The 72,089-nt window shown below is 38.8% G+C and overlaps 6 protein-coding genes across 6 annotated transcripts; all 6 read right to left on the bottom strand.

Moving 5' to 3' along the window:
* Window positions 1-14,987: 14,987 nt before the first annotated feature.
* LOC308270912 (olfactory receptor 11H7-like) lies at window positions 14,988-15,935 on the bottom strand (the record flags this gene model as incomplete). The annotated part of the gene is made up of 1 exon (XM_080707065.1): window positions 14,988-15,935. The coding sequence occupies one exon, from the start codon at window positions 15,933-15,935 to the stop codon at window positions 14,988-14,990; it is 948 nt and encodes a 315-aa protein (XP_080563191.1).
* A 6,409-nt stretch (window positions 15,936-22,344) lies between these two features.
* Window positions 22,345-23,310, bottom strand: LOC308270847 (olfactory receptor 11H6; the record flags this gene model as incomplete). Its single annotated transcript, XM_080707004.1, has 1 exon — window positions 22,345-23,310. Exon 1 carries the CDS (start codon window positions 23,266-23,268, stop codon window positions 22,345-22,347), a length of 924 nt encoding a protein of 307 aa, XP_080563130.1. The 5' UTR covers window positions 23,269-23,310.
* Window positions 23,311-33,300: 9,990 nt separating this feature from the next.
* Window positions 33,301-34,251, bottom strand: LOC308270911 (olfactory receptor 11H6-like; the record flags this gene model as incomplete). Its single annotated transcript, XM_080707064.1, has 1 exon — window positions 33,301-34,251. Exon 1 carries the CDS (start codon window positions 34,225-34,227, stop codon window positions 33,301-33,303), a length of 927 nt encoding a protein of 308 aa, XP_080563190.1. The 5' UTR covers window positions 34,228-34,251.
* Window positions 34,252-42,364: 8,113 nt separating this feature from the next.
* On the bottom strand, window positions 42,365-43,294 carry LOC308270846 (olfactory receptor 11G2-like; the record flags this gene model as incomplete). The annotated part of the gene is made up of 1 exon (XM_080707003.1): window positions 42,365-43,294. The coding sequence occupies one exon, from the start codon at window positions 43,292-43,294 to the stop codon at window positions 42,365-42,367; it is 930 nt and encodes a 309-aa protein (XP_080563129.1).
* A 9,954-nt stretch (window positions 43,295-53,248) lies between these two features.
* Window positions 53,249-54,178, bottom strand: LOC308271421 (olfactory receptor 11G2-like; the record flags this gene model as incomplete). The annotated part of the gene is made up of 1 exon (XM_080707743.1): window positions 53,249-54,178. The coding sequence occupies one exon, from the start codon at window positions 54,176-54,178 to the stop codon at window positions 53,249-53,251; it is 930 nt and encodes a 309-aa protein (XP_080563869.1).
* Window positions 54,179-63,621: 9,443 nt separating this feature from the next.
* Window positions 63,622-64,557, bottom strand: LOC308271310 (olfactory receptor 11G2-like; the record flags this gene model as incomplete). Its single annotated transcript, XM_080707591.1, has 1 exon — window positions 63,622-64,557. One exon carries the CDS (start codon window positions 64,555-64,557, stop codon window positions 63,622-63,624), a length of 936 nt encoding a protein of 311 aa, XP_080563717.1.
* Between the last annotated feature and the right edge of the window lie 7,532 nt (window positions 64,558-72,089).

The following is a 72,089-nucleotide window of genomic DNA, read 5'->3' as shown; positions in this document are numbered from 1 at the left end:
CCTTTTATCTGTAAGTTAGGCCATTTCATATTGTCCCATAGTTGTTGGATGTTTAGGTTTTGTTGCTGTAATGACTTCTGTATGTTGTTGACTATGCTTTTGATTTTGAATGAACTGTCTTCTAACAGTGATATTTTCCATTTCATCCACTCTTCCAGAATTTCTCTCTATTTCTTTCTTCATTTCATTTATTGACTCTTTCATTTCATTCCAGACCTCTTTCTGATTCTTTCTTAGTGTCTCCATTTCCTCTTTCATTTGCTGTATACTTCATACTGAAGATCAGGCTTTGGAATTCTCCTTCTTGCATTTCTTGTAGGTCAGTATTTATGATTTCTGTTATTTCTTCACTATTCCTAGTTCTTGTATTTTCAAGGTTCTCAGGCTTGTATTTCTGATGTCTTGGCATCTTTTGTGGGTATTATGTCTAATCCAGTTGTAGTAGTAGGAATTTAGAGGTGTCTGCAAGGAAGCAGTGCTTTTTTCAATGGTGAGGGTTGGGTAATGTGGGAGGAGCTGGTGTGATGGGTACAAGAGTCGGGTAAAGTAGAGTATATGATTAGGTTGAGTAAGAATTTAAGTATAATAAGGTAGTGTCTGGCTGAGAATGAGAAAAGGTTAAATGGCAGGGTTCTTACAGTTAGTAGAGTATTTAAGTATGGAGATATGAAATACTTTCAATATTAAACAAGAAGATACAGTAAGGAAAAATGAAAAGTTTAAAGAGAAGAGAGTAGATAGACTAGAGTGAGGAAGTTTGTAAAAGGAATGGGAGGAGCAAACAAACATGAAAAAAGTAGCAAAACAAGATACAAAAGCTAACAATTATACATCAAAGATGAAAATAAAAAGAAAGAAAAAAGGAATAAGAAAGAAAATGTAAAAGACAAAATAAAATAAAAAGAACTAGTGACAGTATGAGAGAAAACAAAGCAAAAACCAAAAAACCAAATAAAAGAAAAAAAAAACCAGTCCTACTAATTTACAAATATGGGGCTAGGACCATATAATATCTGTATGTCTGATCACTGTGGTAGATTCTGGAGTATATTCCAATGTCTTTTATTTGCTCTGAACCAATTGTCAGCTTTTGAACCCACTCTCTGAGTGTTTGCAACCCTCTCTCGATTCTGACAGCTTTGTGTTTAGGTGTCAGGGTACGAGGTGTCACTGGTAATGAGTTCTGTAAAAGTCCAGGGTTCTGTGTTTTTCCAGCTTGTGGTCTGTGTCCTTGGGCTTCTGCACTCTCTGCCCAGGGCTCAGGCCTGAGCTTCCCTACTGGCACTGCGCCTGTGTTTCCCTACCCACATGGGTGGAGGGCGTCCAGGATAGTCTTGGAGCTGTGCAGCTACCACACCTTGATCACCTTTCCTGTGTCTCTGGAGGTTCTAACTGGACTAGCCCGCCGGGTCTGTGGCTTTTCTGGGCAGTCTTCTGCCAAGTACTGAGTAAGTTACCAGGCTGCCCTGCTCTGGGTCTCTGGAGGGCTCGCTGTGCAGCTGTGGGTTCTGCCTCTGGTGAGCACTAGAGCTTTTGGATTATTTTCTGTGTTCTTGAGTGTGATGCTGGTTTCCACTTAAGATGTTGGACCTCTGTGGCCACTTTCAAGCTCTTGGATAATTTTTCTGGTTGTCGGCCAAAGCGGGTGTTGGCCAGAGCTGGGACTGGTGGTTTGGGCCAGCGGCTGCAATGGCACCAGCGTCCAGGCCGCATTGGAAGCAGGTCTGTCATGCGCTCTGGCTTTTTGAAAGATCTCGCAGTTCTGAGTACTGGATTCCTTCCGCCATGGTTCCTAGTTCTGTTTTGTTTTGTGAACTTTATTTATTTTGTTTGTCAAAATGCTGCCTTTTCTGTAGTTGAACTTTATTTGTTTCAGCTACTGAGATGTGCTGTGTCCAACAGTCGTCATTTTGAATCTCCTGGTTCCATAGTTTGGCAATTGTGAATTGTGCGGCTATGAACTTAGATACACATACATTAGTTTGGTAGTTTGGTTTCCTTTCTTTAGAATAGATACCCAGAAGTGGTATTGCTGGATCATATGGTAAATTCATTCCCATTCTTCTGAGGATCCTCCATACTGTTTTCCAAAGTGGTTGCACTAATTTGCAATCCCACCAACAATATATTAGAGTTCCCACTTCTGCTGAGGCCATCCTTGAACCTGTGATTCTCTTGTCTCAGTCTCCCAAGTACTGTGATTACAGATGTGCACCGCCATACCTGGCTTTTTTCTCTATATTTTAACTTTAGTATACTGGCTAGAGTTAAGGAAAATGCAGAGCCAGGGGAAATACCAGACAGATTCTAGGAGGCTCTCTATTGGAAAGAGGTTGCATTCCATTAAGGAATTACCTTCTATGGGATCAGTGGTGGTTTTACCTTTGACTCCGATTCTAAAATTGATATATGTTTGTGAAAAAACGTTTCCTCTGTAGCTTGACTAAAATACCTCAACAAAAAGGAAACAGAAAACTATATTCTGTTTTTAACCTAAAAATTAAACCAATTTTTTATAATATGGATAGAACTGAAGGTCATTATTGAAATAATTAGTGAAATAAGCCAGGTACAAAAAAGACCCAAAAGTGCTAAATGAGCTGGGTGTGGTAGTGCATGCATGTAATTCCAGAATTTGGGAGGCTGAAACAGGAAGATTGTGATTTGTGGAAAGCCTCTGCTACTACTTAGGCCCTTTGCAACTCAGGAAGACCCTGTTTCAAAATAAAGAATAAAAATAGGGGTGGGGATATAGCTGGGAGGTAGAATGACCCTGGGTTCCATCTTCAGTATTGCAAAAAAAAATGCTATATGGTGTCACTCATGCCACTGCCTCGTCTTCCTTGGTGTCTACACATTACCCTGCACGCATGACTTGGCAATGCTTAATGAAAGCTGCCCGAGGGGACTTTGTCCCTGGCCAGAGTACTCCTTGCTCTTAGATATTCTTTTATAAGCTATTGTTCTTTTGGTAATGATTCTATACTTATTGCTCCAGTGATGTAAAATGGGGTCCCCAAAAAATTAGGACTGTGGGAGAAATTGAGTCCATGGAAGATAAATTTTCTAGTAATATGTCTGGGCCTTTAAATGCCCTCTGTCATGCTCCAAAGCTATATTAAAATCTAGTCAGAGTTTAGGTGCTGTGGAAACATTTAAGCTGCAGCAATTACAAATGCAGAGTTCTATTTTTGACCTTCATTCTAATCATTAACCTATAGTAAAAGCCTTAGGAGACAGCTGAAGCCATTAGCCCTAAAAACTGCAAGGGAGGCAACTGGTGCCTCTGTTTACCTCTGCTCCTCTAGAATCCGGCTTGGGCATAAAAAAGGTAAACTCTGTGTGCGGCTTTTAAGCACCCTAGTTGATGAGCAACTAATACTGTCCAATACAATAAGAGCCGAAGGCTAGGAAGATTCTTGACCTTTGCACCCAGTATGTGCACTGCCCGAAGACAGGGAGGCACCACCTGGTTAAGAAATGGCTATGTCAGAACAAAAGACAGATATAATAAGTGTACAGGTATGGAGTTTTGATGGAGATAAAGAAAGGAAATCTTGTGAGAATAAGAAAGCATTTTGTATGCAGAAAAGTTTATCCTAAGATTGTCCCAAATGGGAAAGAAAGAATCAGGATAAAAATCAGAAAGATTAAAAGCAAGTTGCAGAAGGATTGTGATATGAAGATGGATTATTAAAAGAGGAATAGGTTTCTAATGAGCCTACCACTTGAGGAAAAGTGCTCAGCAGCTAGAGAAGTACATCTGACAATTAAATCTAAAAACTTCATGTTACTTTCTGTGTTTATCTGCTAAACTGTGTTGTGAGCTTGTTTAAGCTTTCAGACTTCAAATGGTGTTGCAGATGGAACCTGAAAGACACCTACTGCTGCCCTTTAGACGGCCATAGAGACATACTCATCTGACTCCCTCACCATCCACCTGCATGCCTGTACCCTAAAGCCGGGGCCCCTGATTTCATCCTCGGCCAGCTTACTAGACAGAGGAGGACATTGGACTGAGCCCTAGGAATGGAAGGTTCCTAAAGGGTTAAAGGGGACTCTAAGAACTAAATTCCTCAAAAGATTCTGGGTGTGGAATTTGCCCTCTGAAGCGCCCATCTGCAAGGCCAGGGCTAATCTTGGGCTAATCTTGAATGCCGGACCAGTGTCCTTTTACCTTGTTTGCATGTCGTTCACTATTATCCTTTGGTGTTTACACTCTTCTACTATTAACTTCACTGGGGAAAAATATAAATAATCTTGGTTTTGGAAAATAAAGTGTCAATTGCACAAGAGGCAGTTGTCTGTGTCAGTTATTTTTCAGATTTCTCTCTCCCAAGCCCCCAGGGATGAATCCCCACATTTAGCATTGTGAACGGGGACCTGAAGTTTTATTTGGTAAGGGAGAGGAATCGCTGCAGAAAATAGCCTCTGCAGAACACAGCCGAATCTCTTTGCCCACCTTCTGAGAACTTAATCCCAGCGGTCCCGGTGCCCGATTGAGCTGGTCCGTTGCACACTCATATGTGGGTTCTTAGAAAGTTGAGGGTAAAGCCGGGCGTGGTGGCGCATGCTTGTAATCCCTGCACTTGGGAGGCTGAGACAGGATGATCGCACAGGTGCGAAGCCAGCCTCAGCTACTTAGTGAGGCTCTCAGCAACTTAGTGAGAACCTGTTTCCAAATAAAATATAAAATAGGTCTGGGAGTATAGCCTGGAGGTAGAAAGCTTCTGGGTTCCACCTCCAGTACCACCAAAAGAAAAAAAAAAAAAGAAAGAAATTTGAGGGTAGAATGGTGGTGACCAGAGGCTGGGAGAGTAGGTTGCAGGAGGGAGGAGGGAGAGGGAGGGTTTCATCAGTGGGGTACTAAGTTACAGTTAGGTTGGAGTAAATTCTGGTGTGTTTTGAACAGTAGGTTGACGCTAAATAATGACACTGCACTGTACATTTATTTATTTTTTGGTACTAGGGGCATTAGTTTTTTGAATCCAGGAGCATTCTACCTCCAAGCTACACCTCCAGCTCTTCTTAGTTTTTGTTTTGAAACAGGGTCTCACTAATGCTGAGGCTAGCCTTGAATCTGTGGTCCTTCTGTTTCAGCCTCCCAAGTACTGGCATTGAAGTTGTGTACCACTCTGTCTAGCTATGTACTTTGTGTGTGTGTGTATGTGTGTGTGTATGTGTGTGTATGTATGCATATACATATGTATGTGTGCATGCATACATGTATTGTGTATACAAATATATACATATGTGTATATATATATTTACTTTTAATTTTTTGATATTAGGGATTTAATTTAGGAGTGTTCTACCTTTGAGTAGAATATTGGCCCTTTTAATTTTTTAAAAATTTGAAACAGGGTCTCACTAAATTTGGTAAGATTCTCACTAAATTTCTGGTCTTGAACCTGTTATCCTACTGTCTCAGTCTTCCAACTACTGGAATTACAGGTGAGTTCCACCATGCCTGGCTGTTATTTATTTATTTATTTATTTATTTATTTATTTATTTGCACTGGGGATTAACCCACGGGGTATTCTACCTTCAAGCTATAGCCCCCATCCTTTTAACTTTTTGTTTTGAAAAAGAGTCTCACTAGGTTGCTGGGAGTCTCACTAAATTACTGAGGCTAGTCTTGAACCTGTGATCCTCCTGTCTCAGTCTCCCCAGGTAGTGCAGGGTTAGACTTTAATCCTCAGTCACCTAACTCTCCAGATGGACCCACAGGCCATTTCTACTGGAGTTTTTGGGCCATTGCCATGTAGGACTGTGGAACTCTTACTAGGCAGAAGTGGAAACACTATGAAAGGTTTGACTGTTTTGCCAGGAGTCGTCAATCAAGATTATGAAGGAGAAATTAAAGTTATGACAGAGGCCATTAGAACATTTTATATCTCTAAAGAGGACCATATTGACAAACTGTTGTTTCCTATAACAAAAAAGGGAAAATCTATGGCTAGAGTAAGAGAAGAACAAAGATTTGGCAGTTCTGATACTTATTGGATGCAAGAGATTAGACAGGCTATAGCTTTTATGACCCTTACTATTGATGGCATGCAATTTGAAGGATTATTAAACACTGGAGCTGATGTAAGTGTAATTGCAGGTTGATGCTTGCCAAAGAGGTGGGCTAAGGGAAAGTCTCATATGGTGTTAAATGGTATGGAAGGAATTCAGAGTCCTTGTAAAAGTGTTAAAGTATTGCAGTGGAAAGATGAGGATGGGGTTCAAGGACACTTTCAACTTTACTGTAAACATATAGGGTCGAGGTGTGTTGACACATTTAAAAGTTAAGATTATTTCTGATAAAAGCCTAGATAAGATGGTAAATATGGGGTATAAAGGAAAAGGCTTTGGAAAATAAAAACAAGGTATGATAGAATCTACCTTGCAAAGAACAACAGGCATGGAATGGGTATCAGCCTTTCAGTGGCTACTGATCATTCTCTTTGCCCCCATGCTAATCTTATTTAATAGAAGTCAAATGAACCTGTATGGGTGGGCCAATGGCCAGTCTCCTAGGAAAAATTAGTGTGTATACACAGACTAGTCTAAGAGCAGTTAGACACAAGACATATTGGACCTACTAATGGTCCCTTGAATATTCCTATTTTTACTATCCCTGAAAATGTCACTGGAAAATAGCCTATGTTAGCTGGGCATGTTGGCATGTGCTTGTAATTCCAGCATTTGGGAGGCTGAGACAGGAGGATCGTGGTTCGAGGACAGCCTCAGCTACTTAGTGAGGCCCTTTGCAACTCAGTGAGACCCTGTTTCCAAATAAAGAATAAAAAATAGGACTGGTGGTGTAGCTCAAAAGTAGAATGCCCCTGGATTCCATCCCCAGTAACCCCCCCTTCACACACAAAATAGCATCTGTTACATGACCTATGGGATGTCAGTGCTACCATGCATCGTATTGGAGCCTTACAGCCCAGACTGTCAGCGCCATCACAATTCTCTTGATGGAAGTTAATGGAAATTGATATAAAAGATAGATTTTTTTTACTATCCCATTGGTTTTGCAAGATTAACAGGGATTTGCATTCTCTGTACTTGTTACTAACAACATAGATCCCATGAGGAGGTATTAACTAAGAGCCCCACCTTGTGTCAAAAATATGTCTCATAGTCAGTCAGTGTTACCAGAAAGCTTTTTGCCACATGGATATTATTCATTATGCAGATGGATTTATTGGTAACTTCAGAAAATGTTCCTTTGTTACATCAGTGCTATGAACAACTAAAAAATGTCCATATGGGGACTTAACTCCTAAAATGTGGAAAACTGTTCCAAGTCTAAAAAATATTGGCTTAAGGATTTATAGCTTTTTCCTTGCTTTGGCAGAAGACTTACTCTCTTGAGGGAACTGAAAGCAGTGACTTTGATGCCCCTTCACTGTCTAAGCTATTTCTCCTGTTTTACTACGCCTTTGCTTGCTTTGCTTAAGGGTGGAAGGCTTCCCCAAGAAGGACGCTGAAGACAGCAAACTGCCACTCTTGCAAAACTTCCAGATAACAGTTTATCTTCTAAAGCATTTCTAGTTCAATGCTCTACTCCTTAGCCAGAGACAATTAATGACCTGGACTTAATTCTGTAAACCTGTACTAAAAGGAAGAGCTGAGCTTTGCTCAGGGAGTGTGGCTCTCTTGCTTTCTCCTCTCTCACTTCTTCAAGACCAAGAATAACGTCTCAAGAGCACTTTTTCATCACGTCAACCCGTCCTGCTGGCACAGAGCTGGGTACTTAAAAAGGCACAACATATGATCCCCTTTCACTATTTGGGCACTATAATAAAGAAACAAACTATCATTTCACAAAAGGTCCAAATACAAAATGATAATTTACAAACCTTAAATGACTGGCAAAAATTGCTGGGAGGTATAAACTGGATTAGACCTTCTCTAAAGCTCTCCACAGAAGAATTAGGACCTTTGTTTAAGATGTTACAAGGAGAATCTGACTTCAACTCACCTTGATCTATGACTGAAGAAGCTTCTGAGCAGCTTAAAAAAGTCAATTCAAGAAGCCCAAGTAAAGTCATGTCAATCCTAAATTAGGCACTATGGGTCAAATTAATCTCACAGAGGAAAGTCTTTTTCAGCAAGTTAATCAAGATAGTAAAATTATGAAATGATGTCATCTTAGTTATCAGTCCACTCGATCTATTACCTCTTATATAGGCCTTATATCCACCCTAATTCAAAACATACAAAAATACATACAGTTATCTGGACAAGACATTGATATACTTTTTTTTGGTGGTACCGGGTTTGGAATCCAGGGGCTTTCTACCTCTGGGCTACACTCCGAGACCTATTTTATATTTTATTTGGAAACAGGGTCTCACTAAGTTGCTGAGAGCCTCACTGAGTAGCTGAGGCTGGCTTTGAACCTGTGTTATCCTCCTGTCTCAGCCTCCCAAGTACTGGGATTATAAGCGTACACCACCATGCCTGGCTTGACATTGATATACTTTAAGATTTCCAATACTTGTTCAAAGTAAAAACAAACAAGCAAAAAACCCCAACTAAAACTTGTTTAAGTTCTCTTGTGTACTATAAACCAGGCATTTTGCTTCTTTCTACTTTTGTGAAACATTTACCATTTTTAAACATTTTTTATTGGTGCATTGTAGTCATACATCTTAATGGGGTATAAGAAGGTAGAGGTTTCCTTTTTTATTATAGGGCTTTCTTTGCTAAACTTGCAGAAAAAAGATAAAAGAGTTAATGGGGTCTCTCATAAAATGGGAAAAAGGATACAATAATCTTAAACCTACAGAAAAAAATACTTGGTTTATAGATGGTTTTGCCAAATATGTAAAAACAAAAGACATCTGTGACATACAATATTCATAGTAAGCAAATTATTCTTACAATAAATAGGATCATAGCAGCCAATATGCTAAATTATATGCTGTGTTTTAGGCTCTGTGCCTTAAGGATGTTTCACAATGTCAACAAAACCTAACAGGTTGGCCACTTGGCTTCCAGTTTAAAATGCTAATCATTTGGTCCAGAGTGAAGATAATATCTGGCTTATTGTACAATGTACGAATATGCCATTTTTTATGTAGATGCCTACTGTAATTGCAGAACCACTGAAAAACAATGGAAGACTTTGTTGTAAGGGCTTACAAATGTAGACTCAGGAGCTCTGATGGCAGGCTTGGAACGATGGGCACAACAAAAACTTCAGGCAAGCAGGAGGAAAAATTCTACCGATTGATCCTTATGTTCCTGGAGCTGTTTACTTCAGTGCTGTTAGCTTCTGATCTTACTAAAAAAATCCAGCTCAAGAACTGAGGCCAGTTTCTGTATCCTTTACATCAGAACGAGACTTCTGATCCCTGCCTAGGTAGGGCCTTTGTATCTTGTCAGCATTGAAGAAACTATAGAAGATGAACTTTTGTCCTCAGCCTTTATGATTGAGGGATCCACGTTTCCAAGGGGGGAGATAAGGTAGGATAGAAGAAATAAAATATTAAGTAGAAAGTAGACAACCTAGGAAAACATATTTTTAAAATCTAGACATTTTATAATCTTTAAATTTACCCTACAAAGTCTGTTTTATCTTGGGCAGAAGCCTCAATAGGCCCACACTCTTAATCATAATGTCCCTTCTTTCTACCTGAGATTCCTTAGATGTTTGGTAAACAAAGGATCCATTAGGAGGACCAAGCTTGTGTGCTACCACCCACTGATGCCTGGAACCTGAGGATTCTGAGGAGTTCAGACTCCCATTCCTGCTGTGTACCCCTACACACTCCCTCACAGAGTGTCTTCAAAAAAGAACTGTGAGACCCCCAAAGATGCTCTCTTCCTCTTGAAATAACCTGCATTATCCCTTGAACGTGTTTCCCTTGCTTTTTCTGAATAAACCTTTGTCTTTGTCTCTGAAGAAAAAAAAAGTTCTCCAATATACTTAGTTTTCCATTATGCCGCTAATGTATGTAAAATTATTAAACCAGCAATATAAAATGAACTGTTGCTAAAGAGCTATATAACTTCTACATAAGTTATGCCTGACTATCTATACATGACAATATACCTTTTACATAACCCACATTCGGGCCCACTCCATGCCACCTGGCTGTTAACCTCCAGTAATGATATTGTAGATAAATTTGTTAGCACTATAGCAGAGGCACAAAAATCCTATCAGTTTCTACATCAGCCTTCCTGTATGTTGCAACAATAGTTTTGCCTCACAAAGGAATAAGTAAAAAGTATACTAAATTGGTCATGGGCTCAACCCTAGAGGCTTAGTAAGAAATTCTATTTGGCAGATGGATGTCACAGTAAAGTAGGAGCCAGTCATGTCTCTGTGGATACATATGGTAAAGCCTTATGGGCTACACAGTCTCTACAGGTAAAAAACCAAAAAATGTTATTCAGCATTGCCTTGCCAGTTTTTCAGTTCTTAAAATTCCAAAGCATATTAAAATGGATAATAGCTCTATTTATACTAGTCCTGCTTTTGCTCAATTTTGTCAACACTAAAATATTTATCATGTTACTAAAATTCCTTATAACAGTACAGGGCAAGCCATAATTGAAAGATCTCATCAATGGCTCAAGGGCCAACTTAAAAAACAAAAAGGGGGAATATGCAGTCTGTCTCTAGCCCGGAAATTATATATGGATCTAATAACTTCAAGTTTCTTTTACTTGCAATGAGTTTGGGGAGACTCGTGTGGAAAATTACTGGAGGGGTAATGAACTCAAAAAACATGGCAAAGTGTTTTGGAAAGATCCCAAGAATAGTCTGTGTTTTGGTCCTAATCCTTTATTAACATTTGGTCAAAGTTTTGAGTGCATTTTTTCATATAAAGGATCTGTTTGGATTTGAGGAAAAAATATCAAACCAAGCAATGGATCCGAGAGAGGAGCTGGTGAGTGTCTCCAGCAGGATAGACCTCTCCTCCTGACAGCTTTTGCAGACCTGGAAAAGGAAAACCGACCACAAGGAGGCAGAAAAATGATATGGACCAAGAAGATGATCAAGGCTCAGCACCTCACCTGGGGAGGAATAAAGAAGACAGTTCAATGGGCAGAGCAGACATGTGATCACACAGGCATGCTCCGACTCCACCAGCAGTCTTCCTAGCTATGCTTACTGCTCGGCAATGTCTGTTCAGAGGAACAGTGCTGGACACTGGTGTCTGAACTGCCTTTGGTCCATCCTTTAACCCCAAATGGCTTCCCTCTAGGGTGCTTTTAATAACCCTAAGATTCTGGGATATTCCGGGAGATAATTGGATAGTATAAAACATGTGGAAGGAGAATATATGGTTATTATGGAAAGTCTGCAACCTTGCCTTTTTGTATAATTTTAAGTGCTACTGCTTGTCCTCTTTGCGTTCCTCTTGAACAATCCCTTTGGCTCATATGGTCCCCAAAACAAAATAACAGGTCTCATGCTATTATGCATTGGTTAAGTCTTGCTGCTCCTAAACAGGGCAGGGGTCAGCCCCTGGACAGGGCCCTGACTCACCTGTGTGTCAATCTATGTTTGTTCAGCATCTTGAGTCTGAGGATATTCTGTGGAAGAATTGCTATTCACATTTATCTACCCAAACTAGTTAATAACAACAGTTTTAATTTTACAGTCTGGATGCTTCATGGTATCTTTTGTAGCTATAATGTGAATTTATCTGAAGTTAATGGCAACTTATATGCTATTTTTTCTGCTAATCATTCTATTTCTTGGCATGGAGGAGAATTTGTGGGAGTTAAATCACAGCATAATAGTGCACCCACTCAAGACACCCAATGGAAGTTATTGTCTACCATGAGCCCCATAAAATGGTGGTGTACTAGCTATGTTTATCAAAATACCACTTACATTATAACTGGTACTCCAAATAATATCTTTTATGCCCAAGCTTGTGTATTTCATCCCCATGTGTTGTTAGCAGGAGAATTCTCCATTACTTATAATGAATTTGATCAGTTATATCATGTCAAGTATCAGCAATGTATCATCACCAAATGTGTGAACAGTAGCAGGAAGGTGCAACATCTTATCATCCTAAAGGAGACCACCACATGTGTGGGTGCCTACCACACTAAAGGACACAGGGCACTCTGAGCAAACTGTGCAGTTATTGCATAAATTGGCTGACTTGCTCAATCCACACAAAAGGCAAAAAAGATTTCTTGGATGATTGCTAGCAGGATTGATAGCCTTGGTAGTTATGCTCACGACCACCAACACTGCAGTTACCTCTTTAGTGCAGAAAACTCAGACTACCTGTTTTGTGGACAATTAAAAAAAGTGTCTAAATCTTTGCAAGTTCAACAAAGGATAGATCAGACATTTGAGATTAAACTATCTGGGCATGGTTAGGAGATGCAGTATCCTCCATGAAGACTTAGCAAAGTTACTTTGTCATGCTTTTCCTAAGATATGTGTCACCAGTGTCCCTTATAATGAAACTTTTCACCCCTGTGATCATGTTAAAAATCACTTGATGGGTATATGGGAGAAGCATAATGTCTCCTTACATATACAGCAGTTACAGAAGGATATTCAACCCATCTCTTCCTCTCATCTTAATATGAATGCTCTAACTTCTTGGAATAATATGAAGAAGGAATGGAAAAATTCTGATCCTTTTGACGAGAACAAATGGCATTGGCCTATATTTTTGGGCATAATAATTTTATTATGTTTGTGTTTCTTTATCATATTAATAGTCTACAGGGTCAGAGTAAACAGCTTGCATTGAGCTGAACCTACTCAAGCAACTGTCTATTTCACTAAATTCTTTTTTTTGATGGTATTAGAAATGGAAGCCAGGGGCATTCTACCTCTGAACTACACCCTAGCCTTATTTTTTATTCTTTATTTTGAAACAGGGTCTCACTGAGTTGCAAAGGGCTTCACTAAGTAGCTGAAGCTGTCTTTGAATGGTGATGCTCCTGTCTCAGCCTCCTGAATGCTGGAATTACAAGCATAACCACCATGCCCATCTTTACTAAACTCTTCAAAAAACAAAAAGGGGGATATGCTAGAGGAAGCTGCTCGGTCATTTCTAGGGGAGACTGTCAGCGTCTTTGAAGGCCAAGAACTGTGGACGTGATCGTAGCCATGTTAAGCATCAGTGAAGAACAGGATGCTGCACTTGGCCGTCCTTGACAAGGGTCAAGGCTGTTTACTCATGGCTAGAAGAAGTGGTTGGCAAGGGCTGGGCCATGATAACATGCTCCTGTTGATGCTTCCAGACAATGTTGGAGAAACAGGGTGGGCTAAGATAAGGACTGAAGTGTGTGTGTGTGTGTGTGTGTGTGTGTGTGTGTGTGTGTATTGTACTGGGGATTTAACTCAGGGCCATTCTATCTCTGAGCTGCACCCCAGCCCCATTTTATTTTTTATTTGGAAACAGGGTCTTACTAAGTTGCTGAGAGCCTCACTAAGTGGCTGAGGCTGACTTCGAACCTGCAATCTTCCTGTCTCAGCCTCCCAAGCACTGGGATTGCAAGCATGCGCCACCATGCCCCGCTAAGGACTGGATTTTTGCATAGTAAACACTGGCTTAATATTTGCAATAGTGCTATGTAAGTTGTTTTTCCTGCCTGCACTATATAAGCTTCTTGCTTCCAAATAAAGTTGTCCCTTTTCCTTCGGGAGTCCCAATAACTAACTGTCTTTAGTTTCTCATTGCTGTGCCTTCCCTGATCTCAGCTTTTTTGTATTCTAGATGCTTCCTGGAGGGGCACACAGGACAGCTGGGTGATGCGCAAAAGTCTTTCTGGTATAAGTGGTGTCTAGGTTGAATATTAACAAAAGAATAGGTGTTGTCAGATGACTTTATATGTTCAACAGCTAGTAAGTTGCAGCAGTAGGATACTTGTGAGTTATTGAGTTTTATTTTTATTTTTTGCAGTACTGAGGATTGAGCCCAGGGCATTCTACCTTCGAGCTGTACCCCCCAGCCCTATTTTTTATTCTTCATTTTGAGACAGGATCTCACTAAATTGTGGAGGGCCTCACTGTATATCTGAGTCTGGCCGCAAACCTGTGATCCTCCTGTCTCAGCCTTCTAAGTACTGTGCCACCCTGCACAGCTTCAGTTACTGAGTTTTATACAGAACATTTTTGTCCCTATTTCAATTAATGAGTTCAACTGAGTCACTGAAATGTTAGGGCTGATTTAAGGCAGAACCAAGATGGGCACTTCAAGTCTATCTTAGTACCTAGATGGTACCTAGATAGACTTGAAGTGGGTTATTTTGGTGTTTTCCCCACCCTGTTAAGGCTGCTCTGCACATCTAAAAGCATGTGTTCTTAATTGCCCGTGGGGTTTTCAAGGAGATACCTCTTGGTTTTTCAGGTGAGGGATTTCTTTTTCTTTCAAGCTACAACAATGTTTAAACATCTATACCTGTAACTGTTTTATTGGATGATTTGGACTTGATAGGGTATAAACATAGAGAAGCTTAAATTTTTTTTACTATGCCTATTTTATTTTTATGCTTTTACCAGTGCATTGCAATTATACATTATGAATTCAAGAGAATTCCTTCATGCGCGTACACATCACTTGGTGTATTTCCTTCCACATCCCATCCTACCCCACCCCTCTTCTCCCTACACATGTTAATGAGGTTGGTACCAGGAATGGAGTCCAGGGGCATTCTATCTCTCAGATACACTCCTGGCCCCTTCCCTTCTTCCTTCCTTCCTTTCTTTCCTCTAAGTTGCTGAGGTCCTCGCTGAGGCTAGCTTTGAACCATCCTGTCTCAGATTCCCAAGTACTGGGATTTCAGGACCAGTACCACCACACCCAGAAGAATTTTAAAATTATTTTACTACAGATGTGGGGCCTATCTCTTCCTTTGGAACATATTTCTGAAAGTATAAGCTCATCAAAATGTGATCAGATACGTAATGGATTTGCTTTACACAAAAGGACTATGATGGCTATGATTAGTTTTCCATTTGTAGAGAGAGTACCATTGGGTTACACATGCTCTATTCATGGGCTTTGGTAGCTTTCATCCCACAGAAGACGTGATGGAGGGCGTGTTTCATGTCCTTGTTGCGCAGGCTGTAGATAAAAGGGTTTAAGACTGGGGTCACCACAGAGTATATCAGCGTGATGATCTTTTGCAGAGCAAAGGAGTTGCCTGATGTGTGACTCACGTACATCACCATTATGGTTCCATAGAACAGAGATACCACAACCAAGTGAGACCCACACGTAGAAAAGGCCTTTTGTCGTCCAGCAGAAGAGGGAACCTGAAGCACAGCTCTGAGCACCAGGGTATAGGACCCGAGGATGTACAAAACGGTGAGAATGATGAAAAGAGAGCTCAGAGAATGGAATATATGCGCTACAACGGATGTAGGGGCACAGGTCAGCGCCAGCAGTGGGTCCACGTCACACAGAAAGTGGTCAATGATGTTGGGACCACAGAAGGGGAGTCGAGAAATGAAGAAAATGGGAATTGGGTGTGCAAGGAATCCAATGAGCCAACACAGAGAAACCAAAAGACCACAGAGCTGTCCAGTCATGATGGAGGGGTAGTGCAGTGGGCGGCAGATAGCCAGATACCGATCATAAGCCATAGTGCAGAGGAAGAAGCACTCAGTTGTGCCCAGGGAAAAGAAAAAATAGAATTGAGTGAAGCAACCAGAGAAAGAAATGGTCTTAGTTTTGGAAAGAAAGTTGACTAGCATGTTTGGAACTGTACACGTCACATACCAAATTTCCAGGAAGGAGAAATTGGCCAGGAGCAGGTACATTGGGGTATGAAGTTGATGGTTCCACCTTACTGCAAAAATGATGGCCACATTCCCAGTCAGAGTTAATGTGTAGACCAACAGAATCACAGAGAAAAGGATGACCTGAGTTTTCCAAGGACCAGGAAAGCCCAACAAGACGAAGTGTGTCACTCTAGATATCCCTGACTCATTCATGGTGCCCAGGCTGTGGAGAGAAGATAAACAGATAAATAGCATTTTACTTGGCTGCTGAAGCATTGAAAAACTTTTCTTGGGGCAGGGAGTTTGACTTATGCAGGCAACTATTGGGCGTTTTTCTTCTTTCATCATTCCTTCCTCCCTCCCTTCCTTCCCTTCCTTTTTTTCTTTCCTGTACTGGGATTGAACTCAGCAGCATTCTGCCTCCAAGCTACATCCAGGCCCTATTTTATGTTTTGTTTTCAAACAGGGTCTCCCTCAGTTTCTAAGTTGCTGAGGTTGATCTTGAACCTGCGATCTTCCTGTCTCAGCCTCCCAAGTATATTCTTGTGTGTGTATGTGTGTGTGTGTGTGTGTGTGTGTGTGTGTGTGTGTGTGATGCTGGGGATTGAACCTAGGGGCATTCTACCTCTGAGATATACCCCCAGCCCAATTTTTTATTCTTTATTTTGAAACAGGGTTTCACTAAGTTGTAGAGGGCCTCACTAAGTAGCTGAGGCTGACCGTGAACTGAAATCCTCCTGTCTCAGCCTCCAAGTACTGGGATTACAAGTGTGCATCACCATGCCTGGCCTCCCAACTATATTCTAAAACAAGCCTTGAAAAAATCATGCTCTATGCTGAATATGTCCTTTGGTCCCAATTTTTTTCTCTTTTTCTTGTTTTTTGTGGAAATGGGGATTGAACCCAGGGCATCCTACCTCTGAGCTACACCCCCACCTCTATTTTTATTCTTTATTATGAAACAGAGTCTCACTAAGTTGCAGAGGGCCTCATTAAGTCTCTCAGGCTAGCCACAAACCTGAGATCCTCCTGTCTTAGCCCCAAATACTTGGATTAGAAGTGTGCGCCACCATGACCAGCTTTGCCTAATTTTTTTTTTTTTTTTTTTTTTTTTGTGTGTGTGTGTGGGTCTGGAGATGGAACCAGGGGCATTTGACCTCCGAGCTACACCTCCTGCCCTATTTTTAATTTTTATTTTGAAACCAGGTCTCACTAAGTTGCAGAGGGCCTCACTAAGTAGCTGAGGCTGTCTGCGAACCACAGTCCTCCGGTCTCAGGCTCTCGAATGCTGGGATTCCAAGTGTGCGCCACCACACTTGGCCTCAATTTTTGCAAAATAAATTCTAGGTTATTTGAGTTTTCTGTGTTCATAGTTAATCAGTCAAATGTCATCTTCCTTAGCTCAGTGGTAAAGTGCTTACCTAGCATGCACAAGGCCCTGGGCTTGATTTCCAGTGCTGGAGAAAGAGAGAGAAGGGGGGAGGGGGAGGGGGAGAGGGAGAGGGAGAGGGAGAGATATTGAGATTTTTCTAGGTTTGGTCTCTAGTGCTGGTAATATATAGGGAAAAATCTTAAACTAGATGAAATGGTTTGTTTCATACCTAATTTGCATTTTGGTGAAAGATGCTCATACACAAAGCAAGTACTTAATGTTACTCTCTTCAAAATAAAAGGACATGTACACCGTTATTTCCAATAGATTTGAATCCAAAACTTAGAGGACAAATTTGAATCATTTGTGCTCTGCTATTATTTAAGATTCTTTCTGGAGATACTTCCATTCAGAAACCATTTTAAAAGTAATACTAGAAGAAAATCAACAAGAATATACCAATGATAGATTTTTATAAACTCTTTTTCTTACTTATATTATATTTATATTATACTATAATTATTTATAAATTGATTAATCCTTTTTTAACAATTAGAAGTCAATGTTATTAATTTACTGATCATTATTTTCACATGGAGATTCATCATAATTCACATATGCTTAAAAAGAGGTATTTCATTAAAAATGAATGTGACACATGAGATGCATTAGAGAAGAAAATTTATACTCACCAGCGACTACCTTCTCAAGCTCTTATTGTTACTGCCAGAATTTTTCCTTAAAATCCATTATTTGGAAGATTTTGTTTAAAAATGTTCTCAATATCCAAAATAAATAAGGTATAAGAGTTTCAAAAAATTTACCTACATTTCAAAATTTGCATGTGTTTCCTTCAGAACACCATCATCAAAGAGGACACATGCACACATTCCTCTTTATACGTGTGTGTGTGTGTGTGTGTGTGTGTGTGTGTGTGTGTGTGTGTGTGTACTGGGGATTGAACCCAGGGACATTCTACCTTTGAGCTACCATGATCTGCCACCAGGCCTATTTTATTTTGAAATAGGATCTCATTAAGTTTTTGAGGTCCTCACCAAATTGCTGAGGTTTTTACCAAGTTGCTGAGGCCTCAGACCTGTGATCTTCCTGTCTTAGTCTTCTAAGTGCTGGGATTATAGGCGTGCTTCACTAAGTCTGGCTGACGGAGAATTTTTTTTCTTCCCTGTGGGTTGAACCTAGTGGCATTCTGCCTCTGAGCTAAACCCCCGACCTACTTTTTATTCTTTACTTTTGAAACCGTATCTCACTAGTTGCAGATGTCTCACTGAGTACCTGAGGTTGGCCTCAAACCTGCCATCCTCCTGTCTCACCTTCCCAAGTACTGGAATTACAAGTGTGCACCACCACGCCCAGCTTGAAGGAGATATTTTAAGAATAAAATACAATTTAGAAAAAGAGCACAATGATTGCTTTAATATATTGTAATATCCAGCAGTTAATTTTAACAAGATATTTTAACTTCTTTGATGAAGAGGATTTGCCTTTAGATATTTTTTGATAGAAGTGATTATATATAATATATATCATAGTACTCAGGAAACATATATATAAGAAGTCCCTTCAATTATTAAGATTATATTGAATAAGATCAATAGACACAGGAATATACATCTGTTGCTGTTTATATTAAAGCAAGTAGTAGTTTGGAGGACAAAAGAAGCTCAAAGAGCAGGAAACAGAAGGATGAGGTCAGTGACTTTTGGATTTTTAATCAAAACCTACACTACTCTATATTGATGGTCATTTTAGTGAGGCACCATGGAAGAAAATTTCCTCATTATACAAATTTTCTATTTTCCCAAGCAAGAAACCTCTTTTCTCAACAAGCCGAGAAAGCAGCCACTTACCATCGGAAGGAACAGCTTCATGTTTTCAAGCTGCAGACTACTTTCACTGATGTCTGTAATCCCAGTACTTGGGAGACAGGAGGGTCACAGGTTCAAGGCCAACCTCTGCAACTTAGTAAGGCACTCAGTAACTTAGTGAAACCTGTTTCAAACAAAAAATAAAATAAAATTGAGGGTATATCTCAGGGGTAGAACCCCCCCCCCCTGAGTTCAGCCCCCAGTACTACACAAAAAATAAAATAAAATAAAAATAAAAAACAACAAACACACAAACTCTTGCAGAAAAACTAGTTGTCCCAAGGGAAAAATGGCAAAAGAATTTCACTGTGATTGTAAGAAGCCATTTCTAATATATATGTCATTAGGCTCTTAATCCTCATACATACTAATTTTGTCATTTCTTCCTTTTAATGGCACCACTCCTAAACATGCAGATGAGTAATAGGATGAACAAAGAAAAAGGAGAATGAGAGAGGAGACAAAAAATCCCAATTTTGTACTGGGTTCAGTTTTCAGTGGATGGAACTATTTTCACACCATTTGCTCAAATTCTCTGCAAAAGTCATATATTTCCTGGTGCCTCAGCCACTACCTGAAGAAAGGAAGACCAGCAAGTGGAGTGTGTGGTTTCCATGGTTCTTGAGCTGAAAGAGAAATGGATGTTCTTTGACATTCATTCTCAGGAACACATCAAATGGACAAATATAGACACGAGTGGGTGCGTTACTGTGAGTAACAACATCAGTGCCCACCAGAGAAGATGTTCCCCAATACCACAAAGCCTTCCTAGATGGTCCTGGGGGAGTCCCTGCAGAGGTCCTGAGATTTTCTTCACTGGCTCTAATGTGAAGATCCTGTGTGAAAGCTTCAAGCATGACCAATTTCACTTTTCTTACACCCTAAGATTCTAGTGCCCTACTTCTCACTGTGTATACTATATATTGGTTCCAACATCTGCCTCACATTAGACACTGTTGAGAATTCTCAGTTCTCTCTTCAATTGAGCTTAAAACTTTCTGTGTTGTCCCTAGGGAAATTCTTGCTTCTTGCCTGGGACTTCATTAATATTTTTCTTAAATTGGTCTATTGAGATTATTAAAAATAATGTGCTACATTAACTTGAAGAAGGGAGGGGGAGGATCCCAGGGTCTCCTTAATTTAGTATTTATCAAACATGGGATGAAATTGTGTGTCATGGGATACATAAAGTCCTCTTCATTCTAAAGGGCCAATTTTAGAAAGATAATTTTATATGCTATAGATTAGATTATATACCATGAATTAGTACAATTAGTAATATTTTAAGATATTGAGCTTCAAAGAAATATTATTCTCGAGTGCTCCGTGTCCTCTGACACTGTTGCCCAGAATGCCTTGGTAGAAGCGCTCTAGGGCTCCTGGCACTAGTGGGCTGTCTGCCTCACACTCCTGATCCCAACAAGGGTCAGGACTAAGAGGACGTACTCTCATTTTAAGTAGATCAGTTTTTCATCTGATGACCTTTCTGTTTCATCACAGCAGTTTTGGGGTGCAAAATGAAATTTGTTCTTGGCCTAATTTTCTCTGAATACTCTCCTGACTGAGACCTTGCCTTGTAGCCTTTTGAGAGGCACATGTTGCTCTCTGGTTGAAGTGGAAAACTGCAGTGTGCAAATAAATACATGTGGATGGAGGGCATTGCTGTCCCATATGGCAGGTGATACTGGGTTGTCATGTTGGTCTGGGAAGGAAGCTCTATGAGTAAAGATTCCAGTTGGGAGTCAATGTGTTTCAGTTAAAAGAGGAAGATTGATCTTCACCAAGCACAAGGATAATACAGTGGATCAGTAAGCTGGGGAGAAGACTGAATGGAGCTTTGAGTGGCAGAAAAAAAAATGTCCTTACTTCCTTACTCTATCCCTCTGTGACAGAGCTAGAGAACAGAGCGGTGTGAAGCACACCTGAATCTGGTGTGAAAGACAGCTTCAAACTATGGAAGGTATGCATTGCTGTTTTTATTTTTTTTGTGAGTTTTCTGACCCATTATCTTAAATGGTGTTTTCAGAATTGAAAAGATTGCAGTATTTCAAAGGCTTCAGGTACACATGCAGTTGATTCCTTCCACTAGCTAAGATTAAAACCAGCAAATATACCTCATGGAAAAATCATACGTACATAAACACATATACATATATATATATGTATATGTATATATATATACATGAATATTTTAACTGTTGTCATATAATTAACATCATATAATCACTCAGTGAGGCCATGTATGTTTAAAATGCTTTATTGAACATGTATCATCAACGAGCTGAACTTCTAAGTGAAAAGTTAGAAAACCTGTGAATATATCTCTCCTTCTACCTAAGCAAGAGCCAGAGCATACTGACTGAAGCCATTCTCTACTGTTATAAATAACTAAGGCTAAAAGTGACTCATCCATACTGTAAATTAATATGCCACTATGGAAATCAGTACAGAGCATCCTTAAAGCAACTAAAAATAGAACTAGTATGTATTCAGACATTCCACTCCTGGATGTATATCCAAAAATAGTGGAGTCAGTAGACAAAAGAGACACCCGCATGCCCATGTTTGTTGTGGCACAATTCACAAGAGCTAGGATATGGAATCAGCCTAGATTCCTATCAACAGATGAATGAGTAAAGCAAATATGGAGAACTCAACACACACACACACACACACACACACACACACACACACACACACTGGAGCATTATTCATCTACAAAAAGAACAAAATGCTGTCATTTACAGCAAAATAAATGGGTCTGGAGACCATCATGTTAAGCAAAATAAGCCCGATCTTTCATATACGGAAGTGGAAAAAGAAAAATAGATAAACAATCAACCTGAGGCATCCCTGAATTTGATCCCCAGGACAATTAAAGAAAAAGTTGATCTATGCCAGGTGTGGTGGTGCACGCTTGTAATCCCAGCATTTGGGAGGCAGAGACCGGAGGATTGCAGTTCACAGACAGCCTCAGCTACTTAGTGAGGCCCTGTTTCAAAATAAAGAATAAAAAATAGGTCTGGAGGTATAGCTTGGAGGTACAATACCCCTGGGTTCCATCCCCAGTACCACACACACAAAAAAAAAAAAAAAAAAAGAAAGAAAAAAGAAAAGAAAAGAAAAGAAAAGAAAAAGTTGACCTAAAAACAGGAAAGAGATTACTAGAGCCTGAGAACAATGTGGGTTGGGACAGGCTGAGTAGTGAAGGTAGATAGGTGGATGGGCATGATCAATTCAGATTGTGTGTCTATATGAAACCATCACAGTAAATCCCATTAATCTGTACAATAAAAAAATAGCTCTCCACCTCTTAAAAAAGAAAAACGAAAGCAATGCATTCTGTTTGCTTTTCGAGGTGGTCTCAGTTTTGGTTCGTTGTAAATCTCAGGACTTTCTTTAGTGCAGCCTTCATGTCTTTGTTCCGGAGACTATAGATCAGGGGGTTCAAGAGTGGAGTCACCGCTGAGTAAACCAAAGTGACGATCTTCTGCATTCCTGCGGGGTTCCCCGAGGTCGGGCTCACATACATCACCATGAGGGTTCCGTAGAACAGGGACACCACCACGAGATGTGACCCGCACGTGGAGAAAGCTTTAGTTCGACCAGCACCAGAGGGAACACGAAGCACCGCTCTAAGTACCAGAGTGTAGGATCCCAAGATGGAGAGGAAGGGCCCAAAGATAATCATGGAGTTGAAGGTGTAACAGAGGAGCTCGGTAGAAGGGGCAGGGACACAGGCCAGCGCCAACAACGGGCCTGGGTCACACACAAAGTGGTCAATGATGTTAGGTCCACAGAAGGGAAGCTGTGAGATGAGGATGATGGGGACCGGGTAGCAGAGGAATCCACTCACCCAGCACACACAGACGAGGATCACGCAGAGCTTCCCAGTCATGATGGAGGGGTAGTGCAGTGGCCGACAGATGGCCAGGTACCGATCGTAAGCCATGACTGATAGGAAGAAACACTCTGTTGTCCCCAGGGAAAAAAAGAAATAGAACTGGAGGAAGCAGCCTGAGAAGGAGATGGTCTTAGTCTCAGAGAGGATGTTTACCAACATGTTTGGGACAGTGGAAGAAACATACCAGATCTCTAAAAAGGCAAAGTTTCCCAGTAGGATATACATGGGTGTGTGGAGCCTCCTGTCCCACTTCACTGCACAGACAATAGCTCCATTCCCCAGCAGGGTCAGGAGATAGAGGACCAAAATTAATGCGAAGAAGAAACTCTGCATCTCCCTTTGGCCCCGGAAACCCAGGAGGACAAACTCAGTCACAAAATGCATTGTTCTGTTCTGGGACCTCAAAGCTGTTAGAAAAACAGAAGCAACCAAGAAAGGAACAATAATGAAAAACATAGGTTTTGCCCGAACATCGCTGGAAAACATACTGAGCATTTTCATACTATCTCATTGGTCTTCCTCATAACCTTTTGCATTGTAGGGAGCTGTACTTTATACTCCTCTTTTACAGATGAGAAAACTGATGTTGAGAGATTTAAGGTGTTCCACTTAAATATATGTGCTAGGTCAGTGGATCCTACTACACTGACCTATCTGGAGATTGGTTTGGAGCAAACCTCACTAAGAAATTAATTGGTTTTTGGTACTGGGGATTGAACCCAGGGACATTCTACCTTTGAGCTACACCCCCAGACCTTTTTATTTTTTATTTTGAAACAGGGTCTGTAAGTTGCTGTAGGGTCTTGCTGAATGCTGAGGTTGGCCTTGAACCTGCAGTTCTCTTATCTCAGCCTCACAAGTACTGGGATTAGAGGCTTGAACCCCTATATCTGCTAAAGCCCATTAGTTCCTAATGTTCCTATAACCCTCAGTCTCCATGATGTTTTATGTCTAATGGAAAAATCATTGGCTTTTGTATATCCTATATAAAAATATAAACTTTGGGCATATCCTTTTACTTTGAAGCAAAATGAGTATAAATGTGAAGAAAATAACCACAGCTTCCAAAAATGCCTCTTTATTGAGAGTTTCATATCTAGATGTCCAATGAAAAGCAGTAAGAATGGAACTGTGGGGTTCTATTCTGTCCTCAGCTCCCTGGGCTTGTGCTGCTCTTGGGGAGGTGCTGACAATGCCTAGGAATCTGTAAAAGAGTTGGAAACTACTCATCCAGTTCCCTCCAGATCTCCCAGGAGGCATCTGGATTCTGAAAACCATCCAGTTCCTTCCTGTCCTGAGAGGCTCCGGTTGTCTCCAAGTATTTTATGTTGAGCAAAACTTGTCTCTTTTATTACTTCTAAACATTGCTTATGGTCCTCCCCAGCTCAATGGGTCCATTACTGAAGCTACACAAAATAAGTCTAATCTCCTCTTGCATGATGGTGGTGGTGGAGGGTCTTGGATAACTGAAGGCAGTCATCCTGCCCTCTGCATGATTTCTTTTGTAGGCCACAGTTCTCCCCACCCCCTCACTGCCCCAAGCTGTCGTTCTACACTATAGCTTGGCTCCTGAGGTATAACTTACTGCTGGGTAAGTCCATCTTTCTAGTATATAAATCTATGTGTCTTCATTTTATTCTTCTGAGATTAAGCCCCAAGTTCTATAATTTGTCCCTTTATAACTTTGCTCTTATATTTAATATAAATTAAATAATGAATATAAGGGTCACCTTAGAATGTGCAGAAACCAGAAACATATTTTTTTTACTTCGTTGAATCAAGTGTTGAGACACACTAAAATTGTGGATATTTTGCTAACAAGTTTCTTGAAGCTATTGGTTCCAATTTATTTGTGTCCTAAAATTTCCTGACAAAAGTTAAGGATATTTGTCTGAGTAAGCCATCATTAATATTTTATTTTTGGGGGGCTACTGAGGATGGAACCCAGGGACATTCTATCTCTGAGCTATTCCCCCAGCCCTATTTTTCTACTCTTTATTTTGAAACAAGGTCTCACTGAGTTGCAGAAGGCCTCACTAAGTAACTGAGGCTGTCTGTGAACTGCGATCCTCCTGTTTCAGCCTCCCAAATGCTGAAATTACAAGTATGTGCCACTACGCCTAATCTATCATTAATATTTTAAATTTAGCAATATATTCTCTTTAAAACTAAGATAATTGACCACATTTACTTATTAGTGTTACTCTTAACATACTCACAAAATTCCATTATGATGTCATTTATACAATCTGCAGAGGGCAAGAGGTCTACTTCTTAGTACTTGACCAAATCTGGAGCTAATTCAGAATAATAAATGTTTTATTGACAAGATAGATTTAGATATTTTTGTATATAATAGTTTAAAAAAAAATAAAAAATTCTCTAATAAACATGATTTTTATAAAAATGTACCTTTTTCTCCAAGCGATTTAGTTCAATGAACTATAATTACTATGACCACAGGTACCAAAATTTCTAGGAGGATTTTAACTTCAAATATAATTTCTATAGCTATACTTATATTTACCAGACCACAGGCTTTCATTCTTGGTTGGAAAATATAGTTAATAAGGCTTACAATAAAAAAAGAAGTTTGGAGGCTGAACTTAAACAGTAGTACTTCATTTATTCAAGCACTTAACAAACGTTTATACACTGTTTATTATATTCCTAGCAGTGTGCTAAGTTCTGGGGTGCAATAGTGAACATGAAAAATAAAACCCCCTTTCTAGAACTTTTGCTTTACTAAAACAACCAAGAATGCCTCTCATATGTACAGGCACATGCATAGACAGCTCCCTGGGCTGTGTGTTTTGTAGTATGCCCATCTGTATATACTCTGTGGGATGCCCCCACTTACCCCAAAAAATATTTACTCAAGTTAGGAATAATATAAACAAACATATAGAGTGCAGGTGGCATAATAAATTTTACTTGGCATTAAAATAGATATCTGGGGCTTTTGTAAGACAGTAGGCAGAAACATGGACATGAATTAAACTTACCCTGCTCATTGACCAGAAAGTTCTCAGCACCAAGAAGAGAAATATAGTTCCAATTCATGGTATGTGACCTAGAACCAGATCTCTTAAATATTGACTCCCTCCTTGGTAATTATAATTATTTAACTTAATAATGTCTAAGACATGGCTGACATTATTTGCTCTGAAGTGAAATTTTAGTTATCTATGGAGTACAGGGACAGAGGAAGAGAGAAATTAACTAAACAGACAATTCAAAATCTCATTATGTTATTTCTGTTGCCTCACTTCCAAAACACATTTATTATCAGCTCAACTGGTAAATTTAAATTCACCCCTTTTGTCTCTCTGTTAATTTCAAGAGCTACTGCAAACAGGCAGTCGTAGAGATGAGGAAAATAGAGTCTGGGAAATCCATTCTGTATTAACAGGATAAAGGAGGCAGAACTTCTCTACAGCTCTAACCAGTTGGGAGAATTTAAGTCACTTGCCCATGGAAATACAGGGGATTTGTCTTTATTATTCTGAGCTTAATCTGCAGGCAAATCTGGAAAAAAAAATCAGCTAGCTTGCTTCCTTCCCGACTTGTACTTGCTACTGTTCACTTGCCAACAATTCTGAAAACATAACAGCTGCTTTAATTGCTCCTGCTGAAAGATTATCTGTCAGCCAAAACTTCACTGATTTTACAGACTCAAGCTACATTCTAACTGAAGGGAATTTAACGGCCCCTCAAAAACACCAAAGACATCAGAACACCATTTTCCCTGGATTGTATAATGGGGACCCTAGGATCTCTGAGTCACCCACTAGTGGTAATACATCACCTAGGCACTCTTTAGGAGTGTGTTGGGATAGCCTACCATTGTTCCTGCAAAGAACAAAGAAAGATTTAAGGGACTTACAGAAGAGCCCCTTGCTCTGGGGTTCTGACAGCAAGGAATACACAAGAGCAGTGGGGCTCTGACACAGCCAAGGACTTCCTTACAAACCTGGTGGCACTTCTGGCTCCAAAAGGAAGCTGTAAAACTCCAGCTGTAAGAACCTTCTCACTTACACAGTCAGAAAGCTGACTCATAGACACAGAATATTACCTGTGGCTTCAAAGACTTGCATCTTTTGGTACCTGAACAAGTGAGATGTGTTTTCCAAGGCAATGGTTATTAAGAGTTTACAAATCTCTCCTGGATAGGATCCATAGTTCCGCAGTCTGTTTATTGGGAAGCACCTACTGCCTTCCCTGCACCTGTATTTCTGTGCATGCATTCAAATCTACTTATATCTGTTCATCTTTTCCCCAGTGGATTGACTAGTGAGGCAGAGAAGCCAGGATAAATCTAAGGGAGGCCAGGAAGCATTTCTTTTTATGGAGATATCCTTCCTCTAAGGAACTGAGCTACCTGGGGGCAGAAGGACAGTTAATGAAGGAAGAGAAAAAGAGAAAGAACGTGTGTGTGTGTGTGTGTGTGTGTGTGTGTGTGTGTGTATGCCATATCATGTGTGGTTCTTTTAAATTTAAATTTTAAATTAGACTCACTTTATTCTTTTTGAAAAATTCATGCAATTAACAAACATTTATTATGTACCTATTGAAAGTCAGGTTCTGGGCTAAACACTGAATACACACAGGTGATTGGAACTAACAAGGTTAAGTCTTCAAGTGAGTACATGCATATTTTAGTTTCAAATATAAAGATATATAGCAGAACCTCAGCACAGAAAATCTCATTTATAACATAACATTATATCAAATGGAGAAGAGCCGGAAGCTTTCTTTTAAGGCATGGAAAAAACACATGGGTACCCACTTCACCACTTTTATTTAGGAGTGCTGAAAAACCTATCCAGAGCAATAAGGCAAGAAAAAGAAATAAAAGAATCCAAAGAAGAAATCAAATCGTCACTCTTTCTAAATATATCTTTAAATATAGAACCCACCAAAAAAAAACCTCCGCTAAAATACTATTGAAACCAGCAATTGAGTTTAGCAAAGCTGCAGAATAAAAAATTAATATACAAAAATGAGTAGTGTTGTATATGCCAATAGTAAATTATCTGAAATAGAAATAAAGACAGTAATCCCATTTACATTAACTACATAAAATTCCTAGGAATAAATTTAATCAAAGAGGCAAAAGATACTTCTGATAAAAATTATAAAACTTTGAATGAAATTATTAAAGAGGATGTATAAAGGTGGAAAGGCATCCAGTTTTATGGACTACAATAACCTAATACCTAGTTGGTGAGAATATAAATTAGTACAGCTTTCTATAAAATGGAAACAGCGTGGAAGCTCATCACAAAATTAAAATGAGAACTACTGTATGATCCAGCAATCCAACTTTTGGATATATTATCCAGAGGGTTGTGATCATTATGTTGAAAATACATCTGCATGCTCATGCTTGCTGCAGCACTGGGTAGGAGGGAGAGAGGCTTGGGGAAAGGTTGATTAACAGATAAAGAGAAAGAAGTCCTGGTGTTTTCTTGTGCAGTAGGGTGACTATAAACGACAATGTAATATATTTATTTATTATAATATATTAAGAACTACAAGAAAGGATTTTGACTGTTCTGCTATAAAGAAATGATGTGTTTAAGGAGATAGAATTGAATTGACTTGAATATTATACAATGAATTGAATTGACTTGAATATTATACAATGTATACATATATCAAAACATCACATAGTGTCCCATATGTATGTATATTTTTGTGTATCAGTTAAAACGTGAAAAATAATTTTAAAAAATTCAATGTCATTTTTCACAGAAATAAGAAAAACAGTCCTAAAGTTTATGTGGATCTCTTGAATATTCACACAAACCGCTGAATAGGTAAAGCAATCATGAACACCACCACCAACAACATAAACAAAGCCGAAGGCATCACACTACTTGTCTTCAAATTAAGCAGCATGGTACTAGCATAATAATAGACTCATTGATTAATGAACTATAGTCAAGCACTCAGAAATGAACCCATGCTTGTACCATAAATTGATTTTTGATAAAGGTATTAAGTGCATATTGGGATAAAGACAATATTTTCAATAAATGTGCTGGGAAAACTGAATATCCACATGCAGAAGAATAAATTGGATCCTTATCTCACTCCATATACAAAAAAGACTTAAATATAAGACCCCAAACTATAAAACTACTAGAATGATAACACAGGGGGAAATGATATATTAGTCTCAGTGACAATTTTTATTTTTATTTATTGTTAATTTTTTATTGGTGCATTGTATTTATACATCATAATGAAGCAAAAAAATTGTGTAGACATAAATGCACACATCACCCACCCAGTCCCCACCCAGTCCCCGCCCCACTCCCTCCGGAGCCCTCCCTCTCATGCTTGGCTTAGTGGTTGACTATGATATGAATAAGTACATCCTGTGCTTTAAAGAGTTTTCTTTCCCTCCTCCCATCCCCACAGTTAGGTTGCCTTATTTGCTCCTCTATAGGATCCCCTTTTTCACCTGGAGTTCCTCCTGTGACCCCTTTCACCTTAGCTTTCACATATTAGGGAAAGCATCCGATTCCTTGCTTTTTGTGATTGACGAATCTTGCTTAGCATAATGTCCTCAAGATCCATCCATTTCCCTGTAAATGCTGCAATTGTGTTTTTTTAAAGGCTGAGTAAAATTCCATTGTGTACATATCCCATCATGGACAATTTTTAAAGTTTAACCTCCAAAGCTCAGACAAGAAAAGAAAACTGGACAAATGGGATTATATAAAAAAATAAAGCTCCTACACAACAAAGGAAACAATAAACAAAAGATCCAGCATATGAGGAGAAAATATTTTCAAGCCATGCATCTAATAAGGCTAATTTTGAAAACATATATGGAACTCAAACAACTCGATGGAAAGAAAATGAACAATCTGATTAAATATAGGGAAGGAACCTGAAGAGACATTTCTTAAATGAAGATGTACAAATGGCCAACAGAGATATGAGAAATACTCGGGATTAGTAATTATTAGGAAAAGTACATTAAAGCCACAATGAGGCTTCACCTCATACCTGTAAGAATGGCTGTTATCAAAAAGACAAAAGATAACAAGTGTTGACAGGATGTTGAGAAAAATGAATGCTTGCACATTGTATGGGGTATATAAATAAGCAAAACGATTATAGAAAAATGCATGGACATTCCTCAGAAAACTAAAAACAGACTTACCATATACAATCCAGCAATCTCATTTTTGGGTGTTTATCCCAAAGATTTGAGATCAGTATGTTGAAGGGATGTGTGCACTCCCATGGTCATTAGAACCTGATTCCTAACAGCCAAGTCAGTTGTTAGGTGTCCATCAACAGGTGAATGAATAAGGAAAATGGTATATAGCTACACAATGGAATACTATTCAGCCTTTAAAAGGATGGAAATTTTGTTATTTGTGGTACATGGATAAAATTGGAAAAAATGTTAAGTTCGATACGTTAGGCATAGAACAAATACTGCATATTCTCATCTACGTGTGGAATCGAAACTGTCTGAATTTAAAGAAGCAGAGAGTAGAATGGTGGTTATCAGAGACTGGAGGGTGAGGCAATGGGTAGATGGTAGTCAAAGGGCAGAAATATCAATTAGTAAGAATAAGTATTTTTCCCCCTTGAGATATATTGCAGTGTAGTGAATATATTAAATAATAATGTATTCTAAATTTAAAAGATGTTAAGAGAAAAAGCATCAAATGTTCTTGCCACAAAATAAGCATTTGAAGTGATGGGTATTTTAATTATTCTACATTGTATCTAAAAATTAATCTATTTAATTAATTCTTTTAATTCACTTACTTTGTACCCCATTAATACATACAACTATACTCTATCAATTTAGAATTTTACAGTTATACTTATGGTTTAAAAATCCTACAATTTGCCCCTCTGTTCACTCTCTAACTTCTGCCCAATACTCTTCCACTAATTTCTCTACTCTAGCCAAACAAACCTCTTTGTGTTGCATAGACATAATCCTGCTGCAGGATCATATAGAACACGTGCTTCCCTCTGCTTGAGTGTTCCTTCCTCAGCTGTCTACGTGGCTCATCCTTCATGTCCTCTGAGCCCCTGCTTCAATGTTATCGTCTCAGTCTATCCTCCCCTGATAGCCTGTTAACATTTCAGCTCTTTCTTCTGTTTCCTGTCTTCTTTCCTATTTCTGCATAGCACTTAATACTCTCTGATGTGCTATATATATAGCTTATTTTTATTGCTTATCTCTCCCCTACTAAACTCACATGGGTTGTGGTTTTTTTTATTGACAATTTTGTTCCTATTGTATCTTTAGTCCCTAGAAAAGCACATAGAAAATAATAGGTACTCAATTAATATTGACTGAATTAAAGAATTACTACTATTTTATGTGATATTAAAACATATGCCATTTATATCAGCATGAAACTTTCAGACTGTGTCTAGCCTGGAAGCCCATCAATCATCAAGAGCCCAGGGGTCAAGAATATTAATTACTGTTGTAAGATGTGGTGGCGCATGCCTGTAATCCCAGTACTTGGGAAGCTTAGACAGGAGGATCAAAGGGTTGAGGCTGGCCTTAGCAATTTAGTGAGGCCCTTAGCAACTTTAAATCCAGGAGAAACACACACACACACACACACACACACACACACACACACACACACACACTTTGTTACTTAATCCTTTAGTCCTGTATCTCTTAAGCATTTAAGTCTTGTTCCTTATTTGCCTTTCAAACATTTTTTATCTTTACAAACAGCACTCACTGAGCCTCCCCAGTCCTATTTCTCCTCCTTCCCTCCTTCCCATGCTCAACATAGTGACTGACTTTGACAAGTCTGTGTACATCACATCCATTGAGATGTTTCCCTCTTCCCTCGTCCCGTCTCCCTCAGTGAGGTTGCCTTCTTCACTCATGTCTAGTTTTCTACCTAGCTTTGACTTATTACGGAGTACCTTTGATATTTTAGTTTTTGTGACTGACTAATCTCACTTAGCATAATATTCTCTAGTTCCATCCATTTCCTCAGAAATGATGTAATTTGTTCTTTATGGCTGAGTTAAATTCCATTGTGTACATATCCCACAATTCTGTAATCCGTTCATATATTGATGGACATCTTGTCTGGTTCCATAGTTTGGCAACTGTGAATTATGTAGTTATAAATATAGATATATTTGCATTTCTGGTAGTTCGGTTTCCGTTTATTTGGGTTGATACCCAGAAGTGGTATTGCTTGGTCATATGATAGGTTCATTCTCATTCTTCTGAAGATCATCCATACTGTTTTCCAAAGTGGTTGTACTCGTTTGCAATTCCACCAAAATGTTAGAGTTCTTGCTTTTCCACATCCTCACCAGCATTTGCTGTTGTCTGTGTTTGTGTTTTTAATGATTGACATTCTAATTGAGGTTAGGTGAAATCTCAGGGTAGTTTTGATTTGCATTTATTTGATTGCTAATGATGTTGAACATTTTATCATGCATTTATTGGCTATCTGAATTTCTTCTTTTGTGAAGTGTCTGTTTAGTTCACCTCCCCATTTTTTGATTGGGCTATTTGTTTATTTTGGCAGTGAGTTTCTTGAATTCTTTGTATATTCTAGACATTAGTCCTCTATCAGAGGAGTAGCTGGAAAAAATCTCCCATTCTGTCGGCTCTTTGTTGAGATTCTTGGTAGTTTCCTTTGCTGCACAGAAGCTCTTCAGTAATGCAATCTCATGTATTGATCCTCATTTTAGTTTCTTATGCCTTTGGGGTCTCGATGAAGAACTTTCTACCTGTGCCTATGTGTTAGAGTGTTGGTCCTATGATCCCTTCAAAGAGCTGCAAGGTCTCCGGTCTAATTTCCAGATCTTTGATACATCTTGAATTATTTACTTTTTAAAATATTAACTTTTTAAGTAATACCTTCTGTATAACAATGATGATTTACTGAGGATTACTATTCTTTTATCTTTAATCCCAATGTTCCAATAGTCAAAACTAAAAATAGATTAAAATGTCCTCTTACATCCTCTGCTAGAGATACCCAACTTGAACTTATGGTTGTTATTTAGAATGTAGTAAGAATTGACTATGTTTCAGCTCTGCCTGGTTAGTTGTGGAATAAAACAACGAAGGACTCCACTGAGAAGACATCTTTAAGTTGTGTATGGAGCTAGGTCTGGTGGCAGGTGCTTGAAATCCCATTGCTCTGTAGGCAGAGACAGAAGAATTGCAGGTTGAAAGCCACCCTCAGCAACTTAAAAAAAAATAAAAAAGAAAATGGCTGGAGAAGTAGCTTGGAGGTAGAATGCCCCTGGGTTCAATCCCCAGTAAACCCCCCCCCCAAATGTGTATATTGAGAAATAATAGCAGAAAATCAAGTTCTTCTTAACTGATCTTTCCTGTCTGGTCAGTGGTTGCTTGGCCTCCCACAGACTTCTTTATCCTTAGTGTATTCTCAGGACTGTCTTCAATGCAGCCTTCATCTCCTTGTTTCTTAAGCTGTAAATCAGGGGGTTTAAAAAGGGAGTCACCACAGAGTAAAACAAGGTGGTGACCTTCTGCATTGTGGCGGGGTTTTCAGCAGTAGGGCTCACATACATTGCCAAGAGGGCGCCAAAGAACAAACACACCAAGGTGAGATGTGATCCGCAGGTAGAAAAGGCCTTCCGCCGGCCTGCTGCTGATGGGACTTTGAACACAGCGATCAGTAAGAGAGTATAGGAGCCCAGGATGTACAGAAGGGCCAGCATGATGATGACAGAGCTCAGGACGTAGAAGACCATCTCTGTGGTGGGAGCCGGGACGCAAGACAGAGCCATCAGCGGGTCCATGTCACACATAAAGTGATCGATAACATTGGGACCGCAGAAAGGCAACTGGGAGACTTGCACAGTAGAGACAGAGTAGCTCAGGAACCCAAACACCCAGCAGAGCGACATCAAGATGTAGCAGAGACGCGGGGTCATGATGGTCAGGTAGTGCAGTGGGCGGCAGATGGCGAGGTAGCGATCATAGGCCATGATGCACAGGAAGTACACTTCGGTTGTGCCCAGGGAAGTAAAAAAGTAGAACTGGAGTAAACAGCCAGCAAAAGAGATGGTCTTTGTCTCGGAGAGGGAACTGACCAGCATAGTAGGCACAGAGGAGGTGATGTACCAGATTTCAAGGAAAGCAAAGTTTCCTAGGAGAATGTACATTGGGGTATGAAGCCGCTGGTCCAACCTCACTGCACAGACAATGGCCCCATTTCCCATGATGGTAAATATATAGATGCCAAATAACAGCGAGAAGAGCAAATTCTGCATCTCCTCAAGGCCAGAGAAGCCAAGGAGGATGAACTCAGTCAAGGTGCTTGCATCTGAATTGTTCATAAATCCCAGAGCTGCAGGGTAGACCGAAAACACCAGTTATTATTATTTTTTTGGTACTGGTTATAAAAGCCATTTTGCTGCCTAAAAAACTTGGAGGAAACCTACTGTCACATTACATATGTTGGGTTTCTGTCAATTAGTTTGGAATAATCCATCCATTGACTCCCAGCTTGTATGTATGTATGTATGTATGTATACATGTATGCATTTTTGGTAGTAGAGACTGAACCTAGGGGCATTCTTCCTCTGGGGTCTCTCTAGGTTGCCAAGAGTCTAGTTAAGTTGCTGAGGCTGTCTCAGATCTGTGAGCCTCCTGTCCCAGCCTCCTAGGAACAGGTATTACAGGCGTGTGCCACTATTCCTGGCTTCTCAGTTCTTATTTAAAAGGAGCCAACTGCAATCCTTACGATCCCATGTTTCAGTAAAATTAGATTTATAGCAATAGAATCTTAAGTTTTGTTTATTAATGAGTAAGAATCCTCTTTTCCCTTTAACATTTTGAAAACTCAGAAGCACATTAAAGGCAGAAAAATGTTTATCAGTTTATATCTTCCAGTTAACTTCTAACAGATATTTTTATTATTTTACCAAGAATTATAAATGGAATAACTACTTTTTTGGGGACATCTTCTCCCAAGGGGAAAGTATTTGGTATACTTCTCAGATACTCCAGAGCAGTGAATGTTCACGTGCACACTGAGTTCTACATCACCATAACCCTCTTTCATTGCATATGAATGAATTGTAAATTTCAGCATAGAAACCAAGAGGAAAGGTCAGAGTGATATTTTTCTGGAGAGAAGAAAGTTAATGGTTATCACAGAATATTCCTTGAATATTTACTTTGTATTCTTATTTTAAAATACTCTAATTCATCAGCTGACTCCCTATCACATTAAAGCAAGTGCAGTTTTTGAAGTCATTTACCATAAAGGTCTTTTGAGATAAATGACTTGTCTCAAAATATGTAGTTCCACTATAAGACTCAGTCTTGTGCCATTTACATATCAGAGTTAACAAGTTTTGACGTTTCTGACAGCTATCCCAACTTTCCACCTGCAGAAAATTCAGAATCATAGTGGGTTTGAAAGGATACTTATCAGAAGTCCAATAGACAAACATAACATAGCTCTAAATATTGCTCACAGTCAGTTATTTTTTTGTAGGGGATTATTTATTTTTGGTGCTGAGGATTGAACCCAGGGCCTTTGGTGTGCTAGGCAAGCATTGTGCTATTGAGCTAAATCCCCAGCCCTGAAGATCAATTCTTGCTAAACACAAATAATATTTTTTCACTTTGATGATATGCAAAACATATTTTTAAAAATATATTCAATAAGCCTTCTCCAATTTCAGAAGAATTAATTAACATTAAGTTATCCAGCACAACATTTCAAATAATCTGTGTTGTCATGTTATTTAAATTTATTAATGTTGCAATTTAAAAAATTACTTAGATAGTTTATTTTGGTGTGGTACTAGGGATGGAACCCAGGGACTTTTCTACTTCTGGGCTATACTTCTAGATCTATTTTATACTTTATTTGGAAACAGGGTTTCACTAAGTTGCTGAGAGCCTCACTCAGTAGCTGAGGCTGGCTTTGAACCTGTGTGATCCACCTGTCTCAGCCTCCCAAGCATTGGGATTACAAGTGTGAGCCATCACACCCGGCCCTTAAATAGTTTTAAATAATTTAAAATATAGACACATCTTAATGCAGAAAAGAAACAAAGAAACGACATTATATTACCTAGGATGTGCATAAGAGTAATGAAAAGCTGGACATGGTGGTGAACACCTGTAATTCCGATATTTGGGAGGCTGAAACAGGAGGATCAAGGCCAGCCTTAGTAATTTAGTGAGGTGCTCAGCAGCTTAGCAAGACTGTTTCAAAGTAAAAAATAAAAAGAGCTGGGCATAGCTTGGAGGTAGAAGGTCCTGGGTTCAAGTTTCACCACCTACACATACACACACACACACACACACACACACACACACACACACACACCCACCACCACCATTAACAACAAACCATTATATACATTATATGAGGGTATTGAGGAGAGTTATTAAGCACCATTAAAGCATTCTTTTGTAAATTATTAGGCAAGAAAACTTAAAGAAGTGCTAAACTAAGGGGTCCAGGTAGCTGGACACTGGAGTCAACAGTTCATTAGAACCTAATTTATTATGATGATTCAGAAGAGGTTGAGGATGAAATCGCGTAGCCAGAAACCCACAAAAGTTTGCAAAAATTTGTTAATACAGCAAAGGGCTCCACTAGAGTTAGCATCCATTTGTAGATTTCTTAGAAAAATCCCAGTGATGTCTAGACGAGGGGGAAAAATTACTTACCTTTCATGCTAGGGCTAAGTGTGGGCAGATCTATATCTTCTCAAAGATGCCTCTCTTTGCTTTACATGGACTCCAAACCCAGGGTCTGCCCCTGAGAATCCTAGGATATACAAAGTTAACTGTTTAAATCCCCTTTTCTCTTTCCCCCAGGTTCTCAAAAGAAACAGTGATAGCCACCGGCATTCTGGTGGGCAATAGTGGTAGCCTGTGGGAGAAGCACAGTCCTCCAACCAGCCCTTGACCATCGACCTAAATTCACTGGGCTGTACAGACAGTCCCTAATTTGCAATGATTCTGATTACATTTTTCTACTTTTTGATGGTGCAAAAGCTGTAAGCATACACTAAAAAAATCCTTGAATTTTGGTCTTTCTGTATGCTGGCTGTATGCTGTAAGATAATCTCTAGAGGGCACGAAGATTCATGAAGGCAGACAACCAACACTCCACAGGGGAGTGTGTTCATAAGCTGTGATGGTGAGTAGGTTAGATGCACTAGGTGCATTTTTGACTTAGGCTGTTCTCAACTTACAAAGGGTGTATTGGTACATCAACCCACGGTAAGTCGAGGGGCATCTGTGTAAGAGACCTCAGTCACCTCCAGGCACCCAGACTTTGTCCTTGTCTCTCCCAGCAGAAAAGTTCAACAGGTGAGTTTTATATATTAGCTAATTTGCTCTGTAGGGGAGCAGAAAGCAGTGGGGTATGAACTTCCTGATGAGATTTCAGGGGTGCAGGTGAGAGAAGGAGAAGGGAGCAGTGTCACAGAGACTCCCAAGGGGTGCAATTAAAGTTTTATCTTAGAGTTTACTGTGATGTCTCTGCTTCCCTTGGGCTGGCTATGGCTCCCACAAGAGTCCTTGCAAGGTACAGCATCCTTTCTTCCATTCAGAGCTTTCATGGGGCTTAATGTAAATTGGACTCCAGAGCAAAGGCAAGAAAAAATGTCCTAACATTTTAGACATCAATGGTGAGATGTCCAGATCTCCAGAGAGCGGGTCGTTTTCAGGAAAAGTCTTCACTGTGAAATCTAGAGAGTTTACAATGTTCATTGTTTATGTTCTCCTCACACATTTAACATCTGTACATTTTTGCTTCCTTTTTTTGTGGTCCTGGGGATCGACTCCAGGGATGTTTACTTCTGAGCTACACTCTCAGCCCTATTTTATTTTATTTTTTTTTTTGTTGTTTTGAAATGATCTCTTGAAGTTGCTGAGGCTATCCTCAAACCTTTGATCCTCCTGTCTCAGCCTCCCAAGTACTGGGATTACAGGCATGCACTATTAGTCCTGGTTTGAATTTTTTTTTTCAATTTTTAATTACTAGCAGAGTATTTATTTTATATTTGTCCTGACTGTTATTTGTTTCTTTCTTGTTTTCTTTTGAATTATTCAGGTCTTTTTATTATTTCGTTTTCCCTCTGAGTTTTTTGGACTGTTTACATTTTATATAAATATAATATATGGTAATATAAAATGATCATTTTAACAATTTAGTGTACAGTTCATAAGAGCACAGTTCAGTGATATGAATGTGCTGTGCATTGTCATGCACCCATCACCACTACCCATCTCCAGCAGTTTTCATTACTCTGTACTGAAACCGTGTACCCATTGTTTGTTTGTTTGCTTTTTTTTTTTTTTTTTTTTTGCTGTACTGGGGATGGAACCCAGGGGCATTCTACCTCCAAGTTACACCCCAGCCCTATCTTTTATTCTTTAGTTTGAAACAGGGTCTCACTGAGTTGCAAAGGACCGCACTAAGTAGTAGCTGAGGCTGTCCTCGAACTGCGGTCTTCCTATCTCAGCCTCCCGAATGCTGGGATTACAAGTGTGCACCACCACGCCCCGCTCCGTGTACCCATTAAACAAGAATTCTGTTTCATCTTCCTGTACTGTTCTATTTTCTGTCTTCATGAATCAGACTGTTACTTCTCAATGGGTTGGTGAGAAGTCCTAGATGAATCTTTTCTGTTAATGTTCTTTATACAATGAAATAATTCACCATTCAGTATAGTGATTAGTATTATTTAAAAAGTGAGAAAATATTTGTAATGTTGTAAATACTGCACTTGAAGTACCATTGTAAATCTAGTATGCTTACATAAAATTATTTTTAGAGAGAAAGTAAGAAAAAAACTAAAATCAGGAAACATAGTACACATTAGAAAATCAGTAATCAGATTGCAAACAAAACACCTATAATCAAACATAAATGAATTCATAACATTTAGGGTAATATTCTATATGCACTAGAAAATGACAAAACCCTTATGTTCAATAAAATGTGAGGATTCTAGGTATCCTGTATCTTAATTAGACATCGACTTTTCATCCAAATAATGATAAAGTGCTTTGAAAGATCATTAGCTTGGTCCTTATGTACATATAACACAATATATATAGCTTGTTTCTTTTATAATTTCCTACTTTGATATCTTTAAAGCTAATTTTTGACACTTGTCATTCAAATGAAAAATTACTGAACCGAAGTATTTCTTTAAATTATGAAATAAAACATATTTATTTATTTATCATGTTATTAAATTTAGGAGTTCTTCATATATCCTGGATATTAATCCCTCATCAGATCTATGGCTTAGAAATATTTATTCTATCCTATGGCCTTTTTCCTTTTTGTTGATAGTCTCCTTTTGTGCACAAACATTTTTAATTCTGATGTCCAATTTATCAATTTTTCTTTTGGCCAGGCTTTTTGTGTCATATAAAAGAAGTCATGACCAAATCCAGTGTCACAAAGCTTCCCCCTATGTTTTATTCTTAGAGTTGTTTATGTTGTCTATGTTTAAGCCTTATGTTTATGTCTGATTTGTCTTGAGCTAATTTTGTGTATAGCCTAAGGTTAGAGTCTAATTCACTATTTTGCATGCAGCTTTCCAGTTTACCAGTTAAAAGACCGCTCTCTCTCCCAATTGAATGGTCTCAGCACTCTTGCTCAAAATCATTTCATCAAACATGAGGGTTTGCTTTGGGGTTTCTATTATATCCCATTGGTCTATACGTCATTATGCTGATAACATACTGTTTTGATTACTGTAGCTTTATAGAAAGTTTTGAATTCGGGAAGTGCCAGTCAGCCAATATTGTCCATCTCTGAAAAAAACATTTTTGTTTCGGCTCTTTGGAGCCCATTGAGATTACATGTGAATTTTTTTTTTTTTTTTTTTGTACTGGGGTTGGAACCCAGGGGCATTCTAACTCTGAGCTGCACCCCCAGCCCTAATTTTTTATTCTTTTTTTTTTTTTTTGGTGGTACTGGGGCTGGAACCCAGAGGCTTTCTACCTCCAGGCTATACTCCCAGACCTATTTTATATTTTATTTAGAAACAGGGTCTCACTAAGTTGCTAAGAGCCTTACTAAGTAGCTGAGGCTGGCTTTGAACCTGTGCGATCCTCCTGTCTCAACCTCCAAGTGCGGGGATTACAAGCATGCTCCACCATGCCTGGCTTATTCTTTATTTTATTTTTATTTTTATTTTTTTATTTTTGGTGGTACTGGGGTTCCTGGAAACCCTTCTACTTCCTGGCTACACTCCCAGACCTATTTTTATATTTCTTTATTTGGAAACAGGGTCTCTTAAGCCAGCGAGGCTGGCTTCGAACCTGTGCAATCCTCCTGTCTCTGCCTCCCAAGCGCAGGGGATTACAAGTGTGCGCCACCATGCAGGGCTCTTATTCTTTATTTTGAAACCAGGTCTCATTGAGTTGCAAAGGGCCTCACTAAGTACCTGAGGCTGTCTGTGAACTGTGATCCTCCCGTCTCAGCCTCCCAAATGCTGGGATTACAAGTGTGTGCCACCACGACCTGCTTCCATGTGGATTTTAGGATGGATTTTTCTATTATTACAGAAAATGTTATTTGGATATTAAAAGGGATTTCATTGAATCTGTACATTACTTTGGATAGTATTGACATCTTAATACTGTTGTTTTTCATCCTTTAATGTGGAGTATCTTTTCATTTACTTGTATCTTTAATTTGCCTATTTTAGTGAACAAATGAGAATTGTATATATTGTTATGTACAAATTTTATTGAAATATCTGTACCTCGTGCATGGCTGAATTAAGCTAATTTACTTGTGTTAACTCATTTTTTGGCAGTAAGATTCAACTGACTTTCATGTATTAATTTAAAATCCTATACTGTGGCTAAATTCATTTATTAGTGCTAACAGTTTCTTTTGGGTGCAAATGTGTGTAATCTTTAGGTTTTCTACACACAAGATCTGTGAACAGGTATAATTTTACTTTTTCCTTCTAATTTGAATGCCTTTTATATTATGCTGAATAGAAGTAGTAAAATTAGCATACTTACTCCTAATCTGAGAGAAAAAGCTCTTTTTTCCCTTAGTCATTGAGTGTGGGGCCCACTGTGTGTTTTTCACATCTGATCTTTATTCTGTTGGGCTAGTTTCTTTCTAGTCCTAGTTCATTGAGTGTTGAGGCTTTTTTAAAAAAACCTTTTTTTGAAAAGGTTTTGAATATTATTAAATGCCTTTTCTTCAATTGAGATAATCGTGTGATTTTTTTATTCATTCTATTTGTGTTGCATTACACTGATTAATTTTCATATGCTGAGCCACCTTTGCACTGTAGGAATAAATTCCATTTAGTTATATTGTATAATCTTTAAAACACACGATTGAACAATATTGTTTGTTATATTTATTCACTTATTTGAAGTTTTGCATCTATAGTCATAAAAATATCCATGTGTAGTTTCCTTTCAGTTTATTTGTCTGGCTTTGGAATCAGAATAATGTTCACCTCAGAGATAAGTTTGAATGTATCTCTGTAATTTTTTTGAGGTTTGAAAAGAATTGCTGTTAATTTCTCTCTTTTTTTTTTTTTTTTGCGGGTCTGGGGATGGAACCCAGGGGCATTTGACCTCCGAGCTACACCCCCTGCCCTATTTTTTATTCTTTATTTTGAAACCGGGTCTCACTGAGTTGCAGAGGGCCTCACTAAGTAGCTGAGGCTGTTCGTGAACCGCGATCCTCCAGTTCTCAGCCTCCAGAATGCTGGGATTACAAGCGTGCGCCACCACGCCCGGCTTGTTAATTTCTCTTTAAGAAGTTAGCAGAATTCAATTTTCTTTGTTGGAAGGTTTTTGACTATTGATTTAATCTCTTTACAGATTATATTCTATATAAAACTTTTATTTCTTTATGATTCATCTGGCAAGTTGTATATTTCTAGAAGTTTGTCTATCTCATGTAGATTATCCATTTTTATGTACAATTGTTCATTGTATTCTTATAATCTTTTTTTGAACAAACAGTTGTCCTTAGTTTGATTTTTTTTTTTTTTTTTTGCAGGTCTGGGGATGGAACCCTGGATGTTCGACCTTCAAGCTACACCCCCTACCCTATTTTTTAGTCTTTATTTTGAAACGGGGTCTCACTAAGTTGCAGAGGGCCTCACTAAGTAGCTGAGGCTGTCTGCGAACCGCCATCATCCGGTCTCAGCCTCCCAAATGCTGTGATTACAAGCGTGTGCCACCACGCCTGGTTAGTTCATAACCTTTAAACTTTTAACAAAATCTCTAGCATTCAGTTTTTAAAAATTAAGATATGCTACTAAGTAACAAGACAAATTATCAAGAACCATGAGAAAAAATAACAAAAATATGCTCATAGGTATTTCAGGTTTTGGTAAATAATAACTTGAATAATTATCTGAATAAAACCATTTAAAATCTGCAAGTAAGTTAAATACAAGCTTAATTGTCCAAGGGTGTTTTGGTTAATACTGTTTATGTTCACAGTAATTTTTTCAAGGCTTTTTTCATATCTTTGTTTCTAAGACTGTATATTACAGGATTAAGGAGTGGGGTCAAAACTGAATAAAACAGAGTCACAATCTTCTGCATTCCAGCTTCATGCTGAGATGTTGGGCTCCCATACATGACCAGTACCGAGCCATAGAACAAGGAGACCACAGCCAGGTGAGACCCACAGGTGGAGAAGGTCTTTCTTCTCCCAGATGCTGAAGGGACCTTCAGTACAGCCCTCAGGACCAGAGCATAAGACCCCATAATGAAGAGAAAGGGAATAATGAGAGGGAGAGGGCTTAAGGTAGAGAAGACAAGTTCTATCACGGGATCTTTATTGCAAGTGAGTGCCAGCAGTGGGCCTGGGTCACACAGAAAGTGGTCAATAATCCTGGGTCCACAGAAGGACATCTGGGAAATGAAGATGATGGGAATCAAGAACCAGAGGAAACCAAATACCCAGCAGCTGACCACAAGATTGGTGCAGAGATGTCTGGTCATAATGGTTGGGTAGTGTAGAGGTCTGCAGATGGCAAGGTACCGATCGAACGCCATAACTGCCAGGAAGAAGCATTCTGTAGAGCCCAAGGAGAAGAAGAAATAGAACTGAAGGAAGCACCCAGGGAAGGAGATGATCTTGGTGTCAGAGAGGAAGTTGGCCAACATGTTGGGGACGGTGGAGGTGACATACCAGATCTCTAGGAAGGAGAAGTTGGCCAGCAGGATGTACATGGGTGTGTGGAGTCTCTGATCATAGCGCACAGCACAGACGATGGAGCCGTTGCCCATGAGGGTCAGGAGGTAGACAGCGGAGAAGAGCACGGAGAGGAGGATCTGCCCCTCCCTGGAGCAAGGGAAGCCCAGGAGGATGAAGCCGGTGATGGTGCTGGAGTTGCTGGGTGTGCGGGAGGTCTTCATGAGTCTGTGAGCTGCAAAAGCACCAGCAATTACTGAAGGCAAGAAAAAGACAAGTGAGAATTCTGATTTATATTTAATCAATGTGGGAAAGAAAGTACATAGATGTCAATATCTACTTTAAAAAATGTTGTCCCAAGTTGATTCTTTACTTCTATTCTTTGCTCCCATTCAAATTTCCACTTTGGGCTCAATAAAATTATTGGTAAGATATGATAAGCTCTCATATATGTTCTATTAGGTTTAGGTCTAACATAACTTTCAAATGCATTTACAACATTTACTTTTAAGAGCATATATATATATATATATATATATTACATATATAACAAAGATTCTCACAAATATATATTCTAATATATATATATCCTAATATATATCCTAATATATATATTATATATATATAATATATATATATATACAATCTATATTCACAAATTCATATCCATGTATATTAGAATATATTTTCTCTCAAAATAGGATTTTTTCATTTATCAAATTTTTTTTGCAGGACTAGGGAATGGACCCAGGGCCATTTTACCTTTGAGCTACACCTCCAGCCCTATTTTTTATTCTTTATTTTAAAACAGGGTCTCATTGAGTTGCAAAGGGCCCTGCTAAGTAGCTGAGGCTGTCTTGCAAACCGCAATTCTCCTGTCTCAGCCTCCCAAATGCTGGGATTACAAGCGTGCTCCATCATGCCCAGTGGATGTTTTTATTTTTAGTAGCAGTACAATTGTAGTTTTCTGTGGCAGGCTATCTTGTTCCTCTACAACCTGCCATCCATATCACAGCCACAGTGAACAGGAAGTCAGGTTAGCTCCTCCTTTGCACACACACTTCAAGTAACTTCCCCAAACATGTAGAATAAAATAAAGCTTTCAAACTGTGGGTTAAGTGGACTTCTTTTAGTATTGTACCCTCATCTCTTATTCTGTAAAACACACGCCCTCTCTTTCCCTCTTTCACACACACACACACACACACACACACACACACACACACACACACACTGTACAAAGGAGGCAAAACACATTTCTATAATATAACCTCTTCAAATATAAAATAGGGCTCCTCATTAGAGAAAACACTGGCCAGGGAGAGGAGCAGCAGGGTGGGTGTCATCCCCTGTGCTCTCCTGCTCCCACTAAGGTATGTGGTATTAGGACAACACACACACTGGCCAGCATTTCAGTAGAGAGGGGTTTCTGTAATGTTCTGCATCAGGGGCCAGTCAATGGTTTCTTAAATAGTTTAGGTTTGTGGGCCATACAATCTCATCAAAATACTCAGCCCTGCTGTTTGTTATAGTACAACAGCAGCCATAGACAATACTTAAGTGAATCCATGTGGCTATGCTCCAATAAAACTTTAAGTCCACTGAAACCTAAATTACATATAATTTCCATATGTCAAAAAGTTGATTCCTCTATCATATTTTTTGTAGGACTGGGACTTTTTAATGTTTTTGTTTGTTTTTACAATTTAATAAGTAGTTCCGTTGATGATCACAGATATGTAAGAGTAGTAGTAATCAAAAATACCACAACAATGTTCATTTTTCCTGTTGGTTTGTAGCCTTCAACAAATATAAGAAGTTACTTGTATGAAATTGACGTTAAACACTTACTGTATTTAAACATCATGGTTTTAAGAATTGTTGGTAACCTGGAAATATTTCTCAAAAATATGCTCATCTACTTGTGTATCGAGGCCAAATTGGCTCACGTTCACGTCAGTGAATGTACCTTTAGTAATAACACTCAAAGATGTGTACAGGGGGATGAGGGATTCTTTTGCACATCAAGTGTTGGCAGGCAAAAGATGGCTTTCAGTTCAAGATGTGTTACATGGGTGTTCTTGAAATGTGAACCCATAATCCTAGAGAGTTTCTTTCTTCTATCTATCATTCATGAGCTTCTTAGTTTTTTCATCTTTATCTTTTTCCAATGGTAATCCAGACAATATCCATAGATTTTATGGTATAATTTGCTCTGTGGCAAGTGATAGCACAGCATTGCAGGGTTTAGCCTTTGGGGTGCAGCTTCAGAGGTGCTTAACGCTCTGGGTTTTTGAATCTCAAAGAGCTACCAGCTAACTCCACCTTTGAGACTGACAAAGCTGCCCTTTCTGTGCTGCCCAAAGCAGAAAAAAAGACTCTTTTTTAAAATCAATTTTTAAATTTAAATAAAAATGTAACAATAGCTCTTCCCTTTATGGCTATACATAAGTAGGCAGCAAGCCAGATTTTTGGCCGTAGTTTGCCAACTCCTGTTCTATCCATTTATAGGGGAAAGAGAGATTACACACAAAGCTTCAAGATCTATGACAGCTCCTAGTGGAGTCAGAAGCCTTGTTAGAAAGAGAGGGGACTTGTAGTGGGCATCAGCTTGAATCATCCTATTCTGCTGAGCTAACTGGGTCAACTTGCAGCTAAGTGACAAAAATGAGTCTACCAAGCCATTGAGATTTGCCTATTAACCTCTTTTCTACCTCCTCATTCCTCCTCCTCCTCCTCCTCCTCCTCCTCTCCTCCTCCTTCTCCTCCCCTCCTCTTCCTCCTCCTCCTCTTCCTCCTCCTCACCTCCTCTTCCTCCTCCTCTTCATCCTCCTCATCCTTCTCCTTCTCCTCCTCCCCTCCTCTTCCTCCTCCTCCCCTCTTCCTCCTCCTCTTCCTCTTCCTCCTCCTTCCCTCCTCCTCCTCCTCTTTCTCCTCCTCCTCCATCTCTCTCTCTCCCACCCGCTTATACACATATATAGGAACACCTCCTTTCACACAGTTCTTGAGTTCTTCTTGTTTTCTAGGAAAACCAGAAAGAATGTGAAAATGATTCTCTCTGCTCTGCCAAGCCAAATTGAGAGTGGGTGAAAAGGGATGTTTCTTCTGAGAGTGTCCTGCTATTCACTGGCTTCTTTCAGTTCCTAGAAACAGTCAAGGATTTGAGGATTCAGGATCTTTGCTCTCATTGTACTTCAGCTTCACTCAAGCCTACCCAAATGCCCAGCAGGGTCTGAGGAGATAGTAGGGATTTCATCAATATGTTTGTGGAAGCAATGATCGGGTGCAAACAAAGAATATACGTACATGATACTTGGACAGATGTTTAACAGTGGCTGCACCTGAACCACAAAAAGACCTGTGAGATAAGATGTGAAGGAATTAAATATACAAGAAAGACCCTGGCTGAAGCTCTAGTGCTGACCCAGGCTTGAGAGGGATTCCACTCAGAAGAAGCAATGGGAAATAGAATGTGCTCGGTGATGGGATAGATTCCACTCTAGATACAGTCCTCTCTGACTGCTCCAGATAATTAGGGTCCTCAGGCTTTGGATGCAAGAGCAGGGGAGAGGGGAGGAGAGTCTAGGTAGTTCATGCAGAGTCTCTTACCCTTTGTATGCTAAAATTTTCATCAATGAAACGGGAGTTGAATTACTTAATATTCAATCCTATTCATTACAAACTGCTTACTTCTGCCACAAGTATTTATGATATAAGGACTTCATGGATCTAGAGAGGATCAGATGAGTAGGTTATTGTTCACCCACAAACTGCAAGATCTACGGCAACTTCCTCTCAGGGCTGTTCTCCACCTTTGAGTCTGACAAAGATTCCCTAGAAAACAGCAAAGATGTGAAAACGATTCTGTGTGCTTGCCCAGCCAAATTGAGAATGGGTGAAAAAAGACATTTCTTATGAGAGTGTACTGTTACTCACCTTTAATTAGTTGGCCCCTGTTCAGCGAGCAGCAGGGCAGTTTATCTGATGGGCTGAGTGGGAGCTGCCCAGATGTCAGGCAGATGCCTCTGAGTGGGCTGTGGGAGTGTGAATATGGGTACAGTGGCCTCAAAACTGTACTTGTGTGTACAGAATGCTTGGTCTGATTAGCTAGCATTCCAACAAACCCTTGTCATATCTTAGAAAAGCTGGATTGACCATATTTAAATGCAAGATTCTATGCTATAATACTAAGATGAAAGGATACATATAATTTCTCTGATACTTTTTCTTTCAAGTATAATCCATGGAAGTTTGGTCTTGAGAGCAGATCATCTACTTCATTTAGTCTGCACAGAAGATTGTCACACCTGCGCCATATTTGAAATGCCCTTGAAAATAAAAGCTTCCCCCTATATGAGAAGCTGTAGAAGCTAAAGCTTAGGAGAAAGCACATAGCTCTGATTTAAGAAGCCTGAGGTTTGATGTGCAGTCCATGCTTTATCAATAGTAGAAACACCAGCCCGGTGTGGTGGTGCACGCTTGTAATTCCAGAATTTGGGAGACTGACACAGGAGGCTTACAAGTTTGAGGCCAGCCTCAGCTACTTTGTGAGGCCTGTGACTTAGTGAGACTCTGTTTCAAAATTAAGAATAAAAAACAGGGCTGAAGTGTAGCTTGGCGGTAGAATGCTCCTGGACTCAATCCCCAGTTCCACAAAGAAAAAAAAAAAATGGTAGAAACACTGATAATTCAATTATGTAAATTACTTTCCAGTTCTACCAGCTATAAAATCGACAAAATAACACTCTTCCCAAAGGGTTAAAGACAGAATAGGAAGACATATATAGCAGTACTTTGTCTACAGCCTGACACATAGGAATGCTTCAAGATCATTGGCATGTAGCTGAAGCAAAGTAAAAGGGAGCCTTATTTAGAGATTATCAGTTTTTTTTTAGCTCTTTTACGTTTATGTTCTGAAGGCATTACATCATCTCCTTTCAAGGACAAGAAGGAATCCAAACCTGAGGTATCTCTGACGGCATCTAGCTGATTTTCCTGGAGAAGAGATGTGGTGCTCTCTTCTATAATAACCACTGATAGCAAAGGAACAGAAGTAGGGTGATGAGCTCGCGATGTCTGGGGGATCCTAAGCAGAGCCTCAAGGGAGCAAGCCTGGCTCCTCTGCCCAGTGAGGATCAATTTTCCACCTCCATGAGAGCGGTGGCAGGAGACCGCTCCTGTGCCAGCTCTCCTTTCCCCTGGGGCCTGTCTTCTCTGGAGACCCTTGGTGCCTCTGTTTTCCCTTAGCATAGACAATATGATCTTTTCATTCATTCACGAGATAGGATCAATCTCCAACCAAGCCCACTCCGGGCACCTACTCAGGGTGCAAGAGAATGTCTACCCAGGAAAGCCTCAAACGTGTAATCCTCCTGTCTCAGCCTCCTAAGTACTGGAATTATAGGCGTGGGTCACTGTGCACCAGGACAAATTAACTATGAATTGTCAGATGAATGCTTTTCATTATAATGGTTCTTGTAAGAGTAATACTCACTTTGTTTGCAAGGTGAATTATTAAAAATTTATGAAACAAAAGCATTGGCAGCAATTTAACTCTAAAAAAGGGCACATATATCTCATCTATATAGAATTATCCATATTTCCTCTCCACCACTTTTCAGGAAAAGGTACAAAATATTTTTGTTTTATTTAATTTTGCCATCTCCTTTTAATTGGTTATAACAGCTGGAAAAGAATTGCTTGTAGGCAAATTTATGTTTATTTATGCTGCTTTTGAATCTAAATGAGCATAGCCACATAGTTAAGAGTTCACCAATGAACTCTGGTCAATACCTGAGAACAATTTTTTTTCTTTTTCTCATGGAAACACACAATTTTTTTTTGTGGTACTGGGGATGGAACCCAGGGGCATTCTACCTCCAAGCTACATCCCCATCCCTATTTTTTATTCTTTATTTTGAAGTAGGGTCTCACTGAGTTGCAAATGGCCTCACCTAGTAGTAGCTGAGGCTGTCCATGAACCGCGATCCTCCAATCTCAGCCTCCCAAATGCTGGGATTACAAGATTACACAAATTTTGAGTAGGTTTTGATTATATATATATATATATATATATATATATATATATATATATATATACATACATATACATATATATATAGCATAAAATATGTAAATATACTACATATATTACTAATATAACAGTAATATTGTTCCTGAAGTCAGAATTTGTGGGAAACTGTTCTAAGCCTAAAACTTGTTGGTTAAAGGATTTATGAGCCTCCTGCTTGCTTTGCCAGAAGGCTGCCTTTCTTGAGGGCACTGAAGGTAGTGACCTTGATGTTACCTAAGCTACTTCACTCTGTTCTGTAATTGTTTCAGCTTGCTTTGCTGAAGGACTGAAGGCTGCTCTAAGGAGAAAGCTGACGGCAGCAATCTTTAACACCCTTTCAAAATTGCCGGATCAAAACTTACCATCTGAAACATCACTAACAGAATGTGTTAGTTCTATAGCTAGAGACAAACAAGAACTTGATGTCCTAATCATAACCTTGTAGACATAAAATAAAAGGAAGAGATAAATTTTGTTTGGAAGAGCTGAGTATTTTTCTCTTGCCGTCTCCCCCTCCCTCACCTCTTTGAGACAAAACAATGTCTCAAGAGCATTTTTTTTTCATTGCTTTATCCTGAGCACTGCTACTTAGGAGCCCAACAAGAATTCTTTTCTTTTCTTTTTTATTGGTGCATCTTAATGGGATAAAAGACTTCTGGAGACATACATGCACTCATCACCCAAATCCCTACCCCATTCCCCTCTCCATCCCTCCTGGGGATACTTGGCTTTGTGGTTGACTTTGATATGTTTGTTTAAGCACATCATGTGCTTTAGAGAGTTTCCCTCTTCCTCCCTCCCATCCCCTCAGGTCGCTTTATTTGCTCCTCTATAGGATCTCCTTCTTCATATAGAGTTCCTCCTATTACCCATTTCTCCTCAGCTTTCACATATTAGGGAAAGCATCTGATTTCTCATATTTTTTGTGACTAATCTCACTTAGCATAATGTCCTCCAGTTCTATCCATTTCCCTTAAATAAAGTAATTGTGTTTTTCTTTATGGCAGAGTAAAATTCCATTGTGTATATATCCTAAAATTTTGTAACCATTCATCTGTTGATAGATATCTTGGCTGTTTTCATAGTTTGGCAATGGTGAATTGTGCAGCTATGAACATAGATACACATGCATTAGTTTGGTAGTTTGGTTTCCCCAGAAGTGGTATTGCTGGATCAAATGGTAAGCTTGTTCCCTTTCTTCTGAGGATCCTTCATACTGTTTTCCATAGTGGTTGTACTAATTTGCAATCCCACCAACAATGTCTTAGAGTTCCCTCTTCTCCACATCCTCACCAGCATTTGTTGTTGTTTGTGTTTTGAATGATTGCCATTCTAGTTGGAGTTAGGTGAAATATCAGGGTAGTTTTGATTTGCATCTCTCTGATTGCTAATGATGTTGAGCATTTTTTCATGCATTTAAATTTCTTCTTTCGTGAAGTGTCTATTTAATTCACTTGCCCATTTTTGATTGTTATTTGTTTTCTTAGTGCTGAGTTTCTTGAGTTCTCTGTATATTCTAGATATTAGTCCTCTATTGGAGGAGTAGGTAGTAAAATCTCCCATTTTGTTGGCTCTCGATTGAGGTTCTTGACAGTTTCCTTTCTTTGCTGTACAGAAACTCTTTAGTCTCATGCAATCCCACATATTGATTTACATTTTAGTTTCTGTGTCTTTGGGGTCTTCTTGAGAAAAAATTTATCTGTGCCTATGTGTTGCAGTGTTGGACCTATGCCCTCTTCAAGGAGCCTCAAAGTCTCTGGTCTAATTTCCAAGTCTTTGATCCATCTTGAATTGACTCTTGTGCAGGATGAGAAAATGGGATTAATTTCCATTTTTCTACATATGGTTAACCAGTTTTGCCAACACCATTTGTTGAACAGGCTATCTTTTTTCCAGTGTATGTTTTTGGCCCCTTCCAACATGAATTTTTTAGTTAATCTGAACACCAAAGCTCACTGTTTAGCATTAGGCATTTTAATCAATCTTTTTCTGTAAAATGTGGCTGCCTTTAGTATCTGCCTAATAGGATTACTTAAAGATTAAGCATGCCATTCCCTAAGTGGTTGAGGATGCCTGACACATATAACATCAAAGAAGTGTTCAAACCTTCCTATATTTAGAATATTTCTTCAAGGAGATTGATATGAGGAATTAATAGATACAAACATGTTTGTATGATGTGAGAAATATAAGTTATTCTGAAGGGGGAAGAGCTAATTGGGTTTCTTTTATAAGCTACTGAATTTTATGTCATGGTATTTTGTTAGTGTCTTTTGTCTCATTATTCCCAAGGCTGTACAGTTGTTTAGAAAATGTGACTATTTTATAGTGATATATTATAGCCACTATATGAATAACATGGTGACTAAATATAGTCACCATAATTGTGCCGTGAGAGTAGCCTCCCATGTATCACCACCTCCGAGGCTCAGTTGGAGTCACTGGTGCAGAGCCTTTGTTGTACATCTGCTTAATGAACCCTCATCACAGCTCCCAGGATCAACACATAAAGTCCCATGTTGTAGAAAAAGGGAATATCGACAGCATATAATTCACAGAAGAGCAGACAAATTCTATCACAGATGCTGGGGTAGATACTGTAGAACTATGAGAACCTAATTATTTAGTGTTGCTGATATATCCATATGGTATCAAGTGGCAAATTTTATAGTTTATTAAAGGTTTCCACTAATTTCATTATTATTTAAATTAATACAATTTAAATTAGTTATTTAACTAAACTGATAAAAATTACATATAAGTAAGATTAAACAAGGTGGAGTAACACTCTAGATAAATCAAAAGCAGTTTTGCAAATCACATTCCGGATTAAAGAATAAAGTCCAACTCTATGCTGTTTACAACTCACATTATAGATAAACTATATGCACAGTCTTAAGGTGAAGGGATGTAAAAATATATTTTATGTAAATTGAGATCAAAAGAAGGTAAGGGTAGCTACTTTCCTTCCAAATAAAGTAGAATTCAAGACAAAATTTTTAAGAGAAACAAAGAGAGTGAATTCTGACTAACAAAAATAACACACAATAAGATATAAAGACAGTAAACATTTATACTCCAAACATAGTGCACTCAATCACATACATGTAACAAACATTACTTGACACGAAGACTCAGACCCCAAAACAATAATAATGAGAGACTTCAACACTCACTCCTCTCTCAGGAGGAGATAGTTTGTTCAACCAAAACATAGTAAAGACTCTTCAGACTTAAAGAATACTCTGAGTTACAGGCATCTACAGAATATTTAATCCAATCAAAGCTGATTTCTTATTTTTCTCAGTTGCGCATGAAAGCTTATCTAAAGTTGACCATATTCTAGGCCATAGAATAATTAGCAAATTAAAAATTGTTATAATTCATTGCATCTTTTTTATACTTTTATTGGCAGATTGTAATTACACATCGTAGTGAAGTTCAAAGGGATACAAACATACATGCACACAGCACTTGGTGTATCTCCCTCTGCACTCACCGTGCTCCCCCCTCTACTCCTGTACATGTTAGTGAGATTGGTAGTGATACCTTCATACAGAGTGAGTATTACTGGAACTATTCTCTTCCTCAAACCTCCTTTTTGCCCTGCCCACCTTCTTCCTCCAACCCCCTTCCACTATTCTACTGGTCTTTTTTCTCCTTTTATCTGAAGTCCATTTAGTTTCCTATTTTCTTCTTAGCTTCCACATATAATTATTAGGGAAACCCAAACCAAAACTACACTGAGATTCCTTGGGTCTTTTTAGATCATAATAGACTGAAATTAGAAATCAGCAGCAAGAAGAACCAAAGAAATTAGATAAATAACCAGAGATTGAACAACATACTTTTTAATGAGGATTGGGCCATAGAAGATAAAGGGAGAAATTAATTTTTAGAATCCAATGAAAATAGTAATGTAGCCTATCAAAATTTCTGAGAAACTATGAAGGCAGTTTTAATAGGAAAGTTTACAGCATTGAGTGCCCACATTAAAAACAAAATAAACAATCAAAATAAGATTCAAAATAAACAATCTGACAATGCATCTCAAAGCCCCAGTAAAATAGGAGCAGGAATTAATTCTGACTAATACTTTTTATGTTCACAGTAATTTCTGCAAGGCTCTTTTCATATCCTTGTTCCTAAGACTGTATATCACAGGGTTAAGGAGTGGGGTCAAAACTGAATAAAACAGAGTCACAATCTTCTGCATCCCATTTTCATGCTGAGATTTTGGGCTCCCATACATGACCAGTACTGAGCCATAGAATAGGGAGACCACAGCCAGGTGAGACCCACAGGTGGAGAAGGCCTTTCTTCTCCCAGATGCTGAAGGGACCTTCAGTACAGCCCTCAGGACCAGAGCATAAGAACCCATGACAAAGATTAAAAGAAGAATGAGAGGCAGAGCACATAAAGTGGAGATGACAAGCTCTATCACGGGATCTTTATTGCAAGTGAGTGCCAGCAGTGGGCCTGGGTCACACAAAAAGTGGTCAATAATCCTGGGTCCACAGAAGGACATCTGGGAAATGAAGATGATGGGAATCAAGAACCAGAGGAAACCAAATACCCAGCAGCTAACCACAAGATTGGTGCAGAGATATCTGGTCATAATGGTTGGGTAGTGTAGAGGTCTGCAGATGGCAAGGTACCGATCGAACGCCATAACTGCCAGGAAAAAGCATTCTGTACAGCCCAAGGAGAAGAAGAAATAGAACTGGAGGAAGCACGCAGAGAAGGAGATGATCTTGGTGTCAGAGAGGAAGTTGGCCAACATGTTGGGGACGGTGGAGGTGACATACCAGATCTCTAGGAAGGAGAAGTTGGCCAGCAGGATGTACATGGGTGTGTGGAGTCTCTGATCATAGCGCACAGCACAGACGATGGAACCATTGCCCATGAGGGTCAGGAGATAGACAGCGGAGAAGAGCATGAAGAGGAGGATCTGCCCCTCCCTGGAGCAAGGGAAGCCCAGGAGGATGAAGCCGGTGATGGTGCTGGAGTTGCTGGGTGTGCGGAAGGTCTTCATGAGTCTGTGAGCTGCAAAAGCACCAGCAATTACTGAAGGCAGGAAAAAAAGAACTCAGATTTATATTTAAATCAATGTGGGAAAGAAAATTTATAAATATCCAGTTTAAATATATATTGACCTGTGTGGATTCTTTGCTCCTGGACTTCATACCCATTTAAGTTCAAAAAACTGTTGATTAGGATCAATATACTTTCATACATGTCCTATTAAGTTTAGGTTTAATATAACCTACTAACATATTTACAGTACTCTATTTTAAGAGCCCATGTATATAAATATATACAATTATAAAACTATATTTTATAAGATAAAATATATTATATTATAATTATATATGGATATATAATTTTATATGCATGTATGTACATATAATTTTTTATAAAAGTTAATTTCTTCCATTTACAGAAGTGAAATTGTAGCTTTTCATGACTGAGTGTCATGTCATAGCCACAGTGCCTCTTTAAAAAAAGAGTATCAGTTTCTCCTTTACACACATACTTCAGTAAGCTTCCAAATATACTTAGAATAAAATCAAATCTCCAAACCGTGGTATTTGATTGAACTCCACGTAACATTTCGAATGTCATATGTGATTTGATTACTCAAGCACACATGCACTCTTTTTCTCTCTCACATATGCACACTCACTGTATTGCACAAAGATGAGGCTCCACGAACACAAGCTCTGCCTCCTCGTCTCTCTCTTATACATGCATATAGGAACACCTTCTTCCACACAGTTTTTAAGTATAATAACACTGATTTCTTTCAGCTGCTATAAACCCTGAAGGATTTGAGGGTTCAGGGCCTTTGTTTTTGTTGTTCTTCAAGTTTACTCAGATTTACCCAAATGCCCGTACAGTCTGAGAAGACAGCAGGAATTTAATAAATATATTTGTCAAAGTAATGATTGTTCACACTGCTGCAAACAGAGAATATAGATAAATGAAACATGGGCAGATGTTTACCTGTGACTTTATCTGAACTTCAGAAAGACCTGTGAGATAAAATGTGAGGAAATTAAATATACAAAAAATTTAAATTTGCTAATATTTGTTCTATGGGCTAGAATATGGTCATTTTGGAAAACGTTTCATGAGCAACAGAGAAAAATAGGATGACATATTTTGAAGTTTCTTGTGTAGAACCTGACAAAGAATAATTAATGCTTAGGTATTAATGGCTCGATTGCATGTAGCTGAGGCAAAGTAAAAGGGAGCCTCATTTAAAGGGTGGTTATTTTTTTCTAGCTCTTTTCTGTTTATTTTCTTCTTAAAACATTATGCCACCCCCACCCCGCCTTTTTGCAGCACTAGGAATAAAACTCAGAGGCATTCTACCTCTGAGCTATACCCCTAGCCCACAAACTGTGATCCTCCTGTCTCAGCCTACCAAATGCTGGGATTACAAGTGTGCGCCACCACGCCTGGCTATGTCATCCCTTTTTGACAAGAAGAGATCCAAACCTGAGTTTCTCCTACAGCATCTGATTTTTCTGGAGAGGAGATGCAGATATATAATAAACACCAAGCAGCAATGGAGCAGAAGTAGGGTGATGAGCTCTCTGTGTCTGTGGAGGATGAGGGACTTTAAGAGCCTCTGCTCCTCTGCCCCGTGAGGACCAGGCTGGCCCTCCAAGAGAGCACAGGCAGGAGGCTGTTCAGTGCCAGTCCCTTTTTCCTTTGGGTCCTGTCTCCTCTGGAGACTAGGCAGAGTTGAAAATATTTTTAGTATTGAACTTTAAGAAGTTGTGTAAAATAGAATCAATCGCCAAGCCTACTATGTTTCTCCAAGAAACATAGATTTGGTGCTCTGAATAAGGAAGCTGTTCCTTGGGACTCTAGTGACTGATGTCAGTTCTGGGGACAGAGAGAGGGGGGGAGAGGGAGAGAGGGAGGGAGAGGGAGAGAGGGGCAGAGAACAGAGAGAGCGAGGGAGAGGAAGAGTAAGAGGGAGAGAGGCAGAGGGAGGGAGGAAGAGGGAGGGAGGGAGAGAGAGGGAGGGAGGGAGGGAGGGAGGGAGGGAGGGAGAGAGAGAGAGAGAGAGAGAGAGAGAGAGAGAGAGAGAGAGAGAGAGAGAGAGAGAGAGAGACTGGCAGTGTGATATGGCCTCAGTTGTAGAGAGCTATGCTGGCACAGGAGTCAATTTTGTCTCAGGACCATTGTAGCTTTCACTGTATAAATGTTTTCCTTTTTAGTTTGGATTTGAGGCCTGAGAAACTCAAGCAATTACATAACCTAGGACATACAATGCAGGTCTCAGGTAGGCATTGCTTCCTCTCTATTATACCAAGTAGCAGGCTTTTAAGACTTCCCCATCCCTGACAGAGGCACAGACCTATTAATTAGTACAACTTATTTGCAGTCCCTTTATCTCCAAGTGTAGAAGGAGCTTTTATCTCAAGGACTTACCTATTCATCCTACTTCTTGTTTGAGCAGCTTTGCATTTTCCCTCTACCCACAAGATTCAAGATTGACCAACAAGGCCCCTTGCAACTCAATCTTTACTTGTTAATATTGTTGTCATTGCTGTGATCATTTACCCCCCCCCCCACCCCAGTGTGTGATTTGGCCACAATATACCTGCCATGCGGAACAAATTTATTTCAAATTTCAAACAACCAACGTCCAGTCCAACTTTTTGAAAGTTAAAAACTGATTGTCAGATGGATGCTTTTCATTGCATGGTTTTTGTAAGAGTATTATTCACTATGTTTGCAAAGGTGAAATATGAAAGTTTATGAAACAATAACATTGGCAGTAATTTAACTCTAAAAAGGGATACACATATTATGGAATTCTCCATATTTCTTACCTCACCACTTTTTAGGAGAGGGTACAAAATATTTTTGTTTAACTTAGTTCTGCCATTTCCTTTTATTTGGTTATAATAGCTAGAAAAGATTTGAATGCAGGAAAAAAAATTTTTTTTTTAATGCTACTTGTGAATCTCAGTAGCATGGCCATTCAGTTTAGAGTTCACCAACGACCTCTGGTCAACACCTGAGAACAATTAGCTTTATTTTCTTTCCCTTATGGAAACAAACACAATTTTTTTGAGTAGGCTCTGATTTATATGATGGTGTGATTTCAGAGATTTAAAAAAAGTCACTTTGTAACTCATTTATGCTTCATGACAGCCAACTTTATTTTCTAATATAAAAGTTATCATTATTATTATTATTATTATTATTATTATTATTATTATTTTTGGTGGTACTGAGGTTCCTGGAAGCCCTTCTACCTCTGGGCTACACTCCCAGACCTATTTTTACATGTTTATTTGGAAACAGGGTCTCCTAAACCAGCACGCATGGCTGGCTTCGAACCTGCGCAATCCTCCTGTCTCTGCCTCCCAAGTGCGGGGATTACAAGCGTGCGCCACCACGCCCAGCCTAAAAGTTATTTTTAAGCTAGGCGTGGTGGCACATGTTTGTAATCCCAGTGGTTGGGAGGCTGAGACAGGAGGATAGCACAGGTTCAAAGCCAGCCTCAGCTCCTTAGTGAGGCTCTCAGCAACTTAGTGAGAATCGGTTTCCAAATAGAGTATAAAATAGGTCGGGGAGTATAGCCTGGAGGTAAAAAACAAACAAACCCTGAATTCCACCCCAATACCATAAAAAAGAAAAACAGTTATTGTTAAGATAAAATTTTATCTTTTTAATTAACTATGCTAATTTTGCATGTTCTTAAGTGATTAGTTTTTAGAAATCCACTTTGGAACATTAGATTTCTCACTTTAAAATCATTTAAAGATGTATTTGGCATTAAAAGTAGCCAGATCATATTCAGCAAGAGATTAAGAAGCTTTAATTTTAATATCTAAGTATAATTTTCATAACCAGTTACTATTTTTATCTTTAAATTTTTATTTTGAATTACTTTTAATTTAGAAACACATACAACAAAACAATAGGCCGGGCATGGTGGCGCACACTTGTAATCCCAGCATTCGGGAGGCTGAGACCGAAGGATTGCAGTTCGCGGACAGCCTCAGCTACTTAGTGAGGCCCTTTGCAACTCAGTGAGACCCTGTTTCAAAATAAAGAATAAAAAATTGGGCAGGGGGTATAGCTCGGAGGTCAAATGCCTCTGGGTTTCATCCCCAGACCTGCAAAAACAACAAAAAACCCCAATAAAAAAACAAGTAGAAAGAATTTTTAGGTCCTATTTAGAAAGAATAAATAACTTGTCCAAGTGATAGACCTATCTTGTTTTAGAGTCCATGTTCTTCATTATTTACCTTTTCTATATGGCCTCTCTTTAAAAGTTGTGTGTAATTAAAAAGAAAAGTCATTGTGTTTCACTGTAAGCACCAAAATGAATACATGATGAAGTAATGATTTGTACATATTTAAATCATTTTTTTCTTTCTAAAATAATTCTCTCTTATATTTAATTCTCCAAATAAACTACAACTTATAAAACCTATATTTACTAAATATTCATTTGTGAAAGTACAAGAACTTGAATAATAGCTCTTCTTGGAATCTGAAAATTCTCTTCATGCCTCTTTCTCAATATGTGTTTCTTTACCCAGTTTCTGTTTATATGTATTTGTACTATAGGCTATTAAAGAATAGAAACTTCACAAGAGTTCATTTAAAAATTCTTTCCCCAAAGTGTTTTCAACAATGTGTTATTTAAAGTACACTATTCATGGCTTTAACATTCTTTTAAAAGTAGATTTTAATTGGTGCACTGTAATACACATCATAGTGAAATTCAAAGTTATACAAAGAAATATGCACACAGGTCTTGGTGTGTTTCCCTTCAGGTCACACCTCACTACCCATCCTCCTGATACGTGACAGTGACATTGGTGGTTATACCTTCATACATGGCACAGCATAACTGAACCATTCCTTTCATCAGTTCTTCCCTTTCCCTTCCCCATCTTCTTTCTCCATCCCCTCACACTATTCTACTGGTCTCTCTCCTCAATGATCTAAGGTTCCTTTTGTTTCTTATTTTCTCTCTAGCTTCCACATATAAGAAAAAAGCATTTGATCCTTGACTTTCTGAGACTGGCAGATCTCAGTATAATATTCTCTAGTTCCATCCATTTTCCTGCAAATAACATAATTGTATTCTTCTTTATGCCTGAGGAAAATTCCACTGTGTGTATATACCACAGTTTTTGTCATCCATCCATCTATTGATTGGCACCTAGGTTAGTTCCTAATTTGGCTCTTGTGAATTGTGCTATTATAAACCCAGATACACATGTATCACTATAGTATTGTGATTTTAATTCTTTTGGAAAGATGCCGAGAGGTGCTATAGTAGATCATATGGAATGGTGGTCCCATTCCTAGTTTTTTGAGGAACTTCCATACTAATCTTATAGTGGTTGTATTAATTTGCATCTCCCACCAATAGTGTATAAGAGTATCTATTTTCCACATCCTCACCAACATTTATTATTGTGTGTCTTCTTCATAATTTCATCCTAAGTGGAGTTAGATGAAATCTTAATGTAGTTTTGATTTGCATTTCTCTGGTTGCTGATGATATTAAATTTTTAAATATTTGTTTTTCTTCCTTTGAGAAATGTTTATTCAGTACAGTTGCCCATTTTTTGATTGGGCTTTTTTTTAGTGTTAAGCATTTTAAGTTCTTTATATATTCTTTAACACAAGCAGATCTCAGAACAACTGCTGTTTATGTAACAAGGAATGAAATAATTTCAATAATTACTGTTTTATCCCACACATGTTAAAGACATATATAAATCCAATGCTGCATTACCATATATATCAGAAAGATATTTAAAATTTTGTTCACCTAATCTTTATATTTCAGCAAAATAATTCTGTCATGTAGTTTTTCTTTCCTTGCCAACTATAATGACATTATAGTTAAAATTATTTGACTTAACTTTGAAACAAAAAGAGAATAGTTATTAAAAGTTTTGTTTGAAAGGAAATAATAAAAATAGAGCAAAAATGGATGAAATAAAAACAGGATGTTAATGGAGAAAATAAACAAAACCAAAATATGATGTTTTGTAAAAATTAATAAGATTATAGCCAAGATAATAAAAAAGAGAAAAAACACAAATTACTAATAATCAAAAGTAAAGAGTGGAAATCACTATAAAGTCCACGGTTTGTTTTTGTAATATACAAGTTATTAGGAAGGAGGAACAGTGGCTTTTTATAAGCCACTGGATTTTATGTCATGGTTGCTCAAGAACGTGTCTTTGTCTTTTTATTCCCAAGGCTGTACACTTGTTATACAGTGACTGTATTCCATATTTGTAATGAGAAGTGGCCTCCCATGCATCACCATCTCCAAGGCCAAGTTGGAACCATAGATACAGAACCTTTTGTTGTACATCTGCTTAATTAACCCTTTACACAGCTCTCAGAACCAACACATAGGTTTTATGATGTACAGGAAGAGAATAATGACAGAATATAATTAACAGAAGAACAGACAAATTCTATTATAGATGCTAAGGGCAGGTGAGAGATGGAAGAAGCCCTGGGTTCCATAAAACATTATGACTGAATTATTCATGTTTCTGATATATCCATGTGATGCCAGAGGGGCAAATCTAATAGTTAATTAAAGATCTTCTGATTAAATTATTTAAATTAGTTATTTAACTAAATTGCCAAAATTTTTAAATTTAAATTGTAAAACTTTTAAATTTAAATGGTAAACACAATTAACAAGGTGGATCGACATCATCTAGATAAATTAGCAGTAGTTCTGCAAAGCAAATAGTGATGATAAAATACTATAACCAGTGCGGGGGCCAGCGAGGCCAGGATCAGGGCCTCACATGAGGCAAGGCCAGTGCTGGAGCCAGCGAGGTCGGGATCAGAGTCCTCTGGGTGTCCAGGCCACTACTGGGGCTGTCAAGAGTGGGATTGGAACTTGCAATGTGGCATGCACAGAGAAATAGCACAGAAAATAAAATCCAGATGCTTCCCCTAATTAGCAAGAACTAGGAAGAAAGGGGTAACAGGAGGAGGCCGAGTTATAGAAAGGGCCCTATAGCAAAGCAAGTAAGGTGACCAATCAGAGGGGATGGGATGGGGGAGGATGGAATATTTTGAGTTAATATTTGTATATGGGATTAGGTAAGGGTCCAACTTTATTCTTTTCCATGTAATTATTATGTTTCAACAATATTTAGTTAAAAGATTATTATTTCCACCACCAAATGTTCGTGGAAACCTTGTCAAAAATAACTTGACAATATAGGGAAGAATTTAGCTCTAGGCTTTTACTTAACTCCAATGGTTTATATATCTGCCCTTAGAATAGTACTATACTGTTTCAATTATTGTAGCTTTATATGGTTTGAAATCAGAAAATATATATCTTCTAGCTTTGTTCTTTTTCAAGATCGTTTTGGATATCTAGAGTCCATATTCCATATTAGGATAGATTTTTTTTCTGAAAAATAAATATATAAATATATGATAGTTTCACCTAAAAATATAAAAAAATATTCTCTGGTAAGAAAGAAAGTAAAAAGAAATATCGAAATGTTATCTTTAAGTCATCAAAAGCTTGGTATCAGACAAATGAAACTATTATGTGAGATTATCATTTTTAATTTTGGATAAATTGCTATAATACTAGATGTCAACCACTAAGCCAAGCATGGGAGGGAGGGATGGGGAGAGAATGGGGTGGGGATCGGGTGGGGGCTGACTGGGCGATGTGTGCATGTATGTCTACAAAAGTTTGTATCCCACTATGATGTATGAATACAGTGCACCAAAAAAAAAACCCATGAGGTGCATAAACAATTATATCAAAGATAATCACCAATTAAGCACGGGATGGAGAGATGGGGAGGGAATGGGATGGGGATTGGATGAGGGTTTATTGGATGATATGTGCTTGTATATCCTCTTAAGTCTTGTATTCCAAAATGATGTATCATTAAAAAAATAATAAAAAAATAAAAAGATAAAAAGAAATGTGTATGGATTTTTTCTAGAGAAGCTTTTTCGTACACGAATCATGTTAAGGGAGGAGTAAGGGTTCATAGTTGGGCACTTGGAACCACAGAAAGTTTCCAAAACTATGTGTCCATTTTGAGGATATCTATAACTGTGACTTGTGATGCTCAAAACCTGTTTAGTTGGAAAGATTTTGGTGCCAGAAAACTTGTTCTCTGGTCACTTTTAAAACTTTTATATTCCTTGCCGCAACATGAGTTCTAAATCAATTAAATGAAGCACACTTGATAAAAAATATGATTTTATTGCTACATTATAATTATGTATCATATAGAGGTTCAGTATAATAGAAACATATATGCATATAGCAGCTGGCATGTTTTCCTCTGGATATCACCTAAATTATAATATTGAAATTGGTATTAATCACTTCATATATATTATATTGCATTATATTATATATCACTTCATATATATTATATTATATTATAATCAGATCACTTCATATATATTATATTATATTACATTATATTATATATCACTTCATATATATTATATTATATTAATTATATTATAATCACTTCATATATATTATATTAGAACTATTTCTTTCTTCAAGTCTCTTTTCCCCTCTCCATCTTCCTTCCCAAAAAGTGACTTCAAATAAATGAGAAATGCTTGTTTTGCATGTCATTTTATTTCCTCAAAAATCTATATTTAAAGTAATTAAATTAGGATCTCAGATTATATTACAGTCAACACTATGTATTTAAATCTAATCAGCATTTTATACAGTAATTTATCCAATTAATCTTTTTTTATTTTTGGTATTGAGAATTGAACCCAGGGGATTCTACCTCTGAGCTACACCTCCAGATCCTTTTTTATTTTTTTAAATTTTGAAACATGGTCTCACTAAGTTGCTCAGGTTGGCCTCGAACTTGCAATCCTCCCATTTCAGCCTCCCAAATACTGGGATTACAAGTGTGTGAAACTTACCCAGCCTCGAATTAATCTTTAATTAATGAGAATTTGGATGGTTCTAATTATTTGCTACTAAAAACAGTATCTAATATTCTTATATTTATACACAAGTAAGATAAATATCTAAGAGTGAAATTGTTGGGTCAAAGGAAATACCTTTCAAATTTTGAGTTATTTTCAAAATGTCCTCTGTAAAAGCTGTTCCAATTTATGGTTCTAGTAAACAATAAGATTCATGTTTTTCTTAACATCACATTTGATCTTTGTAATATTTGGGAAAAAGTTATTTATTATAGATTTATTTATATTTCTCTCCTGAATAAAATAGAATAATCTTTGTAAGATGTTTAAAAGCTTTTTCTGATGGCTCTTCCCATATATTGGACATTTTCTATTGTTCCCGTTTCAGCCTCCCAAGTACTGGAATTACAGGCATGCACCACCATGCCAGGCTTCACTTTTTTTTTTTTAACAAAGAAGGTAAAATCAGGTTCCATCTCATAGTCTTTTTAACTAAGATTCTTAATTTTATATTCCCAGTAATTTTTGCATTGCATGTTTCATGTCTGTGTTCCTGAGACTATATATTACAGGATTAATGAGTGGAGTAACCACAGAGTAAAATAGAGTCACAATCTTCTGCATTCCAGCTTCATGATCAGAAGGTGGGCTCACATACATCACCATTACTGAGCCATAGAAAAGAGAAACCACAGCCAGGTGAGACCCACAGGTGGAGAAGGCCTTTCTTCTTCCAGCTGCTGAAGGGACCTTCAGTACAGCCCTCAGGACCAGAGCATAAGAACCCATGATGAAGAGAAAGGAAATAAATAAAAGTAGGGAGCTTAGGGTGGAACTAGTCAATTCTATCACAGGGTTTCTGATACAGGTGAGTGCCAGCAGTGGACCTGGGTCACACAGAAAGTGGTCAATAATCCTAGGTCCACAGAAAGACATCTGGGAAATGACAGTGATTGGAATCAGGAACCAGAGGAAACCAAATACCCAGCAGCTGACCACAAGATTGGTGCAGAGATGCCCAGTCATCAGAGTGGGGTAGTGTAGAGGTCTGCAGATGGCAAGGTACCGATCGAACGCCATAACTGCCAGGAAGAAGCATTCTGTAGAGCCCAAGGAGAAGAAGAAATAGAACTGGAGGAAGCACCCAGAGAAGGAGATGATCTTGGTGTCAGAGAGGAAGTTGGCCAACATGTTGGGGACTGTGGAGGTGACATACCAAATCTCTAGGAAGGAGAAGTTGGCCAGCAGGATGTACATGGGTGTATGGAGTCTCTGATCATAGCGCACAGCACAGACGATGGAGCCATTGCCCATGAGGGTCAGGAGGTAGACAGTGGAGAAGAGCACGAAGAGGAGGATCTGCCCCTCCCTGGAGCAAGGGAAGCCCAGGAGGATGAAGCCGGTGATGGTGCTGGAGTTGCTGGGGGTGCGGAAGGTCTTCATGTGTCTGTGAGCTGCAAAAGCACCAGTAATTACCAAATGACAGTACAAAGACAAATTGCAACCAACATATGTCTTTAAGTCATCCAAGGGAATGCAATTAAAATTTATATATCAATAGACACTATTTTGTCTAATCTTGAAATATTGTTCTCTTGGACAATAGTTGTTGGTCTGTCAATGAGTATCAGTGTATAGACACAGAAGTTTCCTTAATATGAGATGTATGGAAACATGCATAATATGTAAAGAAACAATTTAATACATAATTTTTAAAAAGACACCACTGGAACTACTACCAAGGTCAAGAAATAGAGTATCACACTTAGCCTCTCCCCTTGATCCATATCAATCACTATTCTCTCCCACTCTGCCCTCCAGTTCCATATTCCTTTTCCTTTTTGAGCAAGTCTTTGTTTTCTTTATTATTTATAAGCTAAGCATGTCATTCTAAACAGTTGCTCTTGCATTGTACTTGCTTTTGTACTTTCCATAAATGAAATTCTGCTGTTGCCCTTAGATGGTTTCAAATAGAATTGGCTTAATATCAATTTGCCTGAGAAATAACCTTATTAGAAGTGATTGGTAATTAGCTTAATGCTTTGCACCTAGAAAATTTCCAACACATATTCATAAAATGAATTAATTAATGCACCTTTTCTGTACGCAGAGAAAGATTATACCCGCACAGCTGGCTCAGATTGCCTGCGGTGAAACAGGACTACTTGGAATCACTTGTTTCCTTTGAGAGAGTTAACTTGTTGATTCATGTTCTTTGATAATGCAATCTAAATATTTCAGGAGTAAAATATTCAAATCAATTGTAGGAAATAGCTGCAATTCACTTCTGTCAAAATAGTTCTCCAGTGATTGAGGGTAGATTCAAGCAAGGTATAGAATCAACCTTAGTTTGATCTCATTGAAACACGTCTTTGTCTGTGTTGGGAATATGATCCTGCAAAGGTCATTGATTCCTATTCCATATGTATACACTATGAAATCTGTCATTATTGATCTAATGTTGAGAAATATTTAGTAGTAATTTTGAAAAGCTGAGAAAATGTTAAAACTGTTTTTGCTTTGTCTCCCAACCACTGCTTGGAAGTACCTAAAGATAGAATGACTATGGGTGGTTATACTTTTGTGTGGTGGATTTATATTTTTCAAGTTAAAAACCACCAGGAACTTTTCTTTAGTTATCCTGTAATCAGATCTTGGACTTGGTTACTATAATCCTTTGTAAATAGAGCATGCAATAGAAACATGAAAAACATCTATTTTTCATTGCCTAGAATCAGTCATAGATTATTCTTGGAAGTTGGCATCATATCATAGTTGAAATGTTGGGTGATATGTTTCTCAAATAATTTTAAAAAATAAGGATTAGAGTCCAGATTAGGACAAGTGGTACTTGGCTGTGTCTAATAGAAAAACATTCAAATTTAGAGTCAGGAGATTATCACTCATAGGATGATAATACTCTCTTAGTGTCTTTAGCTCTAGAGATGGCATAATATTACCTTTCTAAAAGGGCTGTTATGCAGATTTCAGAATGAGATAGTATCTGTGGAAGTATCTTGACTAGTACTTGAGCAGTAAGAGTTTAGAAGCTGGGTGTGGTAACAAGTGGCACATGCCTATAATCACAGCTACTCTGGAGGCTGAGGCAGAAGAATCAAAAATTCAAGTATGGGCAGAGCAACTTAGATTCTGTCTCAGAATAAAAAATAACTAGGTCTGTGGATATAGTTCATTGGTAGAATACTTGCCTAGCTTTTGTGAGACACTGAGTTCAATTCCGCATGCTTCAAAAAAACAAAAACAAAAACAAAAGCAAAAAGAGTTTAAAAACATTGGATGCCATACTTCAAAAAACAAAACAAAACAGAGTTTAAAAACATTGGATACATGTATGACCATTGTAAGTTCAAACAGAGTTTTGTGTAGAGACTACTGGATTCTGCAACTATATTATTTTTCATCTTTTAAACATGACATCATGTTATTACCTGTATTAGTAAAGGGAATCCCAAACTGAAGATTCTCAGAAGTTTCCATTGAAAGCAGTGATGATCTTTTTAGAAACAACCAGGAGAAGAGAAAAGGTGGTAACTGTGGTGCGATTCTTATTGTGCTTACTGGAGGATGGAGGGGTTATAAGCAGAGCCCTTGGGAAGCAAGTTACCTTGTTTCTTCTGGTCTTCGAGGATCTATTTATTGCTTCTAAAAGGAGAAGAGTGTCAAGAGACGGCCCTGTGCTTGTTATTCTCTTCCCTTGGGGACATGCCTTAATTTCCGTTTTGTTTTTTCCTATTTAAGTTAATATAGCATCTTTTGCTCATTTCGGATATTGCAGGTAAAATGAAATACTGATAAATTAATTGATTATTTAATCATCCAGCCAATAATGCTATATGTACTTCCCTGAGTGTGCCTACAATGGAGCTCTTGAAAATTCTTAACACATCTAAGAGCCTGGGGAAGCAGCCCCTGGTATCTATAACTGATCTGGCATTCACAGCTAGATCTCAGAATTATTTAAGTTGACGTGACACTCACATCTAGGCCATGTTATTCTTTGGCTGGACATAAAAAATTTCACAGGAGCTGTGTGTGGTGGCGAACGCTTGTAATCCCCGCCCTTGGGAGGCAGAGACAGGAGGATCACGCAGGTTGGAAGCCAGCTGCCCTGGCTTAAGAGACCCGGTTTCCAAATAAAAATATAAAATAGGTCTGGGAGTGTATCCCATGGTAGAAGGGTTTCCAGGAACCCCAGTACCACAAAATAAATAAATAAATAAATAAATAAAAAAAAAATAAAATTCACAGGATACAACTTTTTTTCAAAGGGAGGGATTAATGGGCATTTGTATTGTTTGTTGTTTTTGGTTATTGTAAATAAACCAGCTAGGAATTTCTAAGTGCAAGTCTTTGACTGATATATGCTCCTTTCCTACCTCTGGGGTAAATGGAGTGAAATAAATGGCTGTATCAAATGATAGATGCAAGCTTAATTTTTTTGTGGTACTGGAGATTGAACCAGGGACATTCTATCTCCCCAGCCCTATTTTATTTTTAATTTTGAAACAGGGTCTTGCTAAGTTGCTGAGGATGGCCTTACCCTGTACTCCTCCTGTCTCAGTCTGCCACATACTGGAATTACAGACTTGCACCACCATACCTGGCTAAACTTAATTTTTAAAGAAAAACTCAAACTGTTTTTAAAGCTCTTGTACCATTTAAAATTCCTACTAGTAGCCAGGAGTGGTGGCGCACGCCTGTAATCCCCGCGCTTGGGAGGCGGAGACAGGAGGATCGCACAGGTTTGAGGGCAGCCACGCTAGTTTAAGAGAACCTGTTTCCAAATAAAAAGTATAAAATAGGTCTGGGAGTGTAGCCATGAAGTAGAAGGGTTTCCAGGAACCCCAGTACCACCACCACCACAAAAAAAAAAAAAAAATTCTTACTATGTTTAGTACTTGGGATTGAACCCAGGAGTATTCTACGTCTGAGCTACATCATAAGTCCTTTATAAAATTTATTATTTTGAAACCGAGTTTTACTAAATTTCTAAGGGTCTTGCTAAGTTTCTGAGGCTGACCTCAAACCTGCGACCCTTCTGTCTCAGCCTCCTGAATACTGGGATTATAGGTATGCGCCAATACATATGGCATGGTTGGTCCTTTTTCATACTGCTGTACAGTTCATAGCTGCAACTTTGTACCCGTTGAGGTATATGTTCACATTGCCCCATCCTTCCCTTTGCCTCTTGTAATCACTGTTCTGTTTTCTTTCTATGTATCTGTATATTCCAACTGCTTCAAATGGCACACATAAGATGGATCCTGTAGTATTTTTCTTTGTGCATTTGGTTTGTTTGACATAGCATAATTTCCTTTAAGTTCATCCCTGTTTGTGCAAATGGCAAGATCTCTTTTTTAAAAGAATGAATAGTATTTAAGATTAAGATTATATTAAGATATTAAGATTATATGTATAAACATTTTTTTTTACCCATCCACCTCTCAGTGAATACTTAGGTTGCTTCCATATCTTGTGAATATGTGGCTTCTATATTTTTTCTCTTTAGAGATGAAAATGTTCTTTTTTATTTTATTTTTATGTAGATCATATTGAAGATGACATACATTCATAAGTGCTTGGTGCTCTCCCCCCACTTCCCCTTTCCCCCTTCCAATAATGATTGTCCAGGTTGACCACACTACATTCACACTTATACACATGTTTGAATGTAGCTCCTCCATTAATCAACCTCAGCCTTCTTCCTCTCCTGTCCTTCCTTCTAGCTTCCCTTCCATTATCTGGAGTTCCTCTGGCATCCCTAATACTCCCTAGTTTGGGCGTATTAGATAAGACATATGTTCCTTCTCTTTCTGTGCTTGGCTGATATCACTTAACAAAATGTTCTCCAGGTCTTTACATCTTTCAAATGACATGATTTTGTTCTTCTTTATAGCTGAATAGAATTCCATTGTGTATATTTTCCATAATTTTGCAATCCATTCATCTATTGATGGAGACCCAGGTTGGTTTCATATTTTGGCTATTATGAATTGTGCTGCTATGAACATGAGTATGCATACCCAGTTTTCTAAGGAATATCCACACTGATCTCCATAGGGCTGAACTACTTTGCACTCCCATCAATGGTGTAAAAGAGTTCCTCTTTTCCCACATCCTTGCCAGCATTTGTTATTTGACTTTATGCGTGGCACTCTGGTTAGGATTAGATGGAATTTCAGTGTAGTTTTGATTTGCATATCCCTGATGGCTAATGATGTTGAACATTTTTTCATGTATTTTTTGGCCATTTGTATGTCTTCTTTTGTGAAGTATCTATTCAATTCATATATATAGTGTGTGTGTGTGTGTGTGTGTGTGTGTGTGTGTGTGTGTAGTACTGGGGATTGAATATCTGGGGGCATTCTACCTTGGAGCTACACCCTCAGCCCTACTTTTTATTCTTTATTTTTGTGATTTTTAAAATAATTTTTTTGGTGCATTGTAGTCATACATCTTAATGGGATAAAAAAAAAAACTTGTGGAGATATAAATGTACACATCACCCAAACAGCCCTTACTCAATCCCTAACCCCTTCCCTCCCCCTCCCTCCCACCTGTGCTTGGCTTCCTGATTGACTTTGATATGTTTAAGTACATCATGTACTTTAAAGAGTTTTCTTCTTCCCCCCTCCCATCCCCTCAGATAGGTCACCTTAATTGCTCCTCTATAGGATCCCTTCTTCACCTAGAGTTTCTCCTGTTGCCCATTTATCCCTAGTTTTCACATATTAGGAAAAACATCTGATTTCTTATTTTTTAAATTTCACTGTAAATTTCATAATTTTGTTCTCCCTTATGGCTGGGCAAAATTTCATCCCATAGTTTTGAAATACACATATCCTTTAATGGACATCTTGGCTGGTTCCACAGTTTGGCAATGATGAACTGTGTAGCTATGAACATGGTTGCTCATGCATTAGTTTGGTGTTTTGGATTTCATTCTTTTTGGTAGATACTCAGTGGTGGCATTGCTGAATCATATGGTAAATTCATTTTCCTTCTTCTAAGGATCTTCCATACTGTTTTCCAAAGTGGTTGCACCAACTTGCAATCCCACCAACAATGTATTAGAGCTTCTATTTATCCACGTCCGATCAACTACAGTTTCTTTATTCCTTGTGAGCCCTTCTTTTAATTTCCACACTTATTCCCACCTACTGAAATCCTGAAAGCCAGAAGGTGAGTAACTTTGACAGGATGATCCACTCAAAACCAATTTTTAAAAAATAGAGGTCACTTGGATTTGGGAATCTGCTGAGAGATGAGGTGAGGCAGTGGCAACTTCTAGTGCTTCCAGGCCCTTTGCTGTGGAGCAGGCTCTTGTCCTAGCCTCGCTGGCTCCAGACCTGGCCTCACCATCTGGCAGGCTCTGGGCATGGGCTCGCTGGCTCCAGACCCACCCTCACCTCACGGCAGGCTCCGGGCCTCACCTTGCTGGCTCCAAACCTGGCCCCACCACACAGCAGGCTCTGGTCCCTGTCACTATGGGCAGGATGTCTACAGAGTTTCCAAATTTTTTCTTCCATTTTTTTTTAAGCTGGAGAAAACAGCATGGTGTCATTTGCAGAAGCTGGGAGCCCGATTACCTAGAAGCAATGGATTTTATCTCCACACTGAAAGCAGAGGCCCACAGCTTCACCATGGAGAGCATGATCTGCTTCTCCAAGTACAGCTCTGCCCCCAGTGCAGCACAGAGTAGCCTGGCAGCCATGAGTGCTGATGTCTCCTGTGACACCCGGCACAGAGAGCCACCCCGGCCATACGGGCGGGGTTCCCTCTGACTCACCCCAAACACTTTTCTTAAATAGTATGTTGTCCCAAATTCCTGAGCGTGTGCAGCAGGAGCAGTCTACTTTCAAGATTTCTTTAAAAATTCAAGGTTGATTGGATTGGATCTGTCTGCCTCTCCCGAATACTGGCTGCTGCTGCTGCCACCTTCTTGGTCTTTCCTAGAGTATGTTGTTGTTAAGTATTCCTGTGAATGTGTGGCAGGAGCAGCCTACTTTCTGATCTCTTCTGGAATATCCCTCCAAAAATCACTTCTCTTGCAGTGGTGGGTGCCATGCTGCCGTCTTGCCTCTAATTCCACCATTTTCCACTCTCTCTCCTATATTTCAGATAGAAAGTCATGACTGGAAATGTCTCCGTATATTGTCCCAATCAGCTATTAAACCAAAATCTGTTGTCCAAGGTTTCTCAGGGGGATGCATATCCTATTCAGCCACTGCCAACTGTCACCATTGTGGCTGTGGTCACTGCTGCAGCTGCAGCCACCACCATCTTCCTCCCTCTTCAATATTTTTTAATAAAAGAAAACAGTACGTGTCTTTTGCAGAAGTTGGAGTATTGAGTATTTAGCAGCAATGGTTTTTATCTCCCCACCAAGAGCAGAGGCCCATGGCTTCACCACGAAGAGCGAGTTCTGCTGCTCCAAGTGCACTCCGGCCCCCTTTGTGGCACAGAGGAGTGCGGCTGCCAGGAGTGCCTTTGTCTCCTGGGATGCATGGCATGTTGGCTGACCCTGCTATAGGGGGCTCCCTCTGACATGCCCCAAACCTTTTTCTCACATAGTATGTTGTCCAGAGTTCCTGAGCATGTGGGGCAGGTGCAGTCTACTTTCAGGGAGATTTCCTCAAAAGTTCAGGGTGGATCAGATTAAATCTGTTGGCCTCTCCTCAATACTGGCCGCCACCGCCACCATCTTGGTTCTCCTCCTGAGCATTGTTCTTATGTAGTATGTTGTCCAGAATTCCTGAGCATGTGGGGCAGGAACAGTGTGTTTTCAGGGAAATTTCTCCAACAGTTTAATGTAGGTTGGATTGGATCTGTCTGCATCCCCTGAATACTGGCAGCCACTACCGTCGTTGCCACCATCTTGGTCTGTCTCTTCTCTCTTATATTTTAGGTAGGAAGTCATAGCTGGAAATGTCTCTGTATGTTGTCCCAATCAG

This window comes from Muscardinus avellanarius, assembly GCF_963383645.1.
Source record: "Muscardinus avellanarius genome assembly, chromosome: 12".
Taxonomy (NCBI): Eukaryota; Metazoa; Chordata; class Mammalia; order Rodentia; family Gliridae; genus Muscardinus; species Muscardinus avellanarius.
The sequence above is the reverse complement of the archived record's forward strand: the minus strand, read 5'-3'. Positions and strand labels throughout refer to the sequence as shown.